The sequence below is a fragment of the Schistocerca americana genome, chromosome 1, assembly GCF_021461395.2.
Source record: "Schistocerca americana isolate TAMUIC-IGC-003095 chromosome 1, iqSchAmer2.1, whole genome shotgun sequence".
NCBI classification, from domain to species: Eukaryota; Metazoa; Arthropoda; class Insecta; order Orthoptera; family Acrididae; genus Schistocerca; species Schistocerca americana.
In genome coordinates this window covers 139,249,514-139,321,602 of record NC_060119.1, presented here as the reverse complement: position 1 = coordinate 139,321,602, position 72,089 = coordinate 139,249,514, and the positions used below count along the sequence as shown (strand labels likewise).

The 72,089-nt window shown below is 40.1% G+C and overlaps 1 protein-coding gene across 3 annotated transcripts; it reads right to left on the bottom strand.

The window, feature by feature from the left end:
- Positions 1–25,206: 25,206 nt before the first annotated feature.
- Positions 25,207–60,813, bottom strand: LOC124550923 (mediator of RNA polymerase II transcription subunit 6). 3 transcript variants are annotated; one of them, XM_047125731.1, is made up of 7 exons: positions 60,411–60,813; positions 59,414–59,524; positions 46,480–46,524; positions 43,045–43,204; positions 36,967–37,141; positions 25,489–25,735; positions 25,207–25,397 (listed from the first exon to the last, which is right to left on the bottom strand). In XM_047125731.1, exons 3-7 carry the CDS (start codon positions 46,505–46,507, stop codon positions 25,297–25,299), a joined length of 711 nt encoding a protein of 236 aa, XP_046981687.1. In that variant the 5' UTR covers positions 46,508–46,524; positions 59,414–59,524; positions 60,411–60,813; the 3' UTR covers positions 25,207–25,296. The 3 variants fall into 3 exon arrangements, with proteins under 3 accessions (XP_046981687.1, XP_046981678.1, XP_046981696.1); XM_047125722.1 differs by lacking the exon at positions 59,414–59,524; XM_047125740.1 differs by lacking the exons at positions 59,414–59,524; positions 60,411–60,813 and adding an exon at positions 47,547–47,698.
- Positions 60,814–72,089: the final 11,276 nt, after the last annotated feature.

The following is a 72,089-nucleotide window of genomic DNA, read 5'->3' as shown; positions in this document are numbered from 1 at the left end:
CCAACGACTTGTGAGCAACAGGGAAAAGTACTTTTTTCTTCAGCCGGATCTCCTGGACGACCATCTCATCGACATAAATGGAGCATTCACAGGATGAGGCAGCATGGTTGCCATTACAACTGATACAGCAGGGAGAAGGAGGTCGGCAATCACCCTCAGGAACAACCCTACCAAAAGTAACACATTTGGCAGTATTTTGACAGGACACATGAGCACGGTTATAACGTTGACTCTGATAGCAATGCATCAGGTTTGGAATGTATGATCTGACTGTGATGACCTGATAGCCTACCTTAATCTATGATGGAAGCACTACTCAATCAAACTTGAGAAAAAGAGTGAGTGTAGGCACTAAGGCTGCATCAAACTTTTTCATTACCTGATGGACTGCAATGACACCCTGCTCAGAGAGATAAGTTTGGATTTCTCCCTCAGTCAGACCATCAAGCGTCTGACTGTAAGTAACATCACCTATATGAAAAAAAATTTTCTAAATTTGTGGTAAGTTTTATGGGACCAAACTGCTGAGGTCATCAGTCCCTAGTCTTACACACTACTTAATCTAACTTACACTTAGGACAACACACACACCCATGCCCAAGGGAGGACTCGAAGCTCCAACTGGGGGAGCCACGTGAACCATGGCAAGGCGCCTCAGACCACACGGCTACCACCCACGGCCATCACGCGAACAATGGGCCTCAAAATGAACAGGATAGATGTGGGGATGCAAAGCAGTAAGAAGTTGTTGGGCCTGAAAATTGCAATTGGCCTCCAAAAACAAAGTCCCATCACGTAAGTGAGAGTAGGATTTAACAAGACTTGCAACTGCATCAAACCTTTTCTGAATAATAAATGGATTAACCATAGAAAAGAACTGACCCCCTTCAGCATATGATACCATGAGGAACTGAGCTGCAATTGCAAGAGCCTTTGCATCTTTAGCTTCACTCCATTTATGTTCAGCAGATGTAGACTGAGAAGGTGATTGGCTCACTGCGAAAAAATCCCCATAACTGCCAGCATCTCCGATGGTGCGCTCCTTCCAACTACGGGACCCCTTCAGAGGGGGGCCACCAACCTTAGGTGATTCTTCGCATCTCAGGGAGCACCTCCCGAACTCCTGACAGAGGGACCAGTTGGCAGTTGGAAAGTTAAGAGCTCAAGCAATCGCCCAGACCTCGACCTAGCTTGTACCAGGGGATATGTGCAAATTCTACCTGTGGACCTGTGGGAGGGAATTTCTTGTTACTTAGTCACACGTTATGCGTCAAACATGAGGGCCAGCCTTCTGGAGTGCATAGGGGGGAAGAAGACTCAAAGAGAAACCTCAAATGCCAAAGTGGAGGAAGGAGAGAATGAAGAGAGAAAGAAGAAAAACAGGTAAGGGACTGTTCCAATACTGGGCTATTGAAATTGCAGAATGTATTCCCTAAAATATCCAAGGAGGGAAAAAGAATAGCAGGAGAACAGACATGCAGCACAAAAGGGAAGGCTTGTCTGACTGGCACAACAATGCAACAAAATTAATGAAAAATTATCAATGGAACACACTCAGAGATGCTGTAGGTCTTGTGAAAATGTACTTTGAAAATCCCACAAATTGGCTTCCAGTGCAAAACCCACAAATATTCTGGGCTCAGCAGCCAGAGACTGTGGTCATGTGTGTACGAGTTGTGTGACCATTAGCTTACTTGCTGACAGTCACTTTGTTGTGTGAATCTGTGTGACTCAGCAATCTCTGCTATACAGTGAGCAGCAACTATTCTTTTCCTGGATTTTCCATTGCTTAAATATTCTACATTCTTGCCTATTACTTCCACAGACTGACAATAGCTGATGCAACCTGCCTCTGTGCACACTTGTGTGGTGATGCTCAGCCTGGGGGTAAGCTGATTTGAATCCTGGTGTTGGCAAAAATTTTCACTACCAGTATTTGGCCAGCAAGGGGAGGAGAGGTAGTGGTATAAAGTTCCAGAGTTCCTGATCACCATACTTTCCACCAGGTCCTGGTTTTCATGCCAAATTGTTCTGCAGTGTCTCATGAAGTGAGGGCATGTGATACTGTTGATGGCCATCCATCAGTCAAATGGGAACGTTAAGCCTGGCAGCCCCTTTGGAGCTATTTGCGAGGAGTAGGCTATGTGCTGGCACTGGGTTTCACCCTCTCCCTTCTCTCATCATCATCATCATCATCATCATCATCACCACCATCCAACACAAACATTATACACTGAAGAGCCAAAGAAACTGGTACACCTTACTAATATCGTTTAGGGTCCCCGCAAGCACGCAGAAGTGCTACAACATGACATGGCATGGACTTGACTAATGTATGAAGCAGTGCTGGACAATTGACACCATGAATCCTGCAGGGCTGACCATAAATCCATAAGAGTATGAGAGGGTGGAGATCTCTTCTGAACAACACATTGCAAGGCATCCCAGATATGCTCAATAATGTTTGTGTCTGGGGAGTATGGTGGCCAGCAGAAGTGTATAAACTCAGAAGAATTTTCCTGGAGCCACAACTGTAAATGCTAGTAAAGTTCAAAAGCATTAATTATTTTGTTAATTAAGGCTTAAGCCTAAATATTGTTAAAACTGTCTTTTTTATTAACTTCAGAAGTAATTGTCAAATGCTTTATTATTTTAAGTGTTCAATCTGTGTTTACATTTTATCATTTATGCCAGTGTGATCTAATTCAATTAAAATTAATTTGTGAGACTGTAAATTTGTTAAAATTGTGATTATAACTATGATGGTATTAAATCTGACTGTCAAGGTTATACAATCCAGCAGGTGTCAGAGCTCGCAGTAGCTGTTGTTATTGTTGATGTTGTTGTCAGCGGTACTTTCACACTGAATTTAACTTCTGCTTTTTTTGAATTGGAAAAAATACTAGACATGCATTAAAATAATGCAAGTTTATGTTAAATTAGTATGTTCATTGTTCCTTTAGTTTGGTGTAAACATGTTTCACATAGCAAAAACATGAAAAATGTTAGTATGCAGCAAAGAACTACTATCCCTAATGTTGAAGTCCGGAAAAAAAAAGAAACGAATCAGTGATGAGTTGTCAAAAGACACACACACACACACAAACACACCACCGACTGGATGCACAATTCTGCATTTCAGCAGGTGATCTATGTTGAGGTGGGTGTTGTGTCAGGTGGGATGGGTAGAGAGGAGAGAGATGCCGGAGGCAGGGAGAGGGATTAAAGTTCAGTAGATACTGGCTTGGTGGGAAGTAGCTGGTTTGCTGGCTAGGAATGAGGGAGGGGGAGACGGTAGGAGCACGAGCTATGCATATGGTGCACAGTTGTCAGACCCGGTGGGGAGCAGCATGCTTTGAAAGTGACACTGGGACATGAACTTGAGAGGGGGTGATGGGATGGACGAAGGGGAAACTGTTGGGTGGACAGTAGGGGGAAGGTGGGTTACCAGAGTTTGAGGCCAGGATGCCAGTCATCTTTGTTTGGACCCCCGGATGTACTGGGATGTCAGGAAATGAACATGCTGATCATGTGGCAAAGTTGGCTACCAGAGTGAAAGATGTGTTCTGAGAATAACTGCCATCTGCACAGTTCAGAAAAGCTGGTGGTGAAGGGGAGGATTCAGATGACCTGGATTGTGAAGCATGTTATATCTAGCTGCATGTTGTGCCACAGGGTGGTTCACTTTGCTCTTAGTCACAGTTTGGCAGTGGCCATTCATTCTGGTAGACAGCTGGTTAGTAGTCACATCAATGTGAAAAGCTGTGCAATAATTGCAGCAGAGCTGGTATACAACATGACTGCTTTCACAGGCAGCCCAGTCACTGAGGGGGTAGAATAAGCCTGTGACAGAACTGAAATAGGAAGTTCAGGGTGGATGCATTGGGAGCGGTCTTGCACCATTGTCTTCCACAGGATTGACTCGTTGGTTGTTGGAGTTAAAAGGACCAAACTCCAAGGTCATCAGTCTCTTCATCCAATATGCATCGAATCAGGAATAATCTTCAGAAGAAGGACACAAAAGGCAAATCTGGGGAAGCCCAATTGGATGCAGCATACATTAGCACTGTGGCAAAGGGTTAGAAGTGGGGATGGCATAGGAGTGAACTAGAACGTTGTGTAAGTATCAGGTCCAGTGACAGCAATGCTGAGGGCAGTGCCAAACCATATGCCAAACTCCCACAATCAAGACGGGACAGGATTGGGGCTTTGTAAAGCTGCAGAAGGGTAGTGCAGTCTGTACCCCAGCTAGTGTTACTGAGTCAGCAAAGAGTACTAAAGTATAACCAGCACCTTTGCTTAAGTTGGTGAAGATGGGGAACCAATGTCAGCTGCGCATCAAAGACCAGTCCTAAAAAGTGATAAGTCTCCACCACATTGAGTAACTGGTTGTCCAGGTAAAGTTCTGGGTGTGGATGAAAAGTAAAACAGCGACAGAAGTGCATGACACGAGTCTTGGTGGTGGAAAACTGAAAGACGCAGATGAGAGTCTTTGACTGCACCTTTCGAAGGGTACTCTGCAGCCAGCCTTCAGCAACACCCACACTAGAGGAGCAGTAGTAACAGTAAAAATCTTTGGCATATGAGGAGGGTCACAATGAAGACCCCAGAGATCCTGCTAGACTGTTGATGGCTATTAAAAAAAAGAGGGACACTTAATACAGAGCCCCGTGGGACCTCGTTCTCTTGCACACAGCGAGAGGTCGGGGAGGAAAAGGAAAGTAGTACTGCAAAGGCAGGTGCCCCATGGTAGCCAATCAAGTATTGACAAAAGAGTTGTGAGCCAACTGGGGGACTTTCACAGGAACATGAGCGCTGTGGCAAAGGGTTGGGAGTGGGGATGGCATAGGAGTGAACTAGAATATTGTTTAGGTAGGGTGGGCAGCAGCCCACCACTTTAGGAGCAGTGGAAAGGCTCTTGTGTAGGATGTCACTCATTTCAGACCACGATGAGAGATAATCAAAGCCCTGACAAATGATGTGGTTTAGCTGTTCCAATCCAGGGTGGTACCGAGTGATGAAGAGCATGCACTCCTATAGCTGATTCTTGGAGGTGGTGGGAGGATTGCCGGTGTTTGAGGATAGGGCACAGGAAATCATGTCCGTGGACTAGGTTCGGGGGGGTAGTGCCTGTCTATGAAGGCCTTTGTGAGACTTCAGCATAATAGACAAGGGAATCTTGCCACTGCAGATACTCATCCACAGTTATCCAAGCTATGTAAAAGGGATTTTCTGACATGGAAGGAATGGCAGCTGCCAAAATTTAGGTACAGTTGGTGGTTAGTGAGTTTAATATGGACAGAGGTGTAGATGTAGTCATCAGAGAGGTGGAAGTCAATGTCCAGGAAAGTGGCACAGTGGGTTGAGGAGGACCAAGTGAAGCAGATGGGAAAGAAAGTCCTGAGGTTGTGAAGAAATGATGATAGGATATCTTGACCCTGAGTCAAGATCATAAAGATATCATCAATGGACCTGAACCAGACTTGGGGTTGGGAGTTTTGGGAGGCTAGGAAAGTATCATCTAAATGGCCATAAACAGGCTGGCATAGGAGAGAGCCAGGCGGGTGCCCCTTGCTGTGCTGCACTTTTGTTTGTATACTTCCCCTTCAAAGGAAAAGTCAGGATATAGTTTGTAGCTGATAAGATGTATAAGAAATGAGATAGTGAGTTTGGACCCTGAAAGTCATTGGGAGAAGCGGAGTTCAGTAGCCCAAGGCCGTGAGCATGAGGGATGTTTCTGTATAAGTAGGTGGCATCAACACTGACAAGAGGGATACAGGAGGTAAAGGGCTGAGGATGGTCGAGAGTCAGTGAAGGAAATGGCTGGTATCTTGGATGTGGGAGGCTAGGTTTTGGGCAATTGGTCTGAGATGTTGGTCAACAACAAAGGAAATTCTTTCAGTGAGAGTACAACAGCCCCCCAATCCTCTTGCCAGTGCTTATCCTGCCCTGAAATGAGGGACATCCTACACAAGACCCTTCACACCCCTCCCAAAGCAGTGTTCCATTGTCCACCCAAACTGCACATCATCATAGGTCATGTACTGTGCCACCCCCACTTCAACTCCTTGCCACAGAGATCATATCACTGTGGAAGACCAAGGTGCAAGACCTGCCCATACACTCACCTAGCACTTCCAACTTCAGTTCTGTAACAGGCTTACATTACCCCCACAGTATGACTACAAAACAGCTGTCCACCAGGATGAATGGCCACCAATAAACTGTTGCCAAAAACAAAATTGACCACACAGTGGCAAAAATGTTGCAGATGAGCAAAATGTGCTTAATGTCAATGGCTGCTTCATAACCTGGGACATCTGGAAACTTCCCTCCACCACCAGATTCTCTGAATTACAAAGATGAGAGTTATCCTTGCAAGACATCCTTTGCTCCAGTAATCAACCTGGCCTCAATCTTTGGTAACCCAATTTCCCCGTATCCTCCACCCAACAATTTCCGTTTCCTCTGTCCAGTCACTCCCTCCCTGCCTCCACAGTCAGCAAACTGGCTGCCTCCCAACAATGTAGTGGCTACTAACCTGCAACCCCTCTCCCTGCTTTCTGCCTCTCTCTCCCTCTACCCTATCCACCTGACACAACCCTCACCTAACCAAGTCCAGCTGCAAAACGCAGCATTGTGTGTCCAGCCGGTGCCACGCAGGGGCATTGGGGTGTTTAGAATGTGTGAGTGTGTGTGTGTGTGTGTGTGTGTGTGTGTGTGTGTGCGTGTGTGTGCGTGTGCGTGCGCATGCTCAGAGAGAGATTACTCTGAAAGCTAACAGGTTTTCTTTATATGTGTGCCTGTTGGCGACTTAACACTTATGCTGTTCGGTCGTTTCATTTGACTGAGTCTCTGAACAGTGCTGCCCTCTCTGGAGGTATTTATACGTGGGGGACAGTTGTCAGTAGGCCACTCCTCCAAGGGCATCTAATGGTACACTCGCTGTGGTGAGGGAGAGATTTGGCAGTGGTGAATGGGCTGTCAGTCGGGCGGCTGTACTTAGCTCATGGTCACGTGTGCCATGTAAATGGCAAAGATGTATGTTTTGGTTGTTAACTTACCTATGAATAATAAGTGATTATCTCAACTCTTGTGTTTCATTACAAACTGAATGGATTTGAAACATTATACAGTCCTCTTCAATTCATTGTCCTCCGGTACTTTTATGTTTTCAGCTGCGGACGCTAACATTTTGGTCCTCTGGGCCGGATTGTGATGGATTCGGCAAAGTAACATGCAGTGACTTTCATCCATTGGTGGAACAGCAATGACGAGTGTTGATGGAGCAACAAGGAGATGCAGCTTGCAACGTCGAGATGACACATCTGAAAGTTAAGTACCTAGTCTGGCTGTCCTGCTTCCTGTAATTCCTGCTCACTTTAACTGCTGTTGGCTACCACCACTAGATTTCCATGATGGCTGAAGTATTAAGAAACAAACTTGTAACCACACAATTGGTGGTGAAAGCAAGCCTCACATGGTTGTTTGCAAACAAATTCGATGTAACTGGCAAATCAGACACTTTGGACATTACTGTCAGGCTAGAACAGTTGCCAAAGATCGTGGAGAAGTATGAAGACACGCAGTCACAGCTCGAATTGTTTGAAGATGTAGAGAGTCATACTGAGGACAGAGAAACTTTTGAAAATATGGTAATCGAGGTTTTGAGAAAAATGAGAGCGATTCAGATGAATCACACAAATGCAGTTGACAAGGTTTCGTCAGACGCTGGGTCTGCCTTGAGTGTATCAAAACGTAGCATCAAGCTGCCCACCATAATACTGCCATCATTTAACGGCATTTTCACAACACTTTTGTGAGTCTCATCGTAAACAATGAGGAATTAGAGGACAGTGCTAAGTACCATCATTTGCTGAGTTCATTAACAGGTGAACCACACAATGTAATTGCCGATCTCCCTGTGACTAATACTAATACCGGCTGCCAAAGAAATACATGATGATTCTAAAGTCACTATACATTGCAGTGATATAGTAACTGAATATTTGTTTCTTGCAGGTACTACGACAGAATGCTAACCAAAGAAGAACAAATCACTGTTGTTTCTGCTCGTCTTCGTGGAATGACGTATGAACAGGTGCGGACAGACTTTGCCCATCAGTTCCGAAAAACAGGCCCCACCAGGCTTGCTACCAAGACCCTCATCAATAAATTCCAGTGTACTGGTAGTGTTGCAGATGAAGAATGGCCAGGGAGGCTGGCCATAACGCCAGACACCGTGCAAAGTGTGCAGGATGTGATCACACGTAGCCCTACTGCATCTACCAGGAAACTTAGTAGGGAGCTTGGTATTCCTCAAACCACTGTATGGAGAGTTCTTCGTTACAAGCTGCACAAATGTGCATACCATATCCAGCTTGTCCATAAGCTTGAAGCGGAGGATTACACAGCCAGACGAACTATGTGCCATGACATGCTATAAGATGTGGAAAATGATAATGTGATGCAAAATGTCTTGTTCAGTGCTGAAGCTACATTTCATACCAGTGGACATGTGAACAGATACAATTGCAGGATATGGGCAGATGAACAACCAAGTGTGCTGCAAGAGTGGCAATGGGACAGAGCAAAAGTGAACGTGTGTTTAGGGATAATGAGGTCAACAGTGTAAAGGCCCTTCTTCACAGAACAAACCATAACTGGAACCACATACCTAGATATGTTGGAACAGTTTTTGGAGCCCCAGTTGATATCTGACAGGTTTATGGATACTGTTGTTTTTCAACAGGATGGTGAACCACCCAATTTTGCCCTTGTTGTTTGAGATTATCTGAATCAAGCATTTCCCGGCAGATGGATTGGTCGTGCCTCTCCACGGATGTAGACACCCCACTCTCCTGACTTGATACCCTTAGACTTTTTTGCATGGGGGTTTATCAAGTCTAAGGTAGAGATCTGCAGCACTGAACACTTAGCACAGTGGATTTGAGCCGCAGCTGCTGAGATTACATCAGATATACTTGGGCAGGTTTTTCGGTCTACAGTGGAGCGCTGGAGGGTGTGCCTAGACATGCAAGGTGGTCACATTGAGATGTACTGAAATTATGTCATATTGTAACATAAGTTGCAGTGCCATTACATATTGGTTAATAAAATTTGTTTAAGTATAAAATGTGTAGTGACTTTAGAATCACCCTGTATTAATTATATTATTAATAATAATAATAATAATAATAATAATAATAATAATACACCCCGTGGAGGCCCGGGAAAGGAATAGGCCTCCGGTATGTTCTGCCAATTGTAAAAGGCGACGAAAAGAACAAACCACTAATAGGGCTAACCCCCCTTTTAGTGTGATTAGTTGGTTCAGGACAGAACTAAAGAAGCCTCGGACAAGTGCCGTCATGGTCGGGGATGACATTTGAACCCTATGCCCACCCACAATGGTAATGACACTGCTAGCCAACTGGAAAATGATTTAAATCCAAATAGAGGTGTTTTGCAGGATATGCTTCCTGCAACCACCCTAGAAGGAAAACAAAGACAGAGGATGAGATGGTCAGATGAAATTAACCGACACCTCATGTTCTGTTATTACCAAGCAACAAACCTAGGAACCAACACAACTGGATACAGATCACAAGTACAGAGCTATTACAAATGACTGAAGCGATTTCATAAATTCACTGTAGCTCCATTCATTGACATATGGTCACGACACACTACAGATACGTAGAAAAACTCATAAAGTTTTGTTTGGCTGAAGCCGCACTTCAGGTTTCTGCTGCCAGAGCGTTCGAGAGCGCAGTGAGACAAAATGGCGACAGGAGCGGAGAAAGCGTATGTCGTGCTTGAAACGCTCTCACATCAGTCAGTCAGTCATAACAGTGCAACGACACTTCAGGACGAAGTTCAACAAAGATCCACCAACTGCTAACTCCATTCGGCGATGGTATGCACAGTTTAAAGCTTCTGGATGCCTCTGTAAGAGGAAATCAACGGGTCGGCCTGCAGTGAGCGAAGAAACGGTTGAACGCGTGCGGGCAAGTTTCACGCGTAGCCCGCGGAAGTCGACGAATAAAGCAAGCAGCGAGCTAAACGTACCACAGCCGACGGTTTGGAAAATCTTACGGAAAAGGCTACAGCAGAAATCTTACCGTTTACAATTGCTACAAGCCCTGACACCAATGACAAAGTCAAACGCTTTGAATTTTCGGCGCGGTTGCAACAGCTCATGGAAGAGGATGCGTTCAGTGCGAAACTTGTTTTCAGTGATGAAGCAACATTTTTTCTTAATGGTGAAGTGTTTAAACCTCCTCTGCCAAGAAACATGCCAGAACTGCGAGCTCGCATCAACGGTGCTTTCGAACTCATTGATGGGGACATGCTGCACGGAGTGTGGGAGGAACTTGATTATCGGTTTGATGTCTGCCGAATCACTAAAGGGGCACATATCGAACATTTGTGAATGTCTAAAAATACTTTTTGAGTTTTTGTATGTGTGTGCAAAGCATTGTGAAAATATCTCAAATAATAAAGTTATTGTAGAGCTGTGAAATCACTTCAATCATTTGTAATAACTCTGTATACACAACATTTATTACCAGATACCCAGAATTAAAATTTTTAACAGAAGAATGACTAGCTGATCAGATCCGTGTAATAATAAAAAATAACAGGATACCCCAGTCAGAATTAGAGAACATCAAACAACAAGTACAGCAAATAATGGAACAAAATAATGTGCAATCAGAAGAAGAAGAAAATACAGTAATGGACTCAAACATTCCAGAGCAAACAAACAAAGAACAACACGCATCAATTAAACAATCAGAGGAAAACGAAATCTTAAGACAGCCACCAGAACAAGCACAAATAGAACACGAAGTGACACACATGTTAGATATAGAAGAAAAATTTCAGCTGACATATGTAGAATACAAAGACACAAATACAGACATTAGACCATTCTTGCATAGACCACCAAATAACCCACAAGTCGAAACAACAATAAAAACTATCAACACAATAATACAGAACAAGATAAATGAAAACACAACGATGGAAGAGTTACAATACTGGTTTATATAGGAGCACTCACTACACTAAATATACACACTGGACAGAGATCAGAACCAACCAACACACAGAAGAAACCCACAAAACCAGCATGGCAACACAGGCTACAGATCAGAATAGAAAAACTGAGAAAAGACATCGCACAGCTAACACAGTTTATAAGAAAAGAAATATCAGACAAAAAACGAAAAAGGTTAGGTAAAATCTCACAACAAGAAGCGATAGAGCATTGGCCAAACGACTTAGAAGATACAAAAAAAGTGAAAACAGAAGGAAACAAAACCAAACATTTAACTCAAACCAAAAGAAATTTTACCAGACAGTAGATAACACACACATTAAAATAGATAACATATCCATCTGCACAAACACAGACACAAGCAGACATTTGCTTGTGTCTGTGTATGTGCGGATGGATATGTGTGTGTGTGTGTGTGTGTGTGTGTGTGTGTGCGCGCGCGCGAGTGTATACCTGTCCTTTTTTCCCCCTAAGGTAAGTCTTTCCGCTCCCGGGATTGGAATGACTCCTTACCCTCTCCCTTAAAACCCACATCCTTTCATCTTTCCCTCTCCTTCCCTCTTTCCTGACGAAGCAACCATTGGTTGCGAAAGCTAGAATTTTGTGTGTATGTATGTGTTTGTTTGTGTTTCTATCGTCCTGCCAGCGCTTTCGTATGGTAAGTCACATCATCTTTGTTTTGAAATATATTTTTCCTGCGTGGAATGTTTCCCTATTATATTCATATCATAAATTATTTAACAGTTACATTGCAGACCCATACACATTCCCTGATACACTTACACATGGAATAACTTATCTGAAACCTAAAGATCAAGCAGACACAGCAAAACCAGCTAAATATAGCCCCATAACATGCCTACCAACAATATACAAAATATTACCTTCAGTCATTACACAGAAATTAATGACACGTACAACACAGAACGAAATTGTAAATGAAGAACAAAAAGGCTGTTGCAAAGGAGCACGAGGGTGTAAAGAGCAACTGATAATAGATGCAGAGGTGACATATCAAGCTAAAACTAAAAAAAGGTTGCTACACTACGCAAACATTGATTACCAAAAAGCTTTTGATAGTGTACCCCACTCATGGTCGCTACACTACGCATACATTGATTACCAAAAAGCTTTTGATAGTGTACGCCACTCATGGTTACTACAAATATTGGAAATATACAAAGTAGATCCTAAATTGATACAGTTCCTAAACATAGTAATGAAAAATTGGAAAACCACTCTTAATATCCAAACAAATTCAAATAATATCACATCACAGCCAATACAGATTAAGCATGGAATATACCAAGGAGACTCATTAAGTCCTTTCTGGTTCTGCCTTGCTCTGAACCCATTATCCAACATACTAAATAATACAAATTATGGATACAATATTACTGGAACATACCAACACAAAATCACACATTTGCTATACATGGATGATCTAAAACTACTGGCAGCAACAAATCAACAACTCAACCAATTACTAAAGTTAACAGGAGTATTCAGCAGTAATATAAATATGGCTTTTGGAACAGACAAATGTAAGAAAAATAGCATAGTCAAGGGAAAACACACTAAACAAGAAGATTACATATTGGATAACCACAGCGACTACATTGAAGCGATGGAAAAATCAGATGCCTATAAATATCTAGGATACAGACAAAAGATAGGAATAGACAATACAAATATTAAAGAAGAAATAAAAGAAAAATATTGACAAAGACTAACAAAAATACTGAAAACAGAACTGACAGCAAGAAACAAGACAAAAGCTATAAATACTTATGCTATATCAATATTGTCCTACTCATTTGGAGTAGTGAAATGGAGTAACACAGACCTAGAAGCACTCAATACACTTACACGATCACAATGCCACAAATATAGAATACATCACATACATTCAGCAGCAGAAAGATTCACATTAAGCAGAAAGGAAGGAGGAAGGGGATTTATTGACATAAAAAACCTACATTATGGACAGGTAGACAATTTAAGAAAATTCTTTATAGAACGAGCAGAAACTAGCAAAATACACAAAGCAATCACTCATATAAATACATCGGCTACACCATTGCAATTTCATAACCACTTCTACAACCCTTTAGATCACATAACGTCAACAGATACAAAGAGAGTAAATTGGAAAAAGAAAATACTACATGGCAAGCACCCGTATCATCTAACACAGCCACACATCGATCAAGACGCATCCAACACATGGCTAAGAAAAGGCAATATATACAGTGAGACGGAAGGATTCATGATTGCAATACAGGATCAAATAATAAACACCAGATATTACAGCAAGCATATTATTAAAGATCCCAATACCACAACAGATAAATGCAGACTTTGCAAACAACAAATAGAAACAGTAGATCACATCACAAGCGGATGTACAATACTAGCAAATACAGAATACACCAGAAGACATGACAATGCAGCAAAAATTATACATCAACGACTTGCCATACAACATAAACTAATAAAACAACACGTTCCCACATACAAGTATGCACCACAAAATGTACTGGAGAATGATGAATACAAATTATACTGGAACAGAACAATTATAACAGATAAAACAACACCACATAACAAACCTGACATCATACTCACCAATAAAAAGAAGAAATTAACACAACTAATCGAAATATCCATACCCAATACAACACATATACAGAAGAAAACAGGAGAAAAAATTGAAAAATACATCCAACTGGCTGAGGAAGTCAAAGACATGGGGCATCAGGATAAAGTTGACATTACACCAATTATACTATCAACTACAGGAGTCATACCACACAATATCCACCAGTACATCAACACAATACAGCTACAGCAAAATGCATATATACAACTACAGAAATCTGTAATTATTGATACATGTTCAATTACCCGAAAGTTCCTAAATGCAATGTAACATATACCGTACAGTTAAAAGGAAGTCACGCTTGATCAAGGTCCGCGTCACTTTCCATTTCTAACCAGACATAACATCTGAGAAAGGAAAGAAATAATACAAGTAACGCAAATCCTGCTAAATCAGAAGTAAATACAAACAACATTGTATCCTTCAATAAGATATTCTGTCCATAGAGTTTGTAACTGATACATGGAAATCACAATCATATAAACAAATACACATTTAAAAATAAAAAAATGATGAAATTCACTGAATCTGCTGCAAGATACACACACAAGGCAAAAGGAGAACAACACACAAACTAAAAACATGAATACACTGTTCACGCCGGCCGCGGTGGTCTAGCGGTTCTAGGCACGCAGTCCGGAACCGCGTGGCTGCTACGGTCGCAGGTTCGAATCCTGCCTCGGGGATGGATGTGTGTGATGTCCATAGGTTAGTTAGGTTTAAGTAGTTCTAAGTTCTAGGAGACTGATGACCTCAGATGTTAAGTCCCATAGCGCTCAGAGCCATTTGAACCATTTTTGAACACTGTTCACTTTTGTATCATGTCACTCGGTAAAGGACGTAGCTTGCAGATTGGCCTCTTGAAAACCCCTTGCGGTGTGCGAATAGTGGCCCCTTGCACCGTTCCCTCGCTCCCAGGATGCACTCCTTCAATGACGGCTAGCTTTCAAAATAAAAGTTGGCAGGTTATCTTATCTTACTATGATCAAGGCACCAATGCACCAGGTTGCACATTCTGACTAGGTCTGCTGCTGCAGATGATGCAGGTAGTCAGATGACTAGTGCCACCCAAAGATCTGGAAGCCTTACTGCAGTAGTTCCCATCTTGTGAGCAAGCTCAGGTTGGTTGTACTTAGATCTGGCTGAGGGATGCTTGTGATTGCAGTTCCAATCAGGCAATGACCTGGGGTGAGGGCTTGGGGATCAGTAGGATCGCAAAATAGTGGTGTGAGAGAACGAGGGTTCAAGCAAGCCTCAATCTGGCAAGTCGGGGTTGTCAGCTTTTTTGAAAGTTGGACGTACGCTTCCCATCATTCGCTGTGAGTGGTAATTGAAGGACTTCACTCCAGCTTCCCATACTCCGCCAAAGTTTGGTGACGCAGGAGGAACGAAGTGCCAATCGGTGGCTTCTTTGTGCATAAAGCTTTTCACCTGTGTCTGCTGATAACGACTGCTGACAGCAGCTTGAAACTCATGAAGTTCTGGATTAGCTCCGAGAAACAAATCTTCTGAGAGCCGACAGGAATGCTTCAGTTGTTATCTTCCCAACTACCTCCAAAGCACTGCTCGTGTAGCCAAGCATACAAACAGGGCAACGGAGCACTTTTCCTTTAATTTGGATCTCTGTGAGCCTGCTTTCACATAGAATTGTCCTGTGCAATCAAACCCACAATTGAAGAAAGGCCTCACAGCTTCTACACGTGGGCGTGGCAGGTCTCCCATGAGCTGTTATTCATTTAATCGCTGCCAAGTCAAGCACTGATGCAGAGCACGCCGGATTGCATTTTGTCTTTTAGCTATCCAGTGTTGCTTTCTGAGAGACGCAAGCAACAGTTGACACCCAGCATGGGAAAGATGACGATGTCCACTTTCCACTATTAGTCGTGTGAGATAATCCTTAGGTGGCAGTACGTGTTGATGCTTCTCCTCAGATCAGCATTTTGTAGCCTACCTCCAACCTGTAGCAGTCTCATGTCAATGAGGATAGGATGCGGTGATTTGAGCTTGCCATTTTTATCCACTAGCTTTATGGTCTTCAACTGATGGATTGCCGTTGCATATGTATCTTCTTGTGCTATCCTGAAGCACTGTAGAAAAGTGTCCTGCATTCATTGCAAGACAATTCGGCAGTTTCCTTTGCAGTTTTGGAGCTATTAATGAATCTAAGACAGTATGCCATTCCCTGCTATAATCATGTAAACTTTGAGAATCGACAGATGATACTACCTTGCATTGCTCTGCTGATGTGACAGAGGACTTAAGCCAATTCTTCTGGCAGCTCCCGAGCTGCAGAATCACTAGAGGTGTCTATCAAAGGCCATCACTGCAGTTCCTTCTCTAAATCCTCACACGAACGAAAAAATGGCTGACATCGAAATAAGTGTCCAAGGAATAGAAAAGCAACTGAAATCACTCAACAGAGGAAAGCCCACTGGACCTAACGGGATACCAATTCGATTCTACACAGAGTACGCGAAAGAACTTGCCCCCTTCTAACAGCAGTGTACCGCAAGTCTCTAGAGGAACGGAAGGATCCAAATGATTGGAAAAGAGCACAGGTAGTCCCAGTTTTCAAGAAGTGTCGTCGAGCAGATGCGCAAAACTATAGGCCTATATCTCTGACATCGATCTGTTGTAGAATTTTAGAACATGGTTTTTGCTTGCGTATCATGTCATTTCTGGAAACCCATAATCTACTCTGTAGGAATCAATGTGGATTCCGGAAACAGCGATCGTGTGAGACCCAACTCGCTTTATTTGTTTATGAGATACAGGCTACCAGGTAGATGCCACTTTCCTTGACTTCCAGAAGGCATTCGATACAGTTCCGCACTGTCGCCTGATAAGCAAAGTAAGACCAGCTGTGTGGCTGGATTGAAGAGTTTTTAGCAAACAGAACACAGCATGTTGTTCTCTGGAGAGACGTCTACAGACGTTAAAGTAACCTCTGGCGTGCCACAGAGGAGTGTTATGGGACCATTACTTTTCACAATATATATAAATGACCTAGTAGATAGTGTCGGAAGTTCCATGCGGCTTTCGCGGATGATGCTGTAGTATACAGAGAAGTTGCAGCATTAGAAAATTGCAGCGAAATGCAGGAAGATCTGCAGCGGGTAGGCACTTGGTGCAGGGAGTGGCAAGTGACCCTTAACATAGACAAATGTAATGTATTGCAAATACATAGAAAGAAGGATCCTTTATTGTATGATTATATGACAGTGGAACAAACACTGGCAGCAGTTACTTCTGTAAAATATCTGGGAGTATGCGTGCGGAGCGATTTGAAGTGGAATGATCATATAAAATAAGCTGTTGGTAAGGCGGGTGCCAGGTTGAGATTCATTGGGAGAGTCCTTAGAAAATGTAGTCCATCAACAAAGGAGGTGGCTTACAAAACACTCGTTCGACCTATACTTTAGTATTGCTCATCAGTGTGGGATCCGTACCAGCTCGGGTTGACAGAGGAGATAGAGAAGATCCAAAGAAGAATGGCACGTTTCGTCACAGGGTTATTTGGTAAGCGTGACAGCGTTACGGAGACGTTTAGCAAACTCAAGTGGCAGACTCTGCAAGAGAGGTGCTCTGCATCGCGGTGTAGCTTGCTGTCCAGGTTTAGAAAGGGTGCGTTTCTGGATGAGGTATTGATATATTGCTTCCCCCTACTTATAACTCCCGGGGAGATCACGAATGTAAAATTAGAGATTAGAGTGCGCACGGAGGCTTTCCAGCAGTTGTTCTTCCCGCGAACCATACACGACTGGAACAGGAAAGGGAGGTAATGACAGTGGCACGTAAAGTGCCCTCTGCCATACACCATTCGGTGGCTTGCGTAATATAAATGTAGATGTAGATGAAATTACGTCTTCCTTAAGCCAAGCTGGTCCTTCCCACCACAGGCTGTTTTCTTGCAGGTATGCAGGAAACACTCCTCGTGTATTTTGCTATATCTCAGTGACACAGTTCCCCACAAATTTCTTCCAATGAGTGGGTGGAGATGCGAGCCATGCCAGTTCAATGGATGACTCAGTCCACCTGCTGTATTAGTTGCAATAGGAAGAGAGCACCACAGAGTTCCAGGCCAGGTAAGGACAACTTTTTCGATGGAGATACTGTGATTCCATGATGATTAGTTGATTGTACATATATACAACAGCCGTAGGCCTTCTCTGAAGCACTGCAGAATCTGTGCAGTTCAATGCTGACAGGTTTTCCTTCTGTAATGGCTACGAGCAACATGAATATTATCTATCATACAAACCTCTCTGTATAGTGTCTGCCACATGCAATTCAGCTCTTGAGGCAAGGGTTCATCCCATATTAACTGAAGCTGCCACAGATGTAAAAAGATTTAGAATGTGATAACAATGGGACTAATTAATCTCAGAGGATCAAAAGTAGATAGCCAGTACAATGGGTTTTGTGAAGCTGTGGACCTTACATGCTGGCTTGACATTATTAACAATTTGGAACTGATCAGCAGCTGGGTGCCTGTGTCTCTCTTAATACTGAGGGGATATTCTTGAAGAATTCCATACTGTTACTGGACCACTTCCGTAATGAGAAACGATCTTTCTTCAAAAGCTTCGCGACACCTTGCTGGACTTTGATTTCAGTCTCTACTGTATCGCAACCTGAGATACAATCGTCCACATAGAAGTCATTAGCAAGAATGTTTGCTGCCTTGTTACATCTGCCCTCTTCATGAGCTAATTGTGACAGACATCGTACTGCAAGAAAACATGTACAGGCCATTCTGTATGTGACTGTCTTTAACTGATATTCCTGGAGTGGTGCAGATGTCTTACTCCTCCACAGTATTCTTTGATAGGCGCGATCTCCATCCGCTACCAGAACTTGTCGATACATCTTCTCTATGTCAGCCATGAAGGCAATGCGATGCATGTGGAAGTGTAATATTATGGAGCACAAATCTGATTGAATCGTTGGTCCAACCATCAACAAACTGTTTAGGGGCAAATTAGAGCTTGTTTTGGCCAAACAATCAAAAACTACTTGTGTTTTGGTACTCGAGTTGGCTTCCTTAAGAACTACATGGTGTTGCATGTAGTATGAAATGGCAGCACGTGTAGCTACTGGTTCCATAGGTTCTAAGCCTTCATATTCCCTTATAAACTGCGTGTAACTTTCTTTAAGCTTCAGGTGTCTCGCCAGTGTCTGTTCAACTTGAGAGAAGCGTTTTGCTGCAGCGTTGAAAGATCCACCTAATTTACTTGGCTCTTGGCGAAATGGAAGATGGACAATGAACCTGCCTGCGGAATCTTTCTTTGTGTGTTGCACGAAGTGTGCTTCACGTTGTTCTTCTTCTTTCATCATTACATCATGATTTAATTCTTCTATTTCCCAGAATTTCTTCAAGAGCATTTGAACTTCCATCTTCGTTTTTATGAAGCACGACACGACTGGCTGCCGTGACGAAATATTGTGCTCTACCGTTAGATACTGACCAGATATGAGCCAACCTAGTTCTTTCTCTTGAAGCACAGGATGATCAGCTCCTACAGAGATACTCCTTGATTTGTGACTGTATGGACAAAATTCTGTTCCTAGTGACACGTCGATCTTTCCAGGTGACCAAAACTCTGGATCAGTGTGTTGTACATGTGGCAAGTGCCACGTACTGGGATCAATTATTTGTTCAGGCAAGGTATCGGTTATTGACAGATGACAAAGTCCCTTACACAGGAGCCCACTAGTATAGAGACAAGGTGTTTTGCATCGGAGCAGGTTGCACCTATTCCTTGAATCGGTATTCTGCCGTGCCAGCTTTGAAGTCTGAGGCGTTGTGCACATGTTTCCGATATGAAGCATGACTGCGACCCAGAATCTAATAGAACACAAGTCTGCCATTTTTCAGTGATATCTTGCAACCTTATTCTCGGTGTCGCAAGGAGTACTTGTTTGCCTGGACTGGTCTTCAGTGAACAATAGCTCGATGTAGTTGATGGATGTTTGCCATTGTGTTTGTGTTGCATGTCACCTGTACACTCCTTGCTTGGTGCATCTTGTGTCCATTGTGATTCTGCATGTAACAACGTGTGGTGCCATTTACCATAGGTATGACAGGTAATGGAGTTGCACTGAAAAGCCCTGTGACCATTCTTCAGACAGTTGTAGCTCAAGTTGTTGTGCATCACAACAGCCTTGCATTCTCTACACGTGGCTTGTCTGAATTTGCTGCACTTGTGCAGTGTATGAGGCTAGTAGACATGACACATGCAGTACCTGTAGCAATGGATGTCTGTTTTGAATGCTCAAACTGCTTGGTCTTGACCACATTCTGATGTTTATTAACTGTTGTGCTGTGACAATGTGGTGCATTCTTGAGACAGGCACAAGTTTCTTTATGTTGGAAAGCTACTCGAACTCAAGACTGCCTTCAAACTCGGTTCTTATAGAATGTTCAACCCTTTCTATAAAGAGCTGTGATGTAATTATGTCTTGCCAAGAGATATCTAGCTGCAATGCCATCAGTGCATGCACAGTGCTTAAAGCTTCGTTTAGTAGTGCAGGAAGTTCACTTGAACATGGCTTTGTCATTGCCGGTAGCGTTAGCAGTTTCTTTAACTGTGCTGATGCAATCAGTCAAGGATTATTGTATCTATTATGGACCAAGTCACTGGGGGACGACAATTACACTGTGTGCTTCACCTGTTAATGAACTCAGCAAATGATGGTACTTAGCAATGTCCTCTAGTTCCTCATTGTTTACGACGAGACTCACAAATGTGTTATGAAAATGTCAGAATTGCGTTACATCACCGTTAGATGATGGCAGTTTTGTGGTGGGCAGCTTGATGCTATGTTTTGATACACTCAAGGGAGACCAGCATCTGACAAGACCTTGTCAACTGCGTTTTTGTGATTCACCTGAATCGCTCTCATTTTTCTCAAAACCTTGAAGATTATATTTTCGAAAGTTTCTCTGTCCTCATGCTGTGATTGCGCATCTTCGTACTTCTCCACGATCTTTGGCAACCGTTCTAGGCTGACAGTAATGTCCAAAGTGTCTGACTTGCCTGTTACATCGAATTTGTTTGCAAACAACCATGTGAGGCTTGCTTTCACCACCGAGTGTGTGGTTACAAGTTTCTTTCTTAATACTTTGTCCATCACGGAAATCAAGTGGTGGCAGGCAACAGTAGAAACAGCAGTCACAGTGAGTGGGAATTACAGGAAGCAGGTCAGCCTGACCAGGTACTTAACTTTCAGATGTGTCATCTCCGTTGACACTCGTCGCTGCTGTTCCACCAATGGATGACTGTTGCCGCATGTTACTTCGTGGAATCCATCACAATGCGCAGACGAAAACATAAAAGTATCAGAGGACAATGAATTGAAGAGGACTGTATAATGGTTCAAATCCATTCAGATTGTAATGAAACACAATAGTTGAGATAATCACTTATTATTCATAGGTAAGTTAACAACCAAAATATACATCTTTGCCATTTACATGGCGCATGCGGCCATGAATCAAGGACAGTCACCCGACCGACAGCCCGTTCACCACTGCCAAATCTCTCCCTCTCCGCAGGGAGTGTACCGTTAGATGCCCTTGGAGGGATGGCCTACTGACAACTGTCACCCGTGTACAAATACCTCCGGAGAGGGCAGCACTGTTCAGAGTCTCAGTCAAATGTAACGACTGAACATATGCTTTTCAATGAGTCCTTTAATCCAAAAGTACTTACATTATATCAGAATGTTATGTATTATTAGTTAACATTTTCAACTCTGCAACTGTACTGCTACTGTGTGTATAATGTTTTATATTCTTCATACTGATTATTCAAAAGGATCGCAATGAAGTTATAATCTAAGATTTTGTAAATTAAGTGGTAGCAAATAAAATGTTGCATTGGTTTAGTTCTTTTTAAGAAACAGTGTGGATCATAATGTAATTCAGAAAATGACATTTCACCATCTACATAATGAGAAATTACAGTGTGTTTCCACACGATTGGGACTAGCCTATTATTGTAATGCCTGCCTTATATTAAAAACTTACCATCTTATCTTAATGAAAAGACAGAAATAGTCGTTCTTCCAGATGATACAAGTATTTTTGTTAAGTTGAACAATATCAATGTGAAAGTTATTGTGTGGTTTTTGAGAGAGAGAGAGAGAGAGAGAGAGAGAGAGAGAGAGAGAGAGAGAGAGAGAGAGGGGGGGGGGGGGGGCAATAATCTTTTATTGTCTCATAAACATCTAAATAAGGAGTGAAAAGCAATGTCTGTGGGCTCAACAGCATATTTTTACAAGAACACAAAGACTGCAAGTCTTTTCACATCGTAATCTGACCGCACATGTTTACGAACATGACAGCATTAATGTTTATGTACGAGGGTCAGTCCAAAAGAAATGCACACTATTTTCTTAATCCATCTTTTATTCTACATGTTTGAAAGTTTTGCAGTGTGTAGATACATCCTTTAGGAACAACATTTTCATTTCTCCACATAATTTCCATCCCTCTCAACTGCCTTACGCCATCTTGGAACCAGCGCCTGTATACCCGCACAGTAAAATTCTGGACCAACCTGTTGGAGCCACTGTTTGGCAGTGTGCACAAGGGAGTCATCATCTTCAAACCTTGTTCCACAAAGGGAGTCTTTCAGTTTCCCAAAGAGATGATAGTCACATGGAGCCAGGTCAGGACTGTAAGGCAGGTGTTTCAGTGTTGTACATCCGAGTTTTGTGATCGCTTCCATGGGTTTTTGACTGACATGTGGCTGTGCACTGTTGTGCAACAGCAAAACATCCTGCTTTTGCTGATGTGGTCAAACCGAGTCAGTCAAGCTTGAAGTTTCTTCAGTGTCATCACTAATGCATCAGATTTTATGGTGGTTCCACTTGGCATGATGTCCACAAGCAAGAGTCCTTCGGAATCGAAAAACACCGTAGCCGTAACTTTTCCAGCAGAAGGTGGTGTTTTGAATTTTTTTTTCTTTGGTGAATTTGCATGATGCCACTCCATTGATTGTCTCTTCATCTCTGGTGAAAAATGATGGAGCCATGTTTCATCACTTGTCACAATTCTTATAAGACATTCATCTCCACCATTCTCGTACTGTTCCAAAAGTTCGCTGCATACTGTTTTTCTTGATTCTTTGTTAGCCACTGTCAACATACTGGGAACCCACCTGGCACAAACCTTTTTTAACACCAACACTTTCAGTATTCTGCAAACACTTCCTTCCCCTATCCCAACGTAGCCTGACAGTTTGTTCACTGTGATGCGTCTGTCAGCAGTCACCAATTCGTTAACTCTCTGCACATTGCCTGGAGTGTGTGCAGTACGAGGCCTGCCACTGTGAGGTCAATCCTCAATATTGCCGTGCCCACTTTCTCATCACGTAACCTGCTTGCCCACCGACTAACTGTACTGCGATCGACAGCAGCATCTCCATACACCTTTTTCAACCTCTTGTGGATGTTTCCCACCCTGCTCGTTTTCACAGTACAGGAATTCTATGACAGCACGTTGCTTCTGACGAACATCAAGTGTAGCAGCCATCTTGAAGACATGCTGTGACGGCGCCACTCACGGAAAAAGGTTGAACTAAGTTTGAAAACAAGCAGGAAGTGTGTATCTACACAATGTAAAACTTTTACACATGCAGAATGAAAACTGTATTTTTACAAAAATAGTGTGCACTTCTTTTGGAGTGACCCTCATACATTCTTCTGCTAGTGAAATACATAATTTCATACTTCATCTCTCAAATGCCCACCATTAATTTTGTGAATGAATATCTTCAACAATGAACAATTCAGTTCATGAAATGGTCAACATGATTTCTTAATCTGAATTCCAAACACCATACCTGGGATATTTTTAGAAGCCATGTTGCTGCTCACAGTCCTCTCCAGACAATTGCCGTGCTGAGAGAAGTCTTCTAAATAGAATGTCATTCTTATTCTATTAAGAGAATGAAAGAGAACTGCCCATAACTGCATGTGCTCTGTAATTTGTACAACAGTAAACTGACATGCCCATTACATACGTAATGTAAGTCTGAGCATAAATCATCCGGCACTGAGCTTGCATATTCCATTCATGCTACAACATATTTTACATTGTGGCTAATTTCATCAGAATCAATGTAACGCTTATAACATTATCTAGATGTTCGCTATTTTTCCTGGATTTATGGAAGTTCTAGCACTGAAAACTGCCACTTTTGCTACATTCTAAGAAATTTGTGTCTTACGTACGTTTACTTCACATTCTGACAACACATTTGCCTTACGAACTAATAATGAACTGAAGTCTCAATTTCTGCCACAAATCAAATGCCTTTTCTTCAGCTAGATTTAATTAGTCCTGTTAGCGATTTCTTAGCATATTCCTTGATACATGAGCTAAGGCCTGTATCAATTATACACAAAGAGCTTGTTGGGTCCACACGCAGAGGTTCAACGAGTCTGCAGAAAACCATTTCCTGTATTCTAAGAAATTTATATCTTTTTCCGTCTTAGTTTGGAATTGTCAACTAAAGGGCCATCTTAAGATCATACACCTTAATACTGGTTTAAACTGTCCCACTGCCACCCCCCCCCCCCCCCCCCCTCCTGAACTAGTCACCAAACAGTTAATACATGCATGTTGACAGATACCATCCTCACATGAATAAAACATATCTAAGGTGTACTGATGACACTGAGGCTCCCTCATTTCTGGAGAAAGAAATGCTGTTACTTCGCTTACTTCAAAATACAACTTTAAATTAACACACTCAAACTGATTTGAAAACTAGGCCTAACCAATCATATCTGATCAATACCCCAAGCAAGAAGTGCTGACATCTCCTTACTTCAGTGACCACACTTGGAAACTGGTCAGTTACAGGGTGAGCTACAGTTCAATATGGACTTCAAACAATGGTGCAAAATTTTTCACAAATGTGATGCACTATCAGAAATGAAAGAAGCATTAAGCAACAGAAAAAATCCTATGATCAATCAAGAGGGCTCTAGAGAAAGAGAGGTATCTCAAAAGGTAATGACACGTCAGTTCTGCTATATGTGTGTGGCCATAAATCAATAGCTATATGTGATAACTGTCTTTCCAAATTTTTGTTTACAGGTTCCATCTCAGAATTTCATTTGTTCTTGTGCACAGCTAAGCTACATTTTCACTGTTTTCAGTCCATGAGGAAATTATTCTGACTTAACATGTGACTGCACTGGTGGTGTGACTGCACTGCTGGCAACTGATAGGAAGTGGGTACGTGTTTCATTTATTAAGACTGCTCAAATTTACTGACTGCATTTAAGTCCTCTATGTGTACCCTCAACATCAGTAATTTATTACTGTTGTCTTCCACAACACTGCATAAACTTTAATCTTTTAGTCTAATAATTAATCTTGCTTTAGTAAGAAGGATGTGGCAACTAGAAAACTGTTTACTTATAACAAGATCATTTCAGTATTAGCAACAATATCAACTGATAATGTTCGAATTTTTTTATTGGATATATTTATAAAAAAATACAAGATTGATTTCCAGTTTGCTTTATTTAGATTTTCTGGAATTCCTCTTCACAAATTGATCTTTGGTTTTTTCTCTGGTGGTGGCTTCATGTTTCGCTGACTATCTGGTTTCTCCTGTTTAATTTCACGAGGTTCAGCTTTCACTTCTTCTGCAAACACAAGACCAAATTTAAAAAAAATTATAACACAGCATACTACATTTTAATGTATAACACGATTTGACATTAAGCATTATTTTACCAATTGCTGGTTTCTGTTGAGGAATGACTTGAACTGGGAACTTTCGTGTAAGTTCTGCCAGCAACATATCCACTCTTTGTCTCTGGAACAATGAGCTCGGCTCTTCCCTTTGAGTCTCCTTTTTTGATGCAGTCCTTTCTGATGGTTTGCGTTCTTTTAGATCCCATGAATACCCTTTAGAAGGGTGATATCGAGAATAAGAGTTTGATTCTTCAAATGCAGATTGTAGATGATGTATTGTTGACATCTAGGAGAAAGAAAAAAAGAACATCATAGTTCCATATTTAATACACTTATCCTTAATAAACAGATTCCAAAGCCTCTTTGCAGAGGATTGCCAGGTTGAGAGCCTTCAACTGATTAATATTAAATTTACACACATCTGTTATGTGAGAAATGATATGAATAAATAATAATATAAAACTATTGTGAAAAGCTTTGTAAAGTATGCACCAACAGATAGATAAAGTGAAATTATTTTGTCTCTGTCTAGTTATGCGTACTCTTCACTTCATTCTATAATTCTCACTTCTCGTTTTAGAAAGTAATTTTTTTAATACTTCATACAATGCCTATTGAGACGCAATGTATAGTGACAAATGGCACAAACTGCATACACATGAGTGAATTTAATTTCCCTAAGATGATGGCTTGTGAGTATATATTAGTTGTTACTTTAAATCAGGAAACTTCACATATTCTTTCCGGATCATCTATGTTTTTCATAGCAAGCAGTCATATCCTGTGTACCATTAAGCACCAAAAATAACAGCCAACATGTCACATAATAGGTAAACATCAAGGAAGATATAATAACAGAAGACTGTCCATGTCTGTTTACACACCTTACATATGCTTGTAGTATAAATGAAATATGATACAGATTGAAAACATGCGCATGCCTGTTCGAAAATGGCCTAAAGCCAAAAATGGGTCAGTAGGGGTTAACTTACAAGTTTTCCTGACACTTAAGCCTTAGAAGAGGAAAATGATTATGTCTGTTCTGGCATAAACACAAGCACTGGAACAAAGATGAAGAACACAAGAGAAGAGAAGAGTAGGCAGTGAAACAATGTTGGCCAATGGTGCACTGATTAGGACCACACCACGACAGGAGCGGCCTCAACAAGAGGAGAATATAAAAGCCGCTCCAGCCTGCCTTGGGCGCTCAGGATCGGCTCAGTATTGGGACAGTATTCAAAGAGTATTAGCACGGCCTAGCAGAGAGTGCTATGGCAGCAATTATTAGTGATCCACAAGCAGTGTGACAAACTTGCATGAACACTGTATATAGCAACTAGGACTCTGATTTATATTGTATGTCACCCATCACTTGGGACACATTCTTATAAATACAAGTTAAGTATTGTCAGTCTTCTTTTTTGTAATAAAAACTATTAACCTGATTCACTTGAATTGTTGTACAGCACTCCGAGAACGCAACATCCTTTAGGCACCCTATATGAGACAAGTGGGCAGGACCCCACAATGTCTTTCACCAATTTTCTGGCTATAGCTATTACATGTTCCATTTCAGTCCACTTTCTTATCTGAGATTGCCCAAGGCCCTGTAAAACTTGAGGAGGTAAGTTCCACCTGCTCCTTATGTATTGTGGCTAAGATATTTTATAAGACCGAGAGTTTTTAGTGACAATCTTTTCATGTCCCTAATTGTGGCAACCATATAAATTGAGGGTCAAATGTGAGACCTAGAAACCTCACTGTGCCTTGAAATAACAATAGAAAAGAACGGGAACAGTTTAAAGGGATGCAATTTTAACCTTCCTTCTATACAAAATATTTTTAAGAATAAAGTGCACACACCTCTCATTGGAGGTATTAAAACACATCTTCTCTGCCTAGTTATCCAACCATTGAATAGTCAGTTGCAATGGACTAATTGCTATTGGAAGGCTCGAGGAGAAACAAAAGACAGAGAAATCATCAACAAATAAGGAACACTTGACAGGATGTTTAAGAACAGCTGTGATACTATTAATAGCTACAGCAAAGACAGTCACACTTAAAACGTGGCTTGAGGGACAAGGTTTTCCCGTTCTAATCGATCAGCGGTGACGCCACTGACTTGATATCCAAAATAGTGTGATAAGGACCATATAAAGATATAAGAAATTCTCTAAAACCCATTCAAGGAACTGCCTCAGGGTATCATGTTCCCAAGCAGTATCATAGGTCTTGTTGATGTCAAAACATATACCCACTACATGACACAGGAAAACCTGCTGTATAGCCACTCCCATGAGAACCAGTTTACCAAAGGTGGAGCAATATCTCCTGGATCCACACTGTAAGGGACTAAGGAACTGCCTGGATTCTAAGATCCAGACAAAGCACCAATTGACCATCTGCTCCAAGACCTTTCCCACACAGCTAGTGAAAGCAACACTTTGATAAATACTCCCAGGTTTTGAAAGTGGAATTGAAACTGCCTTTTGCCAAGAGCTGTGAAAGTGTCCTGGTGCCAAAATGAGGTTAAAAAGGGCAAGGGGGAGTTGTTTGCTCCATTGTGTGAGGTGACATAACATACACCTCTCATTGGAGGTATTAAAATACATCTTCTCTGCCTAGTTATCCAACCATTGAATAGTCAGTTGCAATGGATTAATTGCTGTTTGAAGGCTCGAGGAGAAACAAAAGACAGAGAAATCATCAACAAATAAGGAACACTTGATAGGATGTTTAAGAACAGATGTGATACTATTAATAGCTACAGCAAAGACAGTCACACTTAAAACATGGCTTGAGGGACAAGGTTTTCCTGTTCTAATTGATCAGCGGTGACGCCACGTCATGAGTCCTATCATGACCAGGTGATGTGTCATGAGCTGTAAACAAAGCCGAAACCAGCCCCCACATGGTGAAGAGGCAGCTGTATTCATTATCTGCAAAGCAACTGAAGCCTCAAATGTCTCTCTCAAAAGCCACTATGTATTGTTGGAAAGCTGAATCTTGTCTGGCAGTGACAGTATCTGTAGGAAATACTGTGGGAAATAGGCCACTGTAATCTGGACAGTGTCTTACAGGTTGGTTGGAGACTTACATTCTGTATTACAGTAGTCACTGGGCACATCCCTCTTCTTCCACAAATCCTCCTAGTGTCTCCCATATGAATGTGGTTTTAGTGGAAGCATTCATGGTGGGCAGGAATTGCTTCCACAATCTTCTTTTGCTGTCTCTAATTATTCAGCAACATTTAATTCTCGCTACCTGAAAGGCAGTGAGGTCATCTGCAGATGGCCAGCACCTGGAACTATGGAGAACCACTCGCCTGGTCCTGACTGCAGGACAGCATTTGTTTTTCCACCATGCAACAGGCTGCCTTTTCAATTGGCATAAAGACAGCAGAATGGATGCTTCAGGAGCATGGTGGATCATTTGGGTAATATGATTCACCCATCCCTGTGATAGTCTTCAAATGCAGTAAGTTGGCTGAAAGTTTCAGCCTGACCCACCCATTGTGGTGGCTATCTTCTGAACACCACTCTGTCTGGAAGGTGAATTCAGATTGGGAAGTGATCACAGTGTGCAAGACATCGACCACTCCCCATTGAGCAGTGTTTGTAAGGGCTGGAGAGCATACTGAGAGATAGGTAGCAGTTAATGACCCTGTTTTAGAGCTGAAGTTCGTGCTCTGCACCATGTTCAATAAACACTTACATAAGGACATGAGAAGGCTCTCAACTGCCCTACCTCTAGGAAAGGTGACTGCAGAGCTCCAAAGCACAATGAATGCACTAAAATCACCACAGAGAAAAGAAGCTGTGGAGGATGGGGGGAGGGAGATGAATATGGAGGTCATGGAGAGTACTTTATCTAACACCTCAGGTAGAGGGTCAACCTATGATATACATGCTCCTCTACAGTGATTGTTTGTATACTGGTTGTGAGGGAGAGGAGTGAGGAGTGGAAGGAGATGCTTCTGAAAATAGCCACTCCACCTTTAGCTCTCTCTCAACAAACGTCAGTTTCTTATTTTTTTTTATTTATTTACTTTTAATAATGTTGCCACACAGCTCAGAGGCACTAGAGAATTTAAAATGCTTTTAGGAGATGTATACACACTGGTCCACCCAGAGTTAATAGGAGTATTTCCTCTATATGTGTCTTGAATCCATTCAGGATCTGCTATGAAAGCCATCTTAACGGTGATGTTATCCTCAGTCTTTCTCCCTGTTGCTCCTCCGTAGTGGAGAGGTTTCAGGGGGTGGGTGTTTTACTTGAAGGACTCTCTGGTTACCTCAGGCAGAAGTCAATAACATCGATGGTATGGTCGTTGTTGGATCCGTCAGACAGGGCAAAGGTCAAGGACACAGCCAGGATTTTGTGAAAAAGGGAGGGGGGGGTCAAATTTGCTAAAATTGACCTTAAAAAGGCTCGTGTTTTCCATTTTATTCTGAAAAAATTTATTTGTTAAAGGTACATAATTTCCTTTCAGGCGGGCCTTCATACAAATAGCATTTGGTCTATAAAATTAAGCAGAAAAGCTTTTCTTAAAAAAAAAAAAAAAAAAAAAAAAAAAAAAAAAAACTATAAAATGTATTATCAACACACAAATACACATTTAAATATTTCTTAATTTGACAATATGATAACTGTGGTGTCACCGCCAGACACCACACTGGCTAGGTGGTAGCCTTTAAATCGGCCGCGGTCCATTAGTATACGCCGGACCCGCATGTCGCCACTGTCAGTGATAGCAGACCGAGCGCCACCACACGGCAGGTCTAGAGAGAGACGTACTAGCACTCGCCCCAGTTGTACAGCCGACATTCATAGCAATGGTTCACTGACAACTACACTCTCATTTGCCGAGACGATAGTTAGCATAGCCTTCAGCTACGTCATTTGCTACGACCTAGAAGGCGCCGTATTCAATTGATAATTAATATTACGAAGCATGCACTGTAATGAGAGATGTTCTACAATTGTGGATTAAAGTTAAGTATTATATCAACTACGTACTTTATTTGCTACTATTAATTCCCTTAACTGTTCCAGACCTCACGCCAGTCAGCGTGTAATTAAAGCGTGCATTTCGGCCTCCTCTACAAAAACAGTGTTGGCTCTTCTGCCAACACTACAATAACTGCACTCTACCACTGAACGCTGAATGAATTGAAATTCAAATATAATTTATTGCCTTAAAGAGAGAAGAAGAAGAAGAAGAAGAAGAAGAAGAAGAAGAAGAAGAAGAGAATGCAGTTTTCTCATATAAGGTTCAGTATCGCCGAGCAGAATAATCTTAAGGCCGGGTTGAATAACTTATAAAGTTAAACGAGTTCTGTTCTTTTTTTGACAATAGGTATCTTTCCCCTACTGCAACCTTGTATTTAAATTTACAACTTAACAGAAAGCAAGTCAGAATTTATTCAACACATCAAAGCATACAATGTTCCTCATTTCAAACTCAAATTTTAGTAAAGTATATTTCATTTCATTACAATCATTCAATTTTCTTAAGTGATCATAAACTTGTTTTAAACTTATTATTTCAACAGTCACCTTGAAACTGTAGCAACCACATTATTTAACACACAAATACCATGAGCTACACTTCTGTGATCTTAACACTGATTCAGGCATTAATTTCAACTAGACCTCTAATGTATGCGATCTCATAAATTAGTTGTATATATCCATGATAATATGGTTATACAGTCTTTGATGCTAATAAACTCCTCTATGAAGAACAACATACATTGTCGTTTGTATGTCATTTGTTTACAAATGCATTAGAGTTGTGACAATTGGACTCCTAACATCATTCTTGTAGTAAAACATGAAGACATGACATAATGCCCTTCCACAAGTGAGCTATCTATATGCACAGATATATAGTACAAAATGACGATGCAATTTGCTTTCCAATGTACATACGGCTTTTAGTGCCAGCAGTCTCTGAAGAGAGATTCGGTATGCCTTTGATACAACTCTTTTCATTTAAGCAGAGATGCTGCATCTTTAAGGGAATTGGAATCTGTCACAAAAGAAAGGAATTCGGAAGAGATTGGCTGTGCCCTATACTAAGGGATCAACTCCCACATTTGCCTAAACTGAAAGTGGAGAACTACATAAAAACCATTTTCAAGGTTGTCAGCAGACATATCGAACCACCTTGCCTCCTGAATCCAGGGATTGCTAGCTCAGCACCTCATGGTACAGAGCTACTCATGTCTGTACCGTGGAGAATTTCAAAAAACTGGTTGTTGTAAATTGTTAAATTGTTTTTGAAAAAAAAAATTACAATGCACCATAATAAAAGATGGGTTTCTCATATTGCATGTTTTTCTTTTCTGTGCATGTTTTGTCGTTTGATAGTGCATGAATGCATGCACATTTTAAGAGTTAATTGTGCAGGGAATCCGTGGCTCTTGTTATTACAGTTTTATAAGAGTGTGAATACATTTTTACCATAGAAAATCACCAAACAGCTGTACATTTTGAGAAGTTATTTTATTTTATTCAGGCGACCAGTTTCAGCATTTCAATATTCCATTTTCAGGCACCATCTGCACTTCATGTGTAGACATTCAGATGTATCGATGCTGGCCTAATGGAGCCACCAGTATCTGGATATCGTTAATTTGTTGTTCGCATGCTTCCTTCAATGACCTGACAACAATTGACCAACATATTAAATGCTGAAACTGGTTGTGAAAATAAAAGAAAAAAACTTCTCAAAACGTACGACTGTTTGGCGATTTTCCTTTGTAAATATTTGACTAGTCACTGCCCCATGTCCACAATGGATCAAAAGATACTGAATAGATATTAGACAAAAGGGGGGGGGGGGGGGAGGAGGCGGGGGGGGGGGGGGGGTAGGTTGCAGTGCACAGTCAGCTCTGACAAATTCAAGCAGCCCACTGAAAAGTCTATGGAAACAAACGAACTACAGAATGTGCTATGTGCTGTCATCACATACCCCTTCCACTCTCCACAAAACCCTGCAAATCGTTTCATATCTGACAGGTTTCCATAATCGAGTACCGTGCAGGTGACCAGCTGTGATGATATTTTGACATTTTGTCTAATAATTGTAGAATTTTGAGCATTTTTTTTTTACATAAATGCAGCCATTGCCTACATTTTTGTTGATCAACGCAATTTCTGGGCAAGACAGGCAGTATATTATATGTACTTATTCATATATTTTTTTAATGTTTACTACTCAGCTGTGTTGTGAAATACTGAAATATTTCATCCCCAACATTCTACCAGCCTCCACATAACAACTCCATCACTTACATTAAACTGCTATAGATAGGTAATTAGATTATTATAGTAGTGTGTACGTGTTTTTAACTTATCATAATGTTAGTGGACAACTAAGAATCTGTTTTCCTGTTCTTTCTTGTTACAAATTTATCCAAAATTGGAAACAATCGTAACAGCACACAGCATGAGAACAATAAACGACAGCATTTACGTTAAGTACAGCTGAAAATAAGAACTGATCTGATTAACAAAATAACAATTGAAGATGGCTGACAGTGCCATCAAAATATCGATAGTAAAATGTATCCATGGTTTTGTTGATTATCAATAGTATGTATCCCTTTTTCTCATGCGATTCACAATCACAAAAAATAAGGGGCAATCAAAAAGTTTCCACTCGAAGGGCGTACAGTCCAGAATTGGTAGGCCCCTACAATTCAGGCAAAATCGCCATGGGCATTAAGGCAATCATCGCATATATGCACCAGTATGAAGATACCCATTTGGCAGTGAATAAGTTCGTAATTGCCTGCTGCACATCCTCATCTGACAGGAATCGTCGAGCCTTGAACACCTTTTTTTAAGTGACCAAGGGCATGATAATTGCTTGGGGAGAGATCAGGACTATAGGTCAGGTGCTCTAGTGTCACACACTTGAATAGACCCCACGTCACACCATCCACAACTGTGCTTTCCAACAGACATGCTGCCCCATACACATTCTTCATTGTCAGATGGATATCTACCAGTGCTCATCCTTTGGCATCCGAGAAGAATAACAGCATGTTGATCTTGACTGGACACATTTGGTAATTATATCTCCACAGTTCACATTTCCGCAATTACAGCATGCATGTTGGAAAGACACAAATGCCACACTAATCCCTTGCCCACGTTCTGGAGCAATACATACCCACATCGGACCACAACTATATGTTACAGCAATACCCTCAACTGGAAACTTTTTGATGCCCCTTATATCTTTAAATTTCACAATACGACAACTAGGTCATGTGTAATTTCATTTAGGTGATAATGGGAGTCCCTTTGACTACGTCCTGGTGAAGATCGCATGGTTTGATGGCTTCAGACGCTATCTTTTGGCCTATTGTTTTTCATTTGCAGTCTGGATTTTGGGGATGGTGGTAAGGCTGTTTTACCAGAAACACTTTGTTGGTGCTCTTCTGCTGTCTGCTGTGAGAGACTGTTATCCTTTCAAACATTAGGTTCTGCAACCACCATTATTTTAGTGGTGGGAAGGCTTGGCTGGACTAGTGATGCAGACCTGTAGCTCCATTTACAGGAGCAAGTTATACCCTACTCGGCTGTCAAAAGTCTGGATATTAACACTGGTCTCCTGTATAGACTGTATCAATGCTGAGATGAACTACATCACAAAATTTGGTGATTGTCTTGTCTTACACTCCTCCTTCACACCTATATCTATACTCTGCAAACCACTGTGTAGTGTACGGCAGAGGGTGCGTTCTACTGTACCAGATATTAGGGTTTCTTCCATTCCATTCACGTATAGAGTGCGGAAAGAATGATTGACTGAATACCTCTCTCTCTCTCTCTCTCTCTCTCTCTCTCTCTCTCTCTCTCTCTCTCTCTGTGTGTGTGTGTGTGTGTGTGTGTGTGTGTGTGTGTGTGTGTGTTGTAATTATTCTAATCTTGTCCGCATGATCCCTGTGTCAGCAATACATAGCAGTTGTAGTATATTTCTAGAGTCACTAAATCTGGTTCTTGAAACTTCGTTAGCACACTTTCTTGGAATAGTTTACATATATCTTCAAATGCCTGTCAGTTCAGTTTCTTCAGCAGCTCTGTGACACTCTTCCAAGGGTCAAACAACCCTGTGACCATTTGTGCTGCCCTACTCTGTATACATATACTTCTCAGAGTATGAGATACGATGGGTAATTAATCTCCTGGATTTTCTTGTCTTCTGCGAAGACAGGGCATTTCTCGGTCCCAAATGGATTGGCTTGGTAGCAAATTGATATTTGAACTGAATACCTGGTTCCTCGACAGTGGAGCCCCATCTTCCACATGTGGACAATTCATTGTGGTGTGACCACAGCATTGCCAGTTAATACAGCACATTGGATTACGTACAAAGGGTTAATCCTAAGGTGGAGAAGGACTGCTACAATACATTCAGGCAATTTTGACAAACTGGAGGTCAAGATAAAGGATGGCGATTTCTGGAGTTCACCATCAACCTTCTTCACAAAATTCTGAACTTAGTGACATCAATTTTTCCATTCCTGTTGGAGTACTTTGGTATCTATACCCATAATGACCTGGCATGTCACAACACCTTTCCAATAATTTAGCTCACTGTGCAACTCACTGTTGATTGCACATTCTTCAAGTAATAGGAATTTAACAACCTGCTGATTTGAGTAGCTTCCAGTGCTTCGATCAGGAGCGTACCATGGCGCAACCTCTTGATAGATTTCTGTTGCCTTGCATATTCCTCTAAAGTTTTATGGATGTAGAAAGGCGCAAATTCTCAAATGAACCTACTACAGATTTAACAACAATATACATTACTCATCCCAGGATGAGGTCTGTTACTATTACTGCTTGCACTGATATTCAAAAATGTCTCAGATGGACTTGCCACATGAAGCCTCTTTTGGGTTTTGGTGTTAACACTGCCCAATGGACCACCTAATCTTCTGCGATTAAAAGAAAGATTTAGACTTCCTGCAAGTCTCACAAGCATCTAGGGAAGTAAGTGCACACACCGACAGAGCCCCCACTTGTCTGTGTAAGCCTTGTACAACAAAGGTTTGCCAGGCTCCCAAGAGATTGTCTACTTGAATTTCAAACACTTGATGACATAAATGGTGTTTTAAGGAAGTGTTTATGACCACATTCTTCTGTAATTTCCTGTTTATTGCTGATGTAATTTTGCAATGTAAGCAAGTACCTTGACATTTAACTCAAGTCATGGAGTTATTATATAACAATCTTTATTGCTCAATTCCCTATTTTATAAATACAATATATTTCCAAATGTTCAGGTTAATGTGGGGGAGAAGATGCACACATAATTGAAAAATACCAATAATCAAGATATTTTCAAATCTTGTATTTAGGACAATGTTTACTGATCAGATAATAGTGGCAGTGTTGGCAGCCGACTTCTAAGTGTGCACAGGTGCACCTCGGAGCAGTCATCTTCCACTGTCGGTCTGGGTTAGTGCCCCTAGCACTGGATAACCCTTGCTGCTGGACCCCATGTGCTACATGTGACTGCTTTTTTTTAGATGCATGAATAATCCACAAAGCGGATAACCTGCATGAATAATCAGGAGTACAATGTACATTCAATTTTTTACAGACATCCTTCTTTCAGGGATCTGGAAGAAACAAGGGCAGAACTATTACTGTATTTGAGTGGTTATTCGTCCTTAGGTGCCATGTCCCTTACCCTCCAGTTAGTGTGTCAATCTAACTGCACATAACGAAATGTGATTAGTATCAGTCTTTAATTAAATTTTTCTCCACCATTCCGATTTCATAAGTACTATCGCTCAGCCCTATTAAACTGGAGCATGCCATCAGCCTGCTGCATCATTTCCATATAGCAAAAGTATCTTCCACGAGAGACAGCAATCTGTTTGATGTCCAAAATGAAGACATCCTAAGTCCTCATATCGCAATTTCTCTGAAACTACTGATCCAATTTTGATGAGTGAAATACTGATGAATTTGTCCCTTTTAGAACTATGACACTGGCAGCAGAAATAACTACAGTACTGTTTGAAAAAGTGAACCTGATACCGATGTGTCTAATATAGCTATAGAAAGAGACCATACGTCATTTAGTGAGAACTTTTTTGCAATTGATTTGGGTGAAAACACAATCACAGCATCTTAAATGGTTCAGGAAATACCTGAGATGAACAGCTTAATTGAACTGCCCTGCATAGGTGATAGTAATTATATTATATGAAAAATTAGATTGAGGACATTGTTAAACTTGCAAAGAGGCAGAAAGGTTGGCCAGAACTTTCCTTCCAGAGGTAAAATTCAGAGTTCTGTTGAGAGAAACTTGTTAAGTATTATTTCATACTATATGTTCCTATTGGCATCACTAGGAACTACACCTCTTGATAGTACTTACCAGCCAGCCTTTCTGTTCCTGTCATTTTCACAATAAACTACATTATACTTTGCATTGTTGAAATTATTTAAATTCCAATATTTTATGATATCTTAACTCACCAATCTTGAATTTATCACAGACATAAGGTCAGGGGCTTGGTAAACTGTGCCAGCAATAATGTAATAATCTGCAAGAGGTGTTGCCTGGGTGGGAGTATGTCGATGCTGTTTGCGAATTACATACAGAATTGGTTCCTGGACGTGAAGCAATATGTATTCAAGTCCAGTCATATTTCTGTAATTGCAACAAAATAAATGTTTACATACAGGAATTAGCATTACATGAGAAGCAATAAAACAATTTTTGCAACAAAACTGAAAATAAAAAAAATAATACAGAATTTAAAATTCAGGACAGGGGTGAGCATTTGCACTGTAGTTTCGTCTTGATAAAATGACAAATTAGGTCTCACAACATATATAAAAAGTGATACATGGAAAAAAAATTACAGCTTATGCACTGCTAAGCTTAATAATAGCTGTAACATTTCTAAATCACATTAAGAGAACTAACCCAAACAAACAACTAGCAGTCTATAAACACTTGCCCAAGTTAGGGTAACATGACATCTTGAAATATGTTCTGTAGGACAAAGTAATTTATGACAAGGGGTACAGCTTGGTGGTTTGATGTGTAAGTACCAGACTATCGAACCCAAAAGTCCATGACACTGACTTTGCAATGCAGTGTTCAAACCGATCTTCCAGTTGAGGGCAGCTTCACTATATACCATGTGGGACAAGGTCACAAAACACACAGTAAAGTGCCATATGAGAAACTGTGACAGAAAAATGCATACTCATACCGAAATACTATGGCATGTAGTACATGAGAAACACATAACTGTTACCTTTTGTGAAGTTGTAGTACAACTGTATCATGATATCAGTATGAAGATAATTATGTGCTAATTGTCCAAATGTCTGATATTTAATTTAACACTGTGCTGTTTGCATATTTTTAAATTAAATAAACAAAACATCTGAAAAACTGGGAATAATAATCTCCTAACTGACATAAATGGTTATATGATTTGATTTCTTAACAGAAATACCATCTTGCTGCAGCCCACAACAATGAAAAATAGTTGATTTTTGGCAATATTAGTTATTTCAATTGGTAACTTATTTGTACTAACACAAAGCAAACTGATTATGCTACTTATGATTCCCTCTTGATGCTTTAATTAGTATGTGTTGAGGGGTAGTGAAAACAAGTAAATAGACTTCACAAAGGAACTAAGGATAGTTAAAAGTGTTTAATACATTGATCAACACAACAAATATTTCAATGGGGTTGGCTGATTCTCATTTGGTTTCCTCCCTAGATTCCCAGTAATGGAAGCCAGCATTTTAAATTTACATTTTTCTACTAAATAAATCCTGTTCAGAAGCTTTTATTATTTTCAATGACATAGACACTGATACAGCTTACTTATCAAGTTTAACACAAAAGACGAATAAACTCTTGTAGACATTATTAGAGAACTGCTGGACATACTGAGTTACAGGATGTTCAACTGGCTACAGAGTCAGGGAGGCACGTGTTCCAGCACATAGTAAGTATCAGGGTTACACTAGTGATTAAAATTTATATTTTTCAATAGTTTCAAACTCTGTCTTTTCAAGCCAGTCACTACAGAATTTTCATTTTGCCATCTTGAAAAGTTTATTTTCAGAACTGAATAGAGTATCACAGCAAGTGTTTTGTTCCAACAGAAAAATAAGAATCTGCCACAAACATAGATACAGTTGTAATGGAGGAATATTTGAAACTAATACCAAATGCACAAAATAGGAAGAAAAAAAACACTTGAAAATGAGAAAAGACCAATTTAGCCCAAATTTCAGGAGCCTTTCACAATAGATTCCATCTACTTTAATCATTTGAGTATACCAAAAAAATTCAATGAACAAACATAAATAAAGAAATTTAGAAACAAAAGTAAATGACTTATTTTGTTCCTAAAAGACCAAAAAAGGTTGAAAAGTGACAAAACCAAAAAAATGGGTGAGAAAGACAACTGAATCCTCACACTACTATTGATGAGATGGCAGCTTGTCAAAAAGCCTGTACCACTGAGCAAAAAGCTATTAAACAAAAGGCAGAAGAATGGCCATCATATCAAGCCAAAGGTCAAAATCAGAAAAAAAAACTGCAGCACAGAGCACAGTCATAGGATTGACAAATGGTGTGTGCGTCAATAGGAAGATCTAAACAAGAGGCCCAGAGCCATTTTACCTAACAGAATGAAGAAACTGTAGCCTTTGTTGATTATAGATCAATCTCGAAGTTGACAAATCTGGAACTAATGAAGGTTAATGAAGCTCAATGTCCTAGTTGATGAAGTATCTGAAGGCACAAAGTGAACTGCATGCTGTGGAAGTTGAGGAAGATAATACCCCTGACACAAGATCTGTAGTGGAAAATCTACACACATAACTCTGATTTAAGCTGAAGACAAGGATGCAAATTCTGTGTGCACCCAGATTAGCACACCAGTATGAACTAAAATGAGGGCAGGATTAGCTCAACAGGCACTTAGTCTGAGAAACTTTGAACTTGCAGCTTGTCATCATTAACTACACTCTTGGATGTGGCACTGAAGATTGACAGAGAAGTCCCACATTTCGCAATTTACAAGTGTGCTATAAGTATTCCGCATATGCAACAAGATCGTGGTGACAGACTGACCAGAATGTCTGGTGGGCAGCACCATCACTGGTGGAATTGTAGAACTCAGCTGTCATCACAGCTGCCACTCTCTGCAGCCATTTGTGTACTCTATCATCTTTGATTAAAACAAATTGTGAAGATGTTAAGGTTCTACACATAATCCAATTGGTTAGTCACATATTGTGCTATGTGTATTTCCACACATGTTGCTCTGCCCAAAATTATTGTTTTATGATAAACTTTAGATTGTAAGATTATCTTATGCTATACTTTTTACACCAGTAGAATTTGTGCTGTATGATAAAGCTGGACAATTAATTTTGCAATACAATGTAATACAATAGCCTATTTAAACAATAAAATACAAGAAGTAGATAGTGTTGTTTTCTGGGACTATGGATAGTTTACAATCTGAAAGCACATATGCTGTGAACAAACCCAGCTCAGCTACATATGGAATACCCATAATTAAAGCCAAAAGTGATTTTGAAATGAAGAAAAATGTATTGTGCCCTCTAAAAACCACAAGCAAGATATGAACAGAATTATATCCAGTATTTATTCTAGAATATCTAGCAGAGAACTCTTCAAAACACTTGGCATTTTGATAACTGTTATTCTCTCCTTTGAGTAACAATAATAGTTACACTGTTATTACACTTTTTGTAAAAAATTGTCTAAAGCAAGACTATAACACAAGGACCAAAATTAAGCTCTAGAGGCACTTCAAGGGTTTGACAGTACTACAGTCATACACATTGGTATACATGTATTTAAAGACCTGCCACAGCATAGTAAATATCCTGTGACTAAGATGATGGAATTTAAGAGAGAATTAAACAACTTTTCTCATGGGAAAAGTCTTGAACTCAACTGAAGAGTATCTTCACAGTGGCTCATAATATTAATGTGATAATATCTTCAACAATGGCACCATAATATTCAATATTTCGTACAGTCAGCCACTGTATAGTAAAGTGTATCAATAAAAAGTACTTCTTTGACTTCTGACAACAATGTAGATGTGTAGATGTACCTCTCCATGTGATATATGTAAAAAATAAAACTGGACTAACTAAATTTATAAACATAGTTTTCACCTGATCCAGAGTTGTACAGGACTTTCCTTTTGATACATTATCTATATATTTTTACCTCCCCTCCCCCCCCCCCTCCCCCAATCCATGAACTGGCTGGGACTGTACATCAATGTTCGACTGATGTTGCCTTATGCTCACTGAACATTCATTTATATGCATCATAAGGAAACAAAACAACTGAACATCCCCAGACTCAGCAAAACGCCATGACAGAAGTTGGATACTGTTTTGTGATGGAATAATGTAAGGACTACATAAGGCACATAATGATAGCAGCATGCTGCTGAAACACGATGTGTTCAATTTGATTGTATATAACACCACCAACAGCAATGTAATGTGCCAATAAAACACTTTTGAGATCCCTCTTAGTGATTTGTGTCTCATGTGTAAAGAAACTGAACAATAAGTACGGGACAGAGGCACAAGAGCTCTCTGAAATCATAATTGCCTCACCTGAGATCAGAGACCTACTAGGGTGCTGAACAGATCAATCAGTTTTGCACAAATTACAAACCTGACATACAAAAATCAGTGAACAGTCTACCTTACACTTTCTGTAAATGACAAGGAAATGTGTTTTCATATGATGGAGCGCAATCATAGTTTTAAGAAAGCTGATTTCAGGTCCATTAACAAGTTTCAATAATACATATTCATTAGAAACAATGATGAATAATTCACTGCAATCCTACACATTTAGTGTGGATCTTTGTTTCAAGAGAATACATTTGACACTAGGAGATCCATCTCCCATGACCAAAATCTTCCATCAATCCTACAAATTCAGACACAGTACATATTATCTATAAAAAAGAAGTAGCAATTACATTTATGCAACAGAAGAGAGTGCTGATGGTGTCACTAGCCAAAGAAATAGTGTTTTGTGTTTGAGAATCACTAATGAGGAAGCCCTGTAAACAGTCCATTCAATATGTTCTTGGGTTTGCATGAACAGATATCACATCATGTAACTGGGAAACAGAGGGCACAACATTTAACATTCTGTCATCAGATGCTTCCATATTGATAGTCACATCCTTATTTATGCTGGAACGTGACTTTAGCAAGCCAAAGCAGCTGTCATGTCCCTAGATCTCCCTCTGTGATACTTAATCAACAAAAGTGTAGAGGGAAAACAAAAAGCAAACCAAAAATTCGTTTTGGGTCTAATTAATGACGTGGTCATAAGAAACTGAGCACAAGCTAGTGCTGAACAAAACAAAAAGGAAACTGTCTCCATCATTTATCATTTTCAAAGGAACCTTGTAGCCCTACTGCGGGCTGGGGAGGGGGGAGGGGGGGGGGGGGGGTGAGCAATTGAGGTGATATACAGTTTCCATGACAAAAACAAATATATCAACACAATCACACCTTCAGACAGCAGGTCAGCAGCTGGGTATTGGTATGCTGCTAAACCGTTCAAATAATTCAGAAGTGGGCCACAGTGGCATTGTAGAGGATTTTATTCCATCACAAGAATTTGCTTTCTATTACAATAAGATGCTATTTCACAATGTGGCCAATGTACAAGCATTTCACACCTGCACATCCATCTAACAACACAAATCCACTTAATATGACTAATTTCCCCTGTTAAAAGAGAAAGGAAACAAGGATGACTGACTTGCTGTCTTGAGGAACAAATATGTGAAACTTTTTAGAAGGTGCATCATTGTGTCTTTACTACATAGTTCTAAAGGAAACGTCAGGACATTCCAGTTGAAAACGAGTACTTTGAGAAAATGTGAAGTTAAGGCTTTGTGAAAGTAGGATTATTACTTGATACAAACATTCAAATATCTTTGTACTGATTTCTCCAGCTCTCCTAAACCCGTTCAGATGGCAACTGTACTCAAAAATAAGATACCAGTAATTGCCCTGACCTCAAGTCATCTGCTATTTTATAACAATTTTTAAACTACCTGGTCTCCTTTTATATCACACCACCATCTGTGAATTGCCTTGAAAACCTGCAATATATTTTCTGACACATTGGTAGCAAATCTTTATAAATATTAATGGTCTTCTCTCACTTCCTTGAGCTATATACTGGACACTACTTTCACTTCTGGTCATGTCTTTCAATTAAGAATGAAATTTGGATTCAATTAGTTATCAAGCCTTTAATCCAAATCATGTACTTTTACAATATTCCATAACCAAAAATTTTATTTACTAGGTGATGATGTGGAGCTATATCAAAGGATTTCCAAAATTCAAAAAAACAAAAAGTTTACAATATTGTCAGTTCAACTCTATTCGTGGATTTAGCAAATCAGCATTTTTTTATTTTGTGATTTTTCTGCACTTTTTATGAATACCATGCCTTAAGATTAGGGTGACTATAAAATTACTTACTGCAACTGATCTGGATTCAGGCGTTGCATTTTAACTATTTCATTATTACACGTCCGGTCAAAAAATGGGTTGCTTCGTTCTGAAAAGTAATCCATAATGTTGGAAGGATTTAATATGGGGATCCAAGCACTGTCATGCCACGACAGGCCCAATAAGTTTTCTGTGGAATAAAAAGAAACAAAGAAATAAACACATTTGCTTAAATTATACTCATGGCATGTATATCAACTCCAACCTTTCTTCTATTTACTGTAGGCACTACTATTACAATTTAACATGTGAATTTAAAAGCATATGTCATTAACATTGTCAAATGTAGGGCATTTAAAAATGGTTCATCTGGCTTTGGATAATTATACTTCATAAAATATTACAAACAAAATAATGAATGATACATGGTATGGAAAAGTATATTTTCAGGTTTCCTACATATCACTACAATGTTCAATGTGCTATCTTTGGGTTACACGACAAGCATCAACGGTAGTCAAGTTCGATCCATAGAAGTTCAAGCATGTCCCTGTCATTATTTGCCAGCACACCAACGATGTGATCCAGGATTTCATTCAGAGTTGCTGCAAAGATGGTATGTAAGCATTGTTTCCCATGTATCCCCAAGGAAAAGATATCACAAACTGTAAGATCAGGAGACCTTGGGGGTCACCTGAAGAGCTGCATAGCATCCAGAGTCCACTGGTTTGGAAAGCTCCTTGTTGAGATAGCCACACACTACTCTATGAAATTTGGGCTATCAGCTTTCAGTTCAGGAAAAAAAAAACAGCCTTGCACCATACACCATAGGTACACTGCACCTGTCATGGTTTTTCCAGGAAAAAAGTATTATGAGTCATACACTCTGCTACATGAAACAGCACAGAAGGCATTCACCTTCACAGAGTATCTTTCAATCCGCCCAGCACATTGCTCTGCTTGCTCCCAACCAGGATCTTCGGTTTCTTGCATAGGGTATGTACGTACACAACATATCTTCCATATTTCTCCATCCTTATGTGGCTTGATAGATAATGATCACATTGTTTGAAATTAGTGATGAAGTATTATCCATTCAGTAACATCTAGTGATCGACTATGATACACTTCAAAAATTGTTCCACTCTGCTTTTATTTTCAGTTCTGCTTGTAATTTTATGTACAAAACCATTCTCGAATGCTCTACATTTGGCTGTAGACATCAGATGTGATATTAATTTGTTTGAGTAATGTTCACAAACTCCTGTTTGAATGCATTAAGTTCTGAGAGGAAGTAAAGTCTACTCATTTCCTTCACACTATTTGATTCAGTAGTTCTATTACTCATCCAGTAGTATCAGGATTGTGTGTTTTTATAGTCTCTATACAATTTTTTTTTTTAAAAGACATCCCAGCATTGGATGTGTGATTTTTGATGCCTTTTCAATGTTAAATTTATTTGCACCAATGAAGTAAAAACAAAGGAAGTAAATCTTTAACATATCATTCGCAATGAGTTCATTAAACAGAGACCAAGTTGAGATACAGGCTGCTAACGATTGTGCTGTTCTGTTCACAAGCTGCACCACACGATTTTGTACATCTTTTAAGTTTCATGTTTCAGCTATATCTAACATTAGTTGCTGCAGCTTCACTCTTAGATTTCTTGATATCAACCTGAGGAATGGAATATCATAGTCAATGTCAATTACAGTGGAGTGGTGCTGAATTCTTGGGAAGAGTTAAGTGTTATTGGTGAACAAATAATCAATTATTTCCATTTTTATTACTACCTATATACTGGGTGGTTATAACTAAACTTTCCCTATTTAACACATTATAACATGGAAACTAATAACTGTACAAGTACCAGACTTGGTAGCATTAATGTCCAGAGTATGGGGTGCATGATTACTATGCATCACAGCACCACCATCTAGGGCCACCAGATGCCGTGATAAGTCATTGTGATTCATAGTTTCACACATCCGACCAGTTGCAGTGCACCTGTTGATGTGTCAACATGAGCTTGGAAAAAAGGAGCAGGGCATTATTGGTGAAGCTCTATTATCAAAACAAACGTAATGCTTCAGCTGCACTTCAAGAATATTGCAGGCTAAAAGGATTATGGAAGGGTCCTCTTTCTCCACCTGCTGTGCGGGGCATGGTGAAGAAGTTCGAATCAACTGGAGAACTGGGCGTCAGTCCAGAAAGAGGCAGATGACCAGTTGCACCACAGAGGGTTGACAAAATCCTGTTGCTATGGAAGACAATGCTGCCCGCAATTCCCGATCATCAGGCAGTGCGCATGCGCTCTCATAACATTCGAACATCCCGTGGTCCACTGTACAGGAGGTGCTTCGAACCATTCTCAAATGGTATCCATACAAGATCTATATCGCACAGCAGCTTGCACCATATGATATACGCCGACGTGTCGACTTTGCTCTCCACTTTATCACAAGGACTGAAATTGACAAGGGCTGGTCCTGGACCATCCTATGAACAGATGAAGTTCATTTTTCTCTGACAGGTGAGATGAACACACAAAATTGTCAAGTATGGGAATCTTCACCTTCAGTTACTGTGCATGAATTTCCTGTGTACAGTGAATGTGTCACCATATGGTGTGGCTTCACAGCTACATTCATCATTGGCCCATCCTTTTTTGAACAGATTGGCAATGTGACTGGCCAGCATTACTGCTATATGCTTTGGCAGTGTGACTGGCCAGCATTACTGCTATATGCTTCGCCAGGATGTCACACTCACCCAACAGGAGAGAAATGCATTGAAACCAACAGTTTTCATGCAAGATGCAGCCATACCACAAATGCTCATGAAGTTCACCGAAACACATTTGGAAATAATCAAACTATCAGCCGACTGTTTCCAAATGCTTGGCCAGCAAGAGCACCTGATCTCACTCCCTGTGATTTCTGGTTGTGGGGCTACCTGAAGGACAGGTTTTATGAGGCAAGATTCACCCATGTGTTGATCTGAAGTGCAGCATAACGAGAGGTAGCCAGCATACCAACAGACATGCTTCATTCTGCTGTTCACAATGCAATCCTGTGTTTTCAGACTATTCTGAACACTTACTGTTGCCATACTGAGCCCCTTTTGTAGCAGTACTGGTATGTAATCATATGATGTACTGTAGCAGCACATTAAAAGTGTTTCAATTGAAGTGATTCTTCATTATTTATCTTCCCCATGTCCTTGACATTAATGCTACTAAGTTTGGTACTTGTATGGTAATTAGTTTCTGTATTATAACGTGCTAGATAGGGAACGTTTAATTGTAACCACCCAGTATATTCATGTTGAACTGAAGGATAGGGTGCAGCACAGCTTGTATAAGGGTAGGATGCATCAATGAATATTTATAATTTATAAAGCAATGCATAGATTAAAATGAGAACTATTATATTAGGTGATGTATTTATTAGTTTTTATGCATACCTGTCATGATGTTTCTCGACGGCATCATTCTTTAATCCACTTAACCTGCAAGGGAACAAAATCGCTGCATTATGTTATAAGTACGCAAAAAGTTCTAATTTATTTTAAAAGCTACATTTATTCTGAGTACGCTAAAGTTCACAGAGCTACAAAAAAAGTTATCAGAAGTATTCAAAGTTGCAAGGAGCACTTCTTATGGCACCTCATTTTCCTGCATAGGCTGCTATTTAATTTTGAAATAAAAACTTCACACCATAACTTAGAAATCACTTCACTTCACTTATCACACTACATAATAGTAAAATTTGTTAACCTTGTAGCATGATGTATTCCATGAATCCATTACAACATGCAATGGTGTCCCTAATAAGAGTTTCAAACAACCGTAATAGGTATGGTTGCTACTGTCTCTGATGAGAGGCCTGCATGGAGGAGGAGGAGATTAGTGTGTAACGTCCCGTCGACAACGAGGTCATTAGAGACGGAGCACAAGCTCGGGTTAGGGAAGGATGTGGAAGGAAATTGGCTGTGCCCTTCCAAAGGAACCATCCCGGCATTTACCTGAAACGATTTAGGGAAATCACGGAAAACGTAAATCAGGATGGCCGGAGACGGGATTGAACCGTCGTCCTCCCGAATGCGAGTCCAGTGTGCTAACCACTGCGCCACCTCGCTCGGTGGGCCTGCATGGAAAATGGAAAATACAAACCCTTGTGTGGGTTTTCCCATTGTGCCAATGTACAAAATATTAAATATGTTAGTGTAACTATTAAAGTAAAAACAAAATTTGAAAAATAAAAATACATTTTAATAGCTACAGTTTTTACAGTAAGTTTTACTTAAATTACATTCGGCCTCTTGGAGAATGGTATCTGGGATGTAGATAGAAGGCAAGGACACTCATTTAATTTAATTCAGTGCAATACAGCAAAATGATATTACTTTACAGTATCAGAGTACTAATTCCAGTGATACAATCACCTAAATCATTAAATTTAAGAGTTTCTGTGAAGATACTCCTCAATGGAGTTGAAGGAGTTGCTCAATAGAAATTTCTTCAATTCTACCTTGAATTACGTCAACGTGACGTTTCATGTAGTCTGGTAGGCCATTGAATACATGTACACCCATTTATCACACTCATTTCTGTACTAATGGCAACCCCTTTGAGGTCTTTGTAGAGGCTGTTTTTGGTCCTAGGGTTATATTCATGATGTTCACTAAATTTTGTGCAAAGAGAAGTATTAATAATGACAAAGGATATTAATGTGCATGTGTATTGATTAATAGCTATCAAAATACCCAGTTTTTTGAAGAATCCTCTGCAGGATGTTTTTGAATTAGTACAAGACGTAATTCTTATAACACACTTCTGTACTCCGAAAATACTATCCCCGCTTCTTTAATTCTCGACCCCCCCCCCTCCTCAAAAATACAATAAAATAAAATAGATAACAATAACAATAATAATATTCCATTACTCATTAGTGAATAGACATATGAAGAATTAACTTGTTTCTTCATTGTTAAATCACCTATTCTAGTAATCATGCACACAGTAAACATACTTGAACCAAGGTCCTTTATTATAGGCAGTGAGTTTTCAACTGAGGTTCTGATCTTCTTGCAGTTCCAGAAACTTAACACTTACTAGTTATTGTATTTCACTGCTTGAAAAATGTAGACTACAATTTGATGCTCTGATGACTTCACTTAGAATTCTACAGTACAGTTTATAATGAGATCTGACCCTCTCATCATCCATTTCTCAAGTCTTCCCTTAGTTTTGAATGGCATTCAGGACACATTAGTAACCCATGGTTTATGTGTATTTAATCTGCTTCACCTGTTAATTTCTTAGGAAAACGGTTTTTAAAGTTGCTCAGCAAATAATCAATTATATATTTCATGAACAGAATGTAAGCATGATGTCTGTCACAATGTTGTTCTCAGGTGGGTCTTCTTGTAGGCATTAGAAGTCATAGACTGAGGGAAGATCACAGCATTAGACTGACAAAGCTATTCCTACAAGCATAAATAAAAAATATTGTTCTAGACCAGTTATTGCCATTGGAGACATTCTAGCACTGTCATCAACTAGACAAGTTCTATTTATCAATCCAAGTGCCCAGCTAAACTGTGAAGGTTTTGTCAACTGCAAAAATCTACTCATGCTCAAAAAGAAATCTAAATGCCATTGAGAATTGTTAGCACTATAGGTGATCAAGGAGAACTTCAGATCACTAACTATCATGAGCAGCCACAACTCATCCCTAAAAGGTACATGCTTAGGGATAGGTGAAACATACAAGGAAGGGCAGCTCGATTTGATGAAAAATCATGCTCTGCTACCTCCACAGACACCACAGGCAAAAAAAGCTAATATCGAACTATCAGTAGGATCTGGCTTGACCGATGAAAAACAATGGTGAGTGAAAGCCAATCTGTGACAAGTATCAGAAGATTTCAAGTCCAGAGAGGAGAAAAGTCAGCATTCACGTAGAGTGTTGCTAGCTGAACAGTGGATAATCCAGGAGAAAATGGAGAAGTTGGTACATGGAGACATCATTAAAACTTCAGAGTCCTGGGTCCTCTCCTGCAGTCTGTGTGAAGAAGGAGAGCACATAGTGCTATCGATGATCAAACACAATCATGAAGAAAGATAGGCCTATCTATCCATTGCTATATATTGATGACAACCTAGGCTGCTTGAAAGGAGCAAAGTATTTATCAACTATGGACATGCACGCAGGCTACCAGCAAACGAAGTTTTATGGGATCCATGTGGAAAAGACCGCTTTCGAAACTTCTGATGGACTCTGTGGGTTTAAAGTTATTCTGTTTGGACTGTGTAACACTCCAGTACATATATATGTATGACAGGCAAGTTGCGTAACCACCTTAAGTGGACAAAATGTCTTTGCTGTTTGGATTTCAAAGACATTTGAAGAACATTAAATCTGCCCGACTATCATGTTGAAGTGTGATCAGACTACAGGCCTCTGCCTGAATCCAAAAGATGCCTCATCACTACCCAAGAAATAAAAATCTTGGGGCATTTATGAATGGTGATCAAGTCCGTTCCATCCAGATAAAATAAGAGCAGTCACAGATTTTCCAACTCCATGGCACATTCATGATGCAAGAAGTTCTCTCAGAATGTGTTTGTACTACAGGTGATCCATGAATTCAGTGGACTATGATAAAAGATGTAGACAGTGTGACGTGGTAGTTTGAGTCTGTGCAGGGAGGGTGCACAGGCAGTCAAAGTAGTTAAGGTGACCACTTGCAATAAGTGGTTTCTAGTCTTGGTCCGACGGAATCTAACTTTGAATTAATTTGGACAACTGTGGATTGCCATCAGCACCTGCTCTTTCAGACATGCATGAAAGGATTCACAAAGGGCTTCTGTACCAAGACACATACGTTGCAAGAGAGATGCCAAATTTTCCTGACATGAGGTGTAAGAAATATTCTTTTCTTATCCTAGCTCTGTACAAAGAGAATGATGAACAGAACTTACCACTGACACTAGCTGCTATGGTGCAGCTGTAGTGCAAATTCAAGAAGGTGCTAGAAACATAACAACTTATGGTCTCAGAATACACCCAAAGTCCAAGATAAACTACCCTACAAGCAAGAAAAATACCTACATTTGTTTCAGCCATAAAAAAGTTCCACCTGTATTTATTTAGCAAAGCAATCACCATTGTGAAGGACCATCATACTCTATACTGGCTGACCACCCTGAACATTACACCGGACATCTGGTGAGATGACCACAGTGGCTATATGAATACGATGTCACATTGATATGCAAAATGAAGTTTACTGCCTTTCAAGGAATTCTTTGGCAGATCGCAGAGCATGCTGCACTATATGGCATTGATGCTGAACATAGGGAGGATCCAGCACTGCTGAAAACTACATAAGCCTTGAAGGAAGAGGAACCAATCGAAGGAGAATTCCAATTAATAAAGGGAACATTGTATAAGAAGAACTATGATCCAACAGGGTGAAAATATTTGCTCGACATCCCAGTTCTTCTATTGCCAGCTATCCTGAGGAATTTCCAACATCTGGTCATCTGGGATTGGTGCAAACTCTAGACAGAATCAGACAAGTATCAATGACTAGGTCTCTACCAATCCGTTAGACACTATATGAACCACTCTCGGGAGTGCCAACAGCAGAACGACGTGCTGCAATTATTCCAGGGCATCTGTTACCAATCCCACCTGCAGCAGCATGATTCCACCGCATTGGAGTTGGGAAGGCTCTCGAAGTTCACAAACAGGGATATGGAAAATAGTCCACATTGGCTACTTCACCCACTATGCTGTCACCAAAGATGCGTCAAATGCTGAAGCACCAGATATAGCAAAGTTCCTCCAAAGATCTCCTTTGGACTGTACCATATCCTTTAGTGCTTGCTGGATGTCATACATGCAGTTGAGGACTATGACCCTTCATTAAGAAGACATAAGTGCAGATAATTGTCGCTGTCCTTTGTATTAAGCCCTACGACAGTCCAGGGGCACAGACTGACAATGGGAGTTTAGAGGAAATTGAAGACTCACTCAACAATCGTGAAGTTTTAGTAGAGGGGGCTTCCTCCGATGCTCATTGTGCCGGCATATGCTGTTGCCAGCACACTGGTCAGCAAAGAGGTTGCAAGAAGATCGATAATAGGTGCTGGGTAAAGTGTGCCTATCAGGAGAAAGGCCAAAGCCAAACTCGCAAGCAACATGCTGCCAATGCCCTCTCAATTGTAAGTATTTAGATCACCACCGTGGACCGGACGGCCCAGTCAGTCACAAACAGTCACCCAGTAAGTCACAGTTGGAGTTGCAGGCACAGTCTCTAGCTCAGAGCCAGTCAGTACCTAGCGACCAGAGTAGTAAACATAGTGGGACTTGTACTTCACCAGCAGTGAGGCTAACGAGGACTATTACAGAAGAGCTTGTACCACAACACATGGAAACTTAAAGATAAGTAGCTTCTTGTCCTTGGTAAATAAAGAACTGTGTTAATACATGTGTGCTGTTTGTGTTGTGGAAGAGGATACCGGCCACCAATCAAGATCCTCTACAGTATCAACGACGACACAAAGGTGGCGACGAGTATAATTCAGTGCAGAAGAAGATTTTGCTGGCTTCTCTTGTGTTTTAGCTTGCAAGGATGATCATTTTGCTGTTGTGTTCTTGCATATATTCCAGGAGGGGAGCCACAGAACTAATCAAATTTCTCTTTTCAGAGGCTTTGCTTGCTTTTAGCTACAACATACCATGGCTACCCCACCCCTTCCACTCTCCACCCTCACGTCTCGGCCGCAGACGGTCAATGTGATGAATCTAACACAAGCTTTTCGGTTTCAGAATCAACAAATTGCTGCCCTACTCGCTATAATACAACAACTTCTGGCTGCACAAACTGCATCGGAAGCACAACAGCAACCAACCGACCGATCAGTCCAACAAGTGCTGCCGACCAGCACACCAACGTTCCGGCTATTTAATGACACCGAAGACAAATGGCTCAAATACCTGACAGTTCCAAATACATTGTGAAATGCATCAAGTTCAAGGTACTGTAAAGCTACAATACTTTCTTTCGATTGCAGTGTCCCCAGTATTCAGGTTAATACAAAAACTTTTTCCGGCGACATCTCCCACCGAACTCAGTTATGACCAAGTAATCACTGCATTAACTCAATATTATGACCAGCAAGTCCCAAGCAGCTGCAAACAGATATCAGTTATTACACTTGCATAAAAAGCCAGAACAGACATACCATCAGTGGTACACAGAATTTACAGGCATGACTAGGAGGTGTAAATTTAAGTGTAGCTGTGGCAACTTTTACAGTGATTTAATGATTAGGAATGCAGTAACGTTCAATGTCCCAGACAGTAGAATACAGGAACAGATCTTAATATACTCAGATCCATCACTTCTCCAAGTGTTGTAAATCTTAGAGCAATATGGTTCGGGTGTCACAGCGGCCCATAAGTTTGACCGGGCCCCGATTTGTCGAGCCGCCCCTTGCTCGCAACTGGCCCAAGCAGCCACAATAATGAGTGCATACACAGCCATGCAGACAGTCACAAAGACATGTAAACAAGCTTGTGAATGTAGTGAAGTCTTGCCCTTGATGATTTGCTCGCCTAAAAGACAGGATTGCCCATCATGTAATGCAACGTGTTACACATGTGGGGAAAAAAAGGCCATATCCAAGCACATTGTTTGCAACAGCAAAAAAATGCCAATTTTGCCTACTCCCAGAAAAAACAGGCTCATGTACACGCAGTGAAAGTTGCGTTTCCCAAACATGTAACAGGTTCTGACAGCAGTAAGATTAAGGTTGTGCCTCATTCTCCCCCTAGTGCTGTGCAACGATGATCTAACAAACTATTTGTCTCATTACGAATTGCTGGCCATTGTGTGAACTTTTAGTTAGACACAGGTGCCACATATGAACAGTTAGGCTCACCACGCCTTTCTAAATCTTGCAAGCACCTCACTGCTTACAATGGACAAGAAATTCCAGTGCTTGGACAGTGTAGTTTGCCTGTCACTTACAAATCTCACTCTAGAACAGTGAATATTACTGTGTTGAAATCAATAGACAGTGAGAACATACTCAGTTTAGATGCCTTAGATGCCTCCATTGGACTTAGCATCCAAGACAATATATTGTCCATATCAGCTGGTGCACTAAAAGACAGTGTCGCTACCTTGCTTAAAGAATTTCCTGAACTATTTTCAGAAGGAATGGGTAAAGCTAATAACTTCGTAGTGCATGTTACAATGAAAGACAATGCACAGCCTAAGTTTTTCCGGGCCAGTCCCGTTCCAATTGCTTTACGAGAAAGTAGCCAGTGAATCAAAAAAAAAAATCGCATTAGTGTTGACTTCAAGTGTACAGTAAACCCACAGACAATAGTTGACACTTATCTGTTACCTCGCCCTGAGGAACTCGTGGACAGGCTTGGTGCAGGACATTACTTTTCTGAGATAGATTTGCGTGATGCCTACTTCCAAATTCCATGGGATGAAGAATCACAGAAAGTGTTTGTTGTAAATACACACATAGGGTAGTTCAAGTATTTGCATTTGCCCTCTGGCAGTGCTTCCGCATCCGCCATTTTACAATGTTACTTGGAACAGCTGACTGCAAAAGTGCCATTTTCCTCAAACTAACTTGACAATATTGTCGTCTCAGGTCGTACACCAGAGGAACACATTGTCAATTTGCGTACTCTTTTTCGAGTGTTGTCAGATGCAGGACTCAAGTGTTTTCTCAAAAAATGTGACTTTTTTCGAACTGAACTACTGTACTTAGGTCATGTGATAAACAGTCAGGGTGCGCACCCCTACATTCTCACTTGCTTGCAAGCCACGACTTGTGTGTTCCTTGCAACACGTCTGAACTACAGTCACTACTAGGCAAGATGACCTACTACATTGGTTCATAATGAATGCTGCTCAAATTGCAGCTCCATTGCATCACTTGTGTCACAAAAATGTACCTTTTGTGTAGACTAAAGGTTGTTAAGATGCATTTCAAAACTCAAAAAGCTTTTCTTGGTGACAGATGTTTAGTGCCTTTTGACCCTGCCAGGCTGGTACTTTTGCAAGACGATGCTTCTTCCTATGGAGTCAGCACTGTGCTTTTGCACAGATTTGGTGCACAGGACAGACCTATTGCTTTTGCCTCAAAGTTGTTAACTCAAACTCAGTGCAATTATTCACAAATTGATAAAGAACCTCTCCAATACTCCATATGGTGTGACAAAATTCCATCACTCTTTGTATGCTCGCAAGTACTATTTAGTGACAGATCACAAGCCTTTGCAGTCATTGTTTCATCCGTCTAGGCCGGTTCCTACACACACTGGTAAAAAATTGCAACAATGGGCTTTGTTTCTTTTGCAGTATAAGTATGAAATTGTGTACAGACCTACGGCAAAGCAGACACCCTACCTCACCTTCCAACTGGCCCAGACTCTGATTTTGATGCATCTGCTTGTTGTCAAATCGATAATCGATGCGCAGTACTCCGAACTGCTGGAATCTTTTCCCTAGCACTACAGAAAAATTGCAAAGGTCACGGAAGTGGACCCGGATCTCAAGATTTTGTTGCCTTACATTCACAGATCTTGGCCTCATTCATTGAACGGTATCCAGCCTCAGTAGCACACTGATATTGTGCATGTCGGCATAACCTTTCAATTGAACTGCGTGTGATTCTAGTTCAAGATGACAGTAGACAATCATGTATGCTTATTCCCAAAGTGTTAGAAAAGGATGTGTTGCTATTGCTCCACCAAGGAAATTGGGTAATTTTTCACACTAAAAAGGTTCGCATGACGGCACTGTACTTGGCACAGCCTGGATGCCCACACTGAACAGATGACGTCACAATGTCGTGCACTTACGGAAATCCAATCAGCTCCACCACAGATATTCTCAGGTAGGTATAAGATGCAATCGCCATGGCAACGAGTGCACAATGACTTTGCAGGACCATTTTGGAATACTCATTGGCTCATAGCGGTAGACTCTTTTAGCAAGTTTCCATCTGCGTTGCATATGACTTCTACCACATCATGTAGCACCATTTAACCATTTTCCTCCATATTTTGCATCGAAGGATTGCCAGAAATACTTGTGTTGGACAATGGACCACAGTTCACTTCACATGATTTTGAATGGTTTTGTGTACGAAATGGCATTTGTCATCTAATAAGTGGTAGTGTTGCGGATCACTTCTATTGCCCTTTTTGTAAATATGTGCACCCTGCACTTTTTTCCAACCACTGAGCATTCTTTTGCTGGAGAGATCTTCAGTGTATTGTGGTTAAAAGGTGGGTTAATTCAGCCACAAATTCAGTATAGAATTTGATAGGGTTGCTGTTAGGCCCTGGAACTAAGTTAAGTTTTTAACGATTTGAGCTGTTTCTCAATGCCACTTAACACTAACATCTATAACACTCATCTGTGCAATGGTATGAGAATTAAAGCTGGGCAATTATTCCAGGCTTTACTTTGCAAAAGAATAAATGAAAACAGTTGTGTTTCTGCTTTTGCTTTGTTATCATCAATTTCAGTCCCTGCCTCAGCTATGAGTAACTGGTCACATTAGTGACTCTAACAGCCTTTACAGTTATATTTGACCAGAATTTCTTCAGGTTTTGTGAGAGATCTTTTGGTAACATTCTGCCCTGGTGGTCACTGAAGGCTTCACACATTGTCCTCTTGACAGCCAACCATCTTCATTTAGTATCTCTCTGTCTACACTCTTATGTTTTGTTTTACATCTATTGTGTAATAGTCTAGGGCCTATGTTTCTTGAGAAGTTTCTTTCGGTGACTGTATATGATGAAGGGTCCCTCACATCATGAACCATAGTTCTTCTATATGCTCCTGTAGTGAGAAAATGTACTGAACACACAAATCTTCCTTTTACTTGCCCTTTGTACTTTGGTAATTATAGCCACAACAATTGTCTCATGGTCAGTGATACCAGTTTCAATGAATCATTCTCAAAGATGTCAGCCCTGTATGTTGTCATTCGGTCTAATGTATTTCCATTATGAGTACTGTTACCAACCATCTGTTCGAAATAGTTTTCAGAGAAGCATTTAAAAATGTTTCATAATATCTTGTCGCGCTCCTCCTCCAATGATTAAAATATCACTGAGGAATTTGCACACTCACAAACTGATGTTTTCTCAGAAATTTGTTGATAGAAGAATCCAATTATAAGTTTATGTCCACTCCTGATCTGGAGCCTTACCCTCACAATCTTACATGCGTCTTCAGTTCCGTGATGATGTATTTGAGTTTCCTGTCTACTATAACAAATACACGACTTCAGTTTCCAATTAGGCTATCCTTCCAATCTACATTTAAATTTTCCCCGTGAATCTCACTGTTGTCAATTTCAGGTTTTAACTTGCTTTCTGTATCTAATATGTGAGCTTACTGTCTTTTTAGGAGTACTTAAAAATTTGGTACTTTTTTGCAAATACTTCTGCAGTTAATCACAAGGATTTTAATATATCTGTTGGTGATTTTTCTTTGGATGTTACACTGATTCTTCCAGGTCTCTTGTTGTTGTTGTGGTCTTCAGTCCTGAGACTGGTTTGATGCAGCTCTCCATGCTAATCTATCCTGTGCAAGCTCCTTCATCTCCCAGTACCTACTGCAACCTACATCCTTCTGAATCTGCTTAGTGTATTCATCTCTTGGTCTCCCTCTACGATTTTTACCCTCCACGCTGCCCTCCAATGCTAAATTTGTGATCCCTTGATGCCTCAGGACATGTCCTACCAACCGACCCCTTCTTCTAGTCAAGTTGTGCCACAAACTTCTCTTCTCCCCAATCCTATTCAATACCTCCTCATTAGTTATGTGATCTACCCACCCAATCTTCAACATTCTTCTGTAGCACCACATTTCGAAAGCTTCTATTCTCTTCTTGTCCAAACTATTTATTGTCCATGTTTCACTTCCATATATGGCTACACTCCATACAAATACTTTCAGAAACGACTTCCTGACACTTAAATCTATACTCGATGTTAACAAATTTATCTTCTTCAGAAACGCTTTCCTTGCCATTGCCAGTCTACATTTTATATCCTCTCTACTTCATCCATCGTCAGTTATTTTGCTCCCCAAATAGCAAAACTCCTTTACTACTTTAAGTCTCTCATTTCCTAATCTAATTCCCTCAGCATCACCTGACTTAATTCGACTACATTCCATTATCCTTGTTTTGCTTTTGTTGATGTTCATCTTATATCCTCCTTTCAAGACACTGTCCATTCCATTCAACTGCTCTTCCAAGTCCTTTGCTGTCTCTGACAGAATTAAAATGTCATCGGCGAACCTCAGTTTTTATTTCTTCTCCCTGGATTTTAATACCTACTCCAAATTTTTCTTTTGTTTCCTTCCTGCTTGCTCAATATACAGACTGAATAACATCAGGGAGAGGCTACAACCCCGTCTCACTCCCTTCCCAACCACTGCTTCCCTTTCATGTCCCTCGACTCATGCCCCAAGTCTCTTACAGCTATCATTATGAATACTATATGAAGAGTCGCTTACTCTAAAAAACAACTTGCCTGCATCCTGTACCCAGTCAACTACCTGGGCAGTTGCCTACCTAACACATTTAGGTAGGACCACACAGTTCTCAACCCCACGGCTCAAGGGTAAGAAGCTGCAGGTGGCCAAGACCAGTTCTAGGGACAATGCTGCAGATTGTGAGCTTCGTTGAAACTCCACGAGCAAAGCTCGTATTCTCAAACTTCTCTGGCAGCTGCCAGAATGGTCCAAGTATGACACTGGTGCCCAGATGACAAGCATCCATTGTCGCAATGAGCATCACAATCTGCAGTTGGTTGCATCCTATTACCTTAACGGTCGCTGGAATAGCGCCTTTGACATGTTGAATGAGGCACACAGACATGCACACTAAGTGTGCATGGTGTTCTTTCCCATCCTTTGCTACCATATCCCAAAGGAGTGCCACTTTTCACCACAGAACTAAACTTCCAAGAATTAATATTACCTTATCATTTTGATGTTGTCTCCACTTCACACAGGACATTTCTCAACTGGCGAAGTGAGACTCATTGGTTCAGTTTCAGTGGAACACAGCACCTTGAACTTGTTGGTTACGGCATTGAGTATAACACACACAGTTCTCAGTACGCCCTGTCTCCACTGCACAGGGCACCTAGGCCTAACACTGACATGCTAATCACAGTCAGGTGGACATCTATATAGTAATAGATGTTGTTATTTCTACAGATGAGGCAGTATCCACTTACAGTTCAGTACTTCTTTCACATTACTCCACAAGCCATAAAAGTAAGTTATTCAAACAGTGAAATACAAGTAGTATCTACTGTCAAGTTCTTGGAACTACAGTCAGATCACGGGTTAACGGAAGCATCCGATTTCACCCGTCTGCTTTGACCCATGACGTAAGGGTGTTGTGTGTGAGGTCATTATGGTGCAGAGTTTATGAGTTGGTTGTGTTTGTAGATGTCGTCTTGTTGTGTTTGTTGGTGGTAAGTATTTTTTTTTTTTTTTTTTTTTTTTTTACATTTTACTCAAGTTGTAATGTTGTGTGTATTGAATGTGTTTTAATTTATGTAGGGATGTTTGACTTTTGAATTTTGGAGGTGTTTTGGTTGTGATTTTGTTTTTCGTAGTTGTAGGTATTGGTTTTTCCCGTTCAATAGTTGTGGTTGACCTATAAGGGTCAAGGGAAATGACAGATTCCAATTTTCGTAGTTTTATATGTAGGTAGGCATTGGTGTTTTGGTATCATCAGCTATGGTCAAGGGAAATGCCTGATACCAATTTCTGTAGTTTTTGCTGTAGGCTGTGGTTGACCTATGTAGGTCAAGGGAAGTGTCCAGTTCCTATAGATTTTGTAATAATTTTTTAGTTGTGTGTGTTTTGGGATCCCCAATTTCATATGGTTGTCCTGTTAGTTTGATTTTACTTTAGGAGGAAGATGTTACTGTCTTATTTATACATATTTTTGTGTTTGTTGCCATTTGTATGTAGTGACGTCATAGGTGCCGTATTGGAGATGCTTAGAGTAGCCATTTCCGCCATATTGATGACATCATGGGTTAAAGCATAAGGGTGGAATCTGACACTTCCATAATACCACAGATCACAAACTCAATTTGGAAACTCACTGCCTAGAATTAATGAAGCACCTTGGTTCAACAATGTCTGCAGAATGCTACACATGATTACTACTATAGGAGGTTTAACATGAAGAAACTAGATTATTTTCCATATTTCCATTCTCTAATAAGATATGCAATCATAATTTGGGGAAATTCAAGTAGCAAAAATAGTACTTTCAGAATACAGAAGTGTGTCATAAGAATTATACCTGGAGTTAATTCAACAACATCCTGCAGAGACTTCTTAAGGAACAAGTATTGTGACAACTGCTCCACAATACACGTATTCGTTAAGATGTTTTCTCTTTTCACCAAAATATCTGCAAAAACCATGATTATATCACTAACACGAAATATATCTACAAAGACGACAAATGGTTAATATTAATACAGGAAAGAGTCAGATACACGGACACGCGTGTATTCAAACAACCTATCAGACAACATTAAATGTCATGTAGATAATGCATTGGAGTTTCAGACTGAATTAAAAGACTCCCACTGTAATACAGTACTTTAATGTCATTGCTTTGCACTTAAATGTACATCCTAGACTTCTTTAACTTTCCAGACACCATTTTCTGTGGGATACACGGAATATGATTAATACAATATAAAATGTAATGTCAAAACAATTTCCCTATTGTGAAAAATATACAAGAATTGGGGGTGGTGGTATATTAATTCTTTTCTCCAAAAGCTACCAGACGGAAAAGCGACATTCATTACTCCACATTATGGCTGTCACTAGCACAAAAAGGGATGATCACTTAACTGGTGGTATAAAATGTCCGACAGGCACCGAAGTACAGTTTCAAACCAGACTAAAAAAGGTTCTCCTTGACAACTCCTATTCCGCTGAAGAACTATTACTGTAATGTGTTGAAGGTGGTGGGGAAAAATTACCAACTCACATTTGTATATTTCTCTAAATGACTCGATCCACATCACTACGACTTAGCGTGCAAAATGATCCATGGAACATGAAACGAACTAATTACCTGAGTCTGTAAGGAGTTTCTTAGCATAGATTACGACAGATATACTGCACTTTACTACACGATACTGAACTTCGTTATGTGGGAAACAAAAATATTGGGAACAGTTGTACAAAATAGATATCAGAGAGCACCCTCTCAGCAGGCATTTAATCCAGTTTAAAGCAACAACAGTGACTTGTAAAATACAGTTGCAAGACATAGTTACCTCGTGTATTTGTTGTACGTCAAAATTGACCTCGCAAATTATATACAAAAGTACGATGAAAGTCCTTTCTTTTCGTCGTATGTAACCACGGTATTAGAAGGTCAGTGAGGAATCAAAACTAGTACCCGCCTTCATCTCAAAACGTCATCTCCCCCACACACAATCAACATTCACAATTTTGGGTGTACTCTGTAGTGTTCATATTATTCCATCAGCTGTTGTATCAACAATCACATCACTTTATCTCGCTAGATTAAATCGTTATACTTTACGAGATATCGATAGTACTGGAAACGAATTTCAGCGATCGAAGCAGCTGAATATCGTATCTTGATCGTATCATGCTCTTGTCCTTGGTCGAGATTGTTTTTGATTTCACCTACATCATCCATCGGACATAAAAAAATCTCTACACTTGAACGATAGAAGTAAAGCGTATTCTCTAGTCGATACTGGTTTGCCATCGCAGGCAAGGGTTCATCCAACTGTTGCGTAATGCTCTTTTCCAAACATATTCGCATGCTTTGGTGTCAGCTTAATAATAATAATAATAATAATACAAGTACAAATGCTTTATTCACCTTACATCATTTCTGAAAGCAATCGGTTCGTCAAAGTTAAGTGAAATACTAATAATAATAAAACTTAGGCAAACATCACCAAGTATAAGAAAATGATGTAGGATGTACAAGGTGTTCCGAAACTATTCATTCAAATTAATACAGGAGATGGGGAACATCAAAACAATTATTTTGATAAGGAACATGTCTCTGAATGCAACATTAGTGTGCTGCTGTGTTGATATCTATGTCGGAATGTGTGCGAATGGTTGGCTCTGAGATCTGCTTGGAAACACATCGATTGATAGCACGTGTTGAACACGACTCGAAATGCTCGAACAGTTTACGTCACAGTTCGGGAAATCTCTCTTGATCAGCCTACCGTCTATTGCCTTTTGTAGGTACCATCGCGACGACCTGTGTTAGCATTTTCGATGCACTATTGATTTTACTATTAGAAATAATTGTGGAATACGGTCTCAAATACCTTCTAGGGTGCAAGTCATGCGTGACAATGCCAACTAATAAATAAATAAATGATCGAAATCATAATTTTATCTGATTCTCAAGTTTTAGTTCGTCCCGTGATCTAGTGACGTTTGATTATACTAGCCTGAAGACAGGTCTTGCCCCTGTACCTCATTCTCGCGATAAATATTCGTCGTTTTATTACAATCTGTTTCGTTTGTTCGACATTCAATTCTTAACTACTTGCCTTGTTTATTTTATGTGAATGTTGTGGTCTTGTTTTCAAACTGATTACAATCTGGTAACGTTTCTATCTGTTATTCTACCATCTGAACAGGAACTGAATTGCTCATTTGCAACATACTCCGTAAGTCATTATGTCATAAACAAATAAAATATTGTACTGGGATCAGTCAAGTATTATTTTTTGGGGGATAACATATTCGTCTTTGTTACCTTAACTTAAATATCAGCATAAATAATTATATAAGGGTTGGAACTTTAATAGTGGCAACTATTTATTTACAGATCTTACAAAATAGATACGTATTTCAGAGTTTTACTGACCTTCAAAGTAGTCACCAGCACTGCGTATAACTCGTTGCCAGCGATGTGGAAGTCGTAGGATACTCTTAGCAGTGCCAGTTATGTTGACATTACGAGCGCCGCGGTCTATTTCCCGACGAATTTATAGCAGTTCTGAAGCGAATGCCGTGAAGTGTTTTCTTCAGCTTAGAAATCGAGTTGAACTCACCAGGGATTGAGTCAAGGGAGTGCAGTAGGTGGTATAGCACTTAGCAGCCTCATAACTTAAACAAATCAATAACAGCTTGCACTGTACGTGCTTGAGCATTGTCTTGAAATATGATGGTCAGGTCCAGCAGAAAGTGTCTCTATGATGTTCATTTTTAGAACGCAACCTACGACCAGCTTAGAGACAGAAGTGATGACACTTTCCGCAGAACCTGACCATTTATTGTATACTGTTAGCTCAAATGTCGATCAAGTTGAAAAGCTGTTACTCTTTCGCCCATTGCTTCTCATCTTTACCCAGTTCTCAAGACCTTTTCCCCTCTTCAACCGATCTACATTAAATTTCGCGTGATTTAATTCAGCCTGAAGGGCACAAATCTTTACCTCCTGCTCAGCGATTCTCATATCTTTTTTACAAAGCCTACAGTTCCATGGGAGAGCCTCGAATTCTCTACTCAGTTTCCCACTACAGATACCCTGATGAAATTCCAACCCATAGTCTACACATACCACTCCTCACTCTTTGACTGTTTTATGACCACATCCACACTTATCACTCATTGCAACACAGATAGCACACTTCAAAACAGAATTAAATCACTTAACACACTTTACATTACACGAGTTTTCAGATCAAAAATTAGGGCTACAGGTTAGCACTTGAAGAGTATGATACGACGTAAAAAGTTATCTATTTCCATTTACAACAAGAATTTAGCACTCACTCAACTGCAGTATCCGTTGAATATCAAACACAACAGAGTGTAACTTTATTGTACGCAAACAGAACATAAAAAACTGACAAGTGCGAAAGATTCCAAATCAAACAAATTAAGATTCATGCTACTTCCCAGAAATATGAACTTTTAACAGACCCCTTCCTCTCCAGGTAGCAGACTAAACAAAGAATTTCGGTGTTGCTAATGGTTTGCTATTAATTTGGAATAAGGCATCGAAACCGAAGTGAAAGTGTTAGCTGGAGGAAGTTTGGTGCTGTCACAACTTGACCGTTATTGTGCTATTTACTTCGCGCCATAACGATCGGCAGAAATAAAAATGTACAAAATAATACGGAAACTGGCAAGTGAAATTTTGGTCCGAAATTATGAATTAATTTTGACTCTGTTTGGAAATTACTGTAAATGAACGGTCGCCAACTCACTTAGCATGTTGGCAGACATAAACAGTCGCAAAGGCAACGACTCGCGCTCATTATCAAAACACAATGATGATCCAAAATAAAAGTCAATCATGGACAGAAGAAAACTTGCAACTACTTCATGAAATTGCTTACAAGTTCTTTACACTACCAGTTACATAACAACTGAGCTGCATTTCTCACTGTAATGTTAACTGCTATTAAATTGTTTTGCAGAATGTAAATTTTTCGAAAAGAATATTTTTAGTACTTAAATTGACTGTTCTACAATAATAACTGATTTTATAATATGTTATGGAGTACGCTATTTTGACTTATTATTAAGTAAATTACTTCTCATACAAAATTGTCTAAACATGAAATATTGTTAAATACACTGCTTAGTCAAATTACTTGGCAATAATTAGCACTTAATTAGCAATTCCAAAAAACTTTTTTTTTCTTCACTTTTATTTAAACTATTGATCAGTTCGATAAACTTCATCTTCTTTAACATTTACTTTCAGTTCATTAATGACACCCTTGCTTCATTACGGATATGGAGAGGATCCTCTCAGGTAGTTGTTACTCAGGATTAGACACCTTAACACACTAAAGTTGCTAAAGAATTTGTTATTGAAAGATTGGCAACTAGCAGTGGCTAGTCTTGTAAATTCTAAATGATATACTGGTTGGATCTTACTTGATAGCGGTGCTGTTAGGTTCATTATACCACGACAATGTATGGCCGCAGGCACTTGACCAAAATTAACTTTGGGCCCTCAGGGCTCTTCTTGAACACTGGTTAACATTTATGCTTCGCGCTGTGCCCAAATACTTCTCCGAATTATGCCTGGCCGTACAGTACGTGGGATGTTGGAGTGAAACAACTCTTGTGTCCTCTCACAGCAGAATTCCTCCTTTTCGTGCAACCCGCTCGCTCGCTACAAACCGACTCTTGATAAACATTTCCCGACTGCTCCACGCTCCTGCGTCTAGCGATAGTACAACAAAAAAAAATAACCTGTTTGGTTTACATAACGATATTCCCTGACATGGCCAGTGCGTCTACTACAATTATTTACATTCTCTTTCACTGGTTATTTTGCATTCAGGAAATTGTTGAAACATATAAACATCACAACAATATAAACAACATATTTATATACTTCATTTAAATGTATGTAGTTGATAAAGCAGGAAAAATTTGTATGTGAGAACTGTGTTGTTGCGTTACACATGCTCCACGTTACATTGATGTATACTGGCAAATGTAGATTCAAGAAATCGTTCAGAAATGCAACAACCAATCCCTAAACCAACCAACTTTTAGTACCATGGAATTAAAAGTTAATTAATTATTTGGCACCATCCAAAACATGCTATTCATTACTCATTTGAAATCTGTTTGCTAATACTATATAGCTCATCAGAAAATAACTTTTTACAAAAACAATCATCTACACAAAACATTCAATCATATGGGAAATTTTTCAGCCCAAGAACCTGCTGTAAAGCTCACAATAAAAAACGAAAACATTTAGCCACTAAGCTATAAACAATTGACACCAATTAAACAACATGATTAAAAATGATTAAGAAATATTCACACAGCTTTTAAAAATCTGTGTCCACATAAAATCTATAACTCTCGTAAACCAAACATCATGAGTATTCATTACTCAAAAGTGATCCAAAAATTATTTTTCACACGGCATTTACATTATCTGTGTCCACACAAGTACCGTTTGAATTACTATTTACATTTTTTTTGCACCATACTATTTAAATATGCACTGGTTACTCATAAGCATTTCTTGTATAATCCTCCTTTCCCTGGAAAGCAGAAACTGGTGCACTATCTCGTGCATGTCCTTATCACCTTTTATTTTTGTGTTTGTGCCTGCATCTGTCCCACATCCATAGGCACATCTTCCATAATATTTTTTATTTTGTCAGGTAATAATTTAGTTTCCTGTAAGTTTGTACCTGCAACCTAAATCACAAGTCCGAGTTCATGAGAAGTCATCAGTTACATACATTATGCATCCCCTGAAACTAATTATAGTGAAGTTAATATTCTGACTATGAGTTATATAACTAATTAAACGCTCATTATTTCAACATTACACCCACATTGTGTGATCTTTAATAAAAAAATTCAGTAGCTTTTTAAGTCCTCAATTAATTGCAATTATTTAAAGGCAGAATAACATAATTTGTCTCTGATAGTGCTTTAAGTCTACTACATTCTGCACACCCAATATTTTACCTGATTGCGGGTATATCAGAGAGTAAGCATTAGGGGGAGGAATGATTTCAATTTTGAATGGTTCAATATAAATAAACTTGAGGTTGGAAATTTCATTATCTATTTCACTGGATTTCGCGTGCATTTTGACGAGGACACTGTCACCTGCCATAAATTTTACTGGTTTTAAATTGTCATTGTGACTTTTAATTCGTGCCTCAGCACGTTTTCTCCTATTATCCCCTGACATCTCTTTCTTTTGGCTGATGTCTAACTCTTGTTGTGGTGGGAAAACGATTATCTCATATGTTATACCCAATATGGCTTCCTCCTGTGTGAAGCCTGTACTCTCATGAGACAACGAGTTCATGATCTTTTCAATATCAGCTACAAACTTGCCCCACGCCCTATGGTTGTTATGACAATGCGTTCCGAAACATCTACCCAATTCACGCATTTGGATTTCTGAAGGTTTTCTCGATGATTGGTAATCCGAGATATGAATAACCTCTACCCCTCTTTCTTTCATGCCTTCATTCCATACCTTGGGTATAAATTGCGGCCCATTCTCGGATAATACCGTCTTCGGTTTTCCTACTTTCACGAAATTTGCTAAACAACATTTTAGCTGTGGCCTTACACAAATTATACAGCTTTACAAATTTTGAAAATGTATCCTATACGACCAGAATGTACGCAAAATTACCTGTTGTTTTAGGTAATTCACTGCAAAGACACATTACCAGAATCTCTAAATTATCCTCAACTTGTATACTTTGCATAGGACCACGACTAGTCCTTAACTTTTTGACACCTATCACATGTTCGAATACTGTCAGCGACCTTCCTATTCATATTCTCAAAACTCACAGATTCAGCGATCTTATCGACATATTTTTCGCTCCACTATGACCAAAAGATAGATGTAAATAATCGATGAACTTTGGGACATATTCTTATGGACACTTCACATGCCACTCTTCTTTATTTGTATTCTTCCATGAGTGTAGGATACCACCATAGATTTTATAACCCCTGCCATTCCTAACATCAGACTCAGTTTTAACCAACCTCAAGCTTCCGTCTTCGTTCTGGTAACGACGCATGTTTCTAGACAAGTTTTCTATTTTCCTTTTTCCGTCAACATCATTGAAGTACATTATTTTAAACATTCACTCTCCACCCTCCTTGTTAATTACTCCACCACGATCATAAGGCAGTCCAGACAACGTGTTGGCTATATAGTTGTCTACATCCCTCACATGACATATCTCGAAATCAAATTGTTGTACATAAAATGCTTATCTTTTCAGCCTATCGTGCAATAACCGACGATTCTTCAAAACTGTCAAGGCCTTGTGGTCGGTGTGCACTGTAGCTTTGTGCCCCCATAAGGAATCTTTAAATTTTTTAAATCACTATACTATAGCTATCGTATTTTGTCAGAGTCCTACCAGCAAAAGCAGTGGAGCGACACTCTTTGTTTTCCCCTTGTTCTATTTCTTGAAATATTTGTGAATTGGCACTGTCAAACATGGGTGAGGTAATACTACATATTTTATTAGTTCATCCTTCAGTTTACCGAACGCTATTTGACATTTCTAAGTCCAAATAAACGCACTGTTTTTCTTTAAATCTGGGTCATTAAAAGCTTGCCCTTCTGCATATTTACGATAAAAATTACAACGATCAAGGAAAGCCTGCAATTGTTTTTTGGTTTCGGGCAGTGGACAGTTTCTTATCGCCTCTACTTTTCGTGGGTCTTTAGTTATTCCTACAGTTGTTATGATACGGCCTAGAAATTCTACTTCCTTTTTCACAAATTCATGTTTCTTTAACTTTAGTGTCATTCCTCCGTGTCTCAGTGTTTTTAAAAATTCTTTTAATAATTCACAATGCTCTTCCCATGAAGACGCTGGTATTAACAAGTGGTCAACATAGATCGTAGTCTGGCGCCGAGTTCTTTGCCCAATACACTATCAAGCGCTGAGATGAAAATCGACACTGACGTGTTCAATCCGTAAGGGATAACTTTTTACTGATAACATTTCCCAGCAAACAGGTATGCTGTCAATTTTTTTGATTCTTCTTCGAGGCTGTCTGCCAATAGCCAGTGTTCAGATCGAGGCTTGTCATATACTGCACGTTGTGAAACGTTTGCAAAACATCATCTAAACACTCAGGACGATCCGTCCCACGCTTCACAACCTTGTTAAGACTGGGCGCATCTATCGCGACACCCACACTGTTATCTTTTTTATTCACCAGAACAAGCAGGTTGTTGTATTGGCTTTTAGAACGTTCTATGACGACCCACTCCTCCATGTGGTTTATTTCTGTTTGTACCACATCCCTCATAGCTATTGGTACTGGATAAACTGGTCTAAAAATGGTTCATAGGATATCGTCTCAATTTTATATTCAGATTCACATACAGAGCAGGTTTATCTGAAAATACCTCTTTGTTGTTAATTAAAATATCATACAGCTCCTCCTTTTGGTCGGAAGTTATACTCGGCACATTCTCTCACTATTGTTGCAAACTCATCATTGGAAGGTGATATATTCTTATGTTCCTAACATGTCAGTAATCAGCACTTAATTAGCAAGTCCAAAAAAACTAAATTTTTGTTCACTTTCGTTTAAACTATAAATCAGTTCGATAAACTTCATACCTCATATCAATCACTTTCAGTTCATTAATGATACACTTGGTTAATCATGGATACAGAGACGATACTGTTGGGTATTTGTTACTTAGGATTACACACCTTAACACACATAAGCTGCTAAAGTATTTGTTATTGAACGATTCGCAACTAACACTGGCAAGCCTTTTAAGTTCTAAATGATAAACTGGTCGGGTCTTACTTCATAGCGTACAGTGTAAGGCCCCAGGCGCTTCATCACAATTAGCTTTGGGCCCCCAGCACTCTTCTTAAACACTGGTTAACATTGATGCTTTGCGCTGTGCCCAATTACTTCTCCACATTATGCCTGGCCGTACAGTACTTGGGATCTTGCAATGAAACAATTCTTGCGTCCTCTCGCAGCAGAATTTATCCTTTTTCTCCGACCCGCTCGCTGGCTGCTAATTGACTCTCGAGTGCCTCCTGCTAACACTGCCCGACTGCTCCGCGCTCTTGCGCCCAGTGACAGTACGACAGTAACAATAACCTCTTTGGTTTACGTAACGATATTCCCTGACTTGGCCAGTGCGTCTACTACGATTCTTTACATTCTCTTTCACTGGTTATTTTGCGCACAGGAAATTATTAAAACATATATACAGGGGGATTATAATTAAAGTTAAACTTTCAGACCACTGTAGAAATAACACCACTGTTCAGAATGTCGACAAACTGCAATAGAACCTTATCAGAGAAAGGGGAAAACATATTGCAGAAGAAAAATAAATAGTTACAAAATGTAGCAATAGGTGGCGCTGTAAGCATCCTAATTTAATAGTGGTCGACTACAAATGAGAAATGAACCGTACAACAATGCTTAAGGTGTATGTTTGACGTTAAACAAACTGTACGACTCAGTGTGCATGGGTGTACAGGTGTGATACAATTAATTACGTACGCCCATCCACCACGGCAAGGTCATATCACATCAGATGGGAAAAATCGGTTTTTAATTGTCCTGAGGCCAAAAACCGCACAAAAAGGATCACTCACATCGGTTTTTAACTGTCCCAAGGCCAAAAACCGCATAAAAAGCATCAATCAAACTCAAATCGGATTATTAATTTCCGTGTGACTGGCGCAAAACATGTTCGATATGCTGTCCACCGTTTTCTGCAACAAGCTGAAATCGAGAAACAGCACATTCCACAACTGATCGAAGTGTTCCCGAGGTGACATTCAGAATGTGTTGCGCAATGCGTCAATGCAGCTAAGTTTGCAATCGGAACACTGAACACAACATATTTCAGATAGCCCCACAGCCAGCAGTCACACCGATCGGGACGACAGGCTGTAGGGAAATGGCGGCTGATAATTCTAGCATTTCCGAAATGGCGCTTCAGCAACTGCTTAATTGGATTTGCAATGTGTAGAGGTGCACCATCTTGCATAAAAACGACCCCAACCACACGTCCACGCTGTTGGAGAGCTAGAATGACATGGTAGCGCAAAAGACACTCATGTCGCTTGCCAGTGACGGTATAGGTAACAGGACCAGAAGCACCTGTCTCGTCGAAAAAACATGGCCATATGGTAAATGATGCTGTAAACCGGCACGACACAGTGACCTTTTCAGGATGAAGTGGTACTGATTGATTTGCGTGTGGATTTTCCCCTGCCGTTTCGACAATTCTGTGTATTGACATATCCTGTCAGATGGAAGTGGGCTTTGTCTGTCTACAAAATCTTCCACGGCCAATCCATTGTCCATGGGTAATTTTGAATGGATAGGAAAGAAGCGTGTTTTGTAGGATTTTACCCACCGTGCTCACAGGTATGTCCAATGTTCGGGCATTTCTCCATGCACTACATGTTTGCACACCACCACTTGTCTCCTCCTGCATTGCTGTGGATACTGCTTCCACTGACGTCGAATCAGTTCGTTTCCTCCTTCTACCAGGTTGCACACCAAAAGAACCCATCTTTTCGAATTTCCGAATTATTTTCTCCAGACCCACGGCAGTCATCAGATTAATGACTTTTTTTCAAACCCTTCAGTATCCGGAACTTCTGCAGAGCTATGTGTGGACTGTCATCATTCTTGTAATACAACTTTACAACCAGAGCGCGATCCTGCATTGAGACAATCTTGGCGAACATCCCAGGTGCAAATGGAGGAAAAGCCATGTACCTGGCGTGTTTATACCAACTACAATGGGCCGTACGCACGACAGATGTTTTCATTTATGTCATCTGTCACATACAGCGCCATCAATTGATCAATTTTCACACAATTTTTTTTCTTATGCCATAAGTTTTCCCCTTTCTCCAATAATATTCCGTTGCGATTTGACGTCATTCTGACCAGTGATGTTATTTCTACAGCATTTTGAAAGTTTTACTTTAATTATAATCACCCTGTACACCACAATAATATACACAACATATTTATACGCTTAATTTAAATGTACATAGATAATAAAGCAGGAAAAATTTATATGTGGGCACTGTGGAGTTGCGTTACAAAGTTAGCTGTGGAAAATGTGCTCAAATTAAGTTGTTTGAAAGAAAAACAGAACAATCAAGGGGCATTCTCTGAGTTAATTGTGCCAAAACGTAAACAAGTATATTGTTACAACCCGACCTCACGATCTCTCTGCGTTTTCTGGACAAGATTTCTAGGATGATGGAGAAGGAGCACTTGTTCACCTTCACTACTGTGGAACTCATGTCTTTATTGAACAAGTACTTATAGCCCTTAAGGTATGCATTTAAGAGTCCATGTTTACTGTATATTTTGTCTTGGTCTGATCCATACTACCAATTCTGAAAGTTGCCTACCTTACAATCTTAGCAACAACAGTATTAGTACATGTATATCACTGCCAGAGGTATGAGACGGTTTTCGCTTGAAGCTTTCAACTCGTTCGCTTCCAGTACAGGGACCCTTACATCAAATTCATATATTTATCCTTCTCCATCATCCTAGAAACTTTGTAACTTTAACACCAGATCACCCTGCAGATATATACATTTACAGAATCTGGGGCCTATAACTTTGACGCTTTGGAGCGTCGTTGCATGATGTTACCAGACCTTAGTTCCTATGTAAAACTTGCTCTATTAAGTCCCCTCTACAACCTCTCGCAGTGCATAAAATGAATTGCAAAAATCCCTGCATGATGTTTATTTACAAGTACTGAAGAGCTGTGACGTCTGGACTCACTAGTCCAAGGATATTATGAATAATACATTTCACAGTAGAACAGCCAAAGGGGTGCCTGCTATGAAAAGAAATTTCACCCTGAACCACCAACTCTGGTTGTCGGGTCCTTGGGTGGGTGACAGTCAAGCTGGTATCCCGCCACCGTCTCCTCTGGTCATTGGGGCACAATTCGAAGCAGAACTCATCACTGAAGACAATTCTATTCCACTAAACGCGATTCCAGACTGAAGACGTGTCTGGAGACATCCCAGGCAGTGGTGGGATACCAACCTGACTGTCACCCAACATATGACCCAACAACCAGAAGATATGGCCTGTATTACCATTTCTATCCACACCCTTTGGTTGTCATCCACCACACATTTACAGCACAGTCGTAACTGGAGCTATTTTACGCCCTGATTTGTTGTCCTCCACAGACAATGGCAAGCCCTCTTGGGCCTACATTTCAGCAAGATAATGCCCGCCTCCAAACGACGAGAGTTTCTAATGCTTATCTTTGTGCTCGCCAAACCCTACTTGGCCAGCAACGTCGCCAGAACTCTCCCCAATTTAGTGCGTTTGGAGTGTTATGAGCAGGGCCCTCCAACCATCCTGGGATTTTGACGATCTAACGTGGAAGTTGTACAGAATTTGGCATGATATCACTCGAG

What these genes read in the sequence shown, in the direction of transcription:
- LOC124550923 (XM_047125731.1), bottom strand. Translation starts at nt 46,507, where the DNA reads ATGATGCCGTCGAGAAACATCATGACAG. An exon ending in GTCGAGAAACATCATGACAG is followed by an intron (nt 43,205 to 46,479) that starts GTATGCATAAAA and finishes TTTATTCCACAG; the next exon opens with AAAACTTATTGGGCCTGTCG. An exon ending in TCAACAGAAACCAGCAATTG is followed by an intron (nt 25,398 to 25,488) that starts GTAAAATAATGC and finishes TTGTGTTTGCAG; the next exon opens with AAGAAGTGAAAGCTGAACCT.